Genomic DNA, 72,089 nt, shown 5'->3' on the forward strand with positions numbered 1-72,089 from the left:
GCAAATACAATTTATCATTGAGACAAAGTCTGACTTATCTTTTTCATACTAATTGTTAGGCTATTATTTATACAGTGAATTGACGACGGATTTTCCGTTATTTCTCGACAAGAAGCACAAGGCGGGTTGGCAGGGGATGCTCACTCCTCCGTGGCATCTGATCCTCCTCTCAGTGATGGATTTAGAGGTCCGTGTTTGCTCTGCTCCTGTGTTGTATTGTTTGATGGCACCTGATCCTTCTCTCAGTGATGGATTTAGAGGTCCGTGTTTGCTCTGCTCCTGTGTTGTATTGTTTGATGGCACCTGATCCTTCTCTCAGTGATGGATTTAGAGGTCCGTGTTTGCTCTGCTCCTGTGTTGTATTGTTTGATGGCACCTGATCCTTCTCTCAGTGATGGATTTAGAGGTCCGTGTTTGCTCTACTCCTGTGTTGTATTGTTTGATGGCACCTGATCCTTCTCTCAGTGATGGATTAAGAGGTCCGTGTTTGCTCTGCTCCTGTTTTGTATTGTTTGATGGCACCTGATCCTTCTCTCAGTGATGGATTTAGAGGTCCGTGTTTGCTCTGCTCCTGTGTTGTATTGTTTGATGGCACCTGATCCTTCTCTCAGTGATGGATTAAGAGGTCCGTGTTTGCTCTGCTCCTGTTTTGTATTGTTTGATGGCACTTGATCCTCCTCTCAGTGATGGATTTAGAGGTCTGTGTTTGCTCTGCTCCTGTGTTGTATTGTTTGATGGCACCTGATCCTCCTCTCAGTGATGGATTTAGAGGTCCGTGTTTGCTCTGCTCCTGTTTTGTATTGTTTTATGGACTTTTAGAGGTCCGTGTTTGCTCTGCTCCTGTTTTGTATTGTTTGATGGCACCTGATCCTCCTCTCAGTGATGGATTTAGAGGTCAGTGTTTGCTCTGCTCCTGTTTTGTATTGTTTGATGGCACTTGATCCTTCTCTCAGTGATGGATTTAGAGGTCCGTGTTTGCTCTGCTCCTGTGTTGTATTGTTTGATGGCACCTGATCCTTCTCTCAGTGATGGATTTAGAGGTCAGTGTTTGCTCTGCTCCTGTGTTGTATTGTTTGATGGCACCTGATCCTTCTCTCAGTGATGGATTTAGAGGTCAGTGTTTGCTCTGCTCCTGTTTTGTATTGTTTGATGGCACTTGATCCTTCTCTCAGTGATGGATTTAGAGGTCTGTGTTTGCTCTGCTCCTGTTTTGTATTGTTTGATGACATCTGATCCTTCTCTCAGTGATGGATTTAGAGGTCCGTGTTTACTCTGCTCCTGTGTTGTATTGTTTGATGACATCTGATCCTTCTCTCAGTGATGGATTTAGAGGTCTGTGTTTGTTCTGCTCCTGTGTTGTATTGTTTGATGGCACCTGATCCTTCTCTCAGTGATGGATTTAGAGGTCTGTGTTTGTTCTGCCCCTGTGTTGTATTGTTTGATGACTTCTGATCCTTCTCTCAGTGATGGATTTAGAGGTCTGTGTTTGTTCTGCCCCTGTGTTGTATTGTTTGATGGCACCTGATCCTTCTCTCAGTGATGGATTTAGAGGTCTGTGTTTGTTCTGCTCCTGTGTTGTATTGTTTGATGGCACCTGATCCTTCTCTCAGTGATGGATTTAGAGGTCTGTGTTTGTTCTGCCCCTGTGTTGTATTGTTTGATGGCACCTGATCCTTCTCTCAGTGATGGATTTAGAGGTCCGTGTTTGCTCTACTCCTGTGTTGTATTGTTTGATGGCACCTGATCCTTCTCTCAGTGATGGATTTAGAGGTCAGTGTTTGCTCTGCTCCTTTGCTGTATTGTTTGATGGGCCCTGATTCTTCTCTCAGTGATGGATTTAGAGGTCCGTGTTTGCTCTACTCCTGTGTTGTATTGTTTGATGGCACCTGATCCTTCTCTCAGTGATGGATTTAGAGGTCCGTGTTTGCTCTGCTCCTGTGTTGTATTGTTTGATGTCATCTGATCCTTCTCTCAGTGATGGATTTAGGGGTCCGTGTTTGCTCTGCTCCTGTGTTGTATTGTTTGATGGCACCTGATCCTTCTCTCAGTGATGGATTTAGAGGTCAGTGTTTGCTCTGCTCCTTTGCTGTATTGTTTGATGGGCCCTGATTCTTCTCTCAGTGATGGATTTAGAGGTCCGTGTTTGCTCTACTCCTGTGTTGTATTGTTTGATGGCACCTGATCCTTCTCTCAGTGATGGATTTAGAGGTCCGTGTTTGCTCTGCTCCTGTGTTGTATTGTTTGATGGCACCTGATCCTTCTCTCAGTGATGGATTTAGAGGTCCGTGTTTGCTCTACTCCTGTGTTGTATTGTTTGATGGCACCTGATCCTTCTCTCAGTGATGGATTTAGAGGTCAGTGTTTGCTCTGCTCCTTTGCTGTATTGTTTGATGGGCCCTGATTCTTCTCTCAGTGATGGATTTAGAGGTCCGTGTTTGCTCTACTCCTGTGTTGTATTGTTTGATGGCACCTGATCCTCCTCTCAGTGATGGATTTAGAGGTCTGTGTTTGTTCTGCTCCTGTGTTGTATTGTTTGATGGCACCTGATCCTTCTCTCAGTGATGGATTTAGAGGTCCGTGTTTGCTCTGCTCCTGTGTTGTATTGTTTGATGTCATCTGATCCTTCTCTCAGTGATGGATTTAGGGGTCCGTGTTTGCTCTGCTCCTGTTTTGTATTGTTTGATGGCCCCTGATCCTTCTCTCAGTGATTGATTTAGAGGTCTGTGTTTGCTCTGATCCCGGTTTACAAGTATTGTTTATGTACATTTTAGGCTTTCAACTTTCAATGCTGCTTAACTCCAAATCTCACATTTGTCTTTTCCTTTGTATAAAATGTTTTTTTGTTCAATTACTAGTACATGTATGTGATGTAAATTAAAGGAAAATATTATAAATTGCAGGTATGATGTGTATGATATAAAAGTAATACTTTTAGTTTATATTGTAAACGGAAAGCTGAAAGATAAAATTAACCTGACCAAATCACCAGCAGGACAAAAGTGGGAACTGCTAGAAGGTAACCTTGCTAGAATCACAAGATGTGTGATTAATTTAAGAGGCTATGAGGAGTAAGCACCCCTGTCAACTCGTCACGTAAACATAGCACCCTTTTGTACTAATCAGATATAAACAGAGCTTTACGAGTTTCTCCGTTTATCCTATCATGCATAACAAGAGGGTCAATGTGACTGGTCACTAGGGAATGCTTACTCTTCCATTGTACCGGATCCCATTTCTGCGAGTAGTAGAGAATTCCGTTTGGTTTTGTTCACAGTTTGTATCGTTTTATTGGACTTTAAAGCATGATGAATGTTCGTTATAAGTCACAAACTGACCAAATTACAGGTGATAGTAATGAATTCCATTACAGTAACGACTTAACCTTTTTTTTCCTCAAAATTATGACCTTACAAGTTATTGTAATAAATATTATGAAATGTATTGATATTCAAAGATAAGTTTGCATGCCTGTTGAAGTCAGATTTTGACTGCGTGTGCGATTTTTCTTTTCTGTTGCTTCATTTTCTCGTTAAAAAAATTTCTGGGTCTGTGACATGTTGTATAATGGAGTAATTCTGAGTTTGACGGATGTTAATCAGGTTTGAATTGTCGAACTCTGGCCCCCGGATCTTTCACCCCAGCAAATCATTTTTCTCATTCAGAAGTTAATTTCAAATCTTAATTACTCCGCACGACTGTATTTACTTTACATGAAGCGACATTCAGCCCCAAGTTTTTACTGGTAATTTGTAATTTGACCATTCCCTTTTTCATTCTGTATTCCGAATCTTGTTCAGTATCTCCCCAAAGTAAACAAATCAATGCTTTTTTTCTCACCATTTAAAAAAGTGTCACAATATTACACGAATATATTTTTTGCCCATATTTTTATAAAAATATATATGTACATTTAAAATTATATAGATTATGTCACTTTTGGACACATGTTACGAACAAAAAATTGGGTAGATTCACATTTTGGAAATTATTTTAGATGTCTGCATGACTGATAAAAGTACCATTTTTCAAAATATATTTTAAAAAATAGTTCTATTTGATCTTATATTAACATTTATCCTTATACATGTACAGTCTGTAGATCTATTCAAGGGATATATGTGTGAGAAAATGAAAATACGTTATTAATTAAGTTACATAAGCACTACTAGCGCCCCGTTTTATTTTCGCCCTTTTACACTTGCAGACTATTTTGTCCCGTTTTAAATTCGCCCTGTCAAAGTTTTATTTAAGTACTTATACTGTATTATTTGAATTCGCTCGATCGTTTTAAATTCGCCCAAACGAGGCTAGATCGAAAGGGGCGAAAATAAAACGAGGGCGAAAATTTCCCTGTATACAGTATTTTAAAATTTCTTCCTTTTTTAGAATTTGGTAGCGACTGTGTCAATATATCGCTAGTTTCTTGTACCTGAACCACCCAGGCCCGTAGGAAGCAATTTTAGTTTGGGGTGGGGGGGGGGGGGGAAACATTTTCAACTACAAAAATTCCTTCACAAGCAAAACAAGAGGCCCATGGACAACATCGCTTACCTGAGCACTGTGGCTAAGGAATGAGACCATGTTTTGATACTTGAATATACACTACACGTATAACCAAGGATGCTTGGAACCATATTTCTTTGACTAACTATGTTTTTTTTTCTCCTTTAAGTCTTTGTGTCATGATTTAAAGAAAAATTAAAACTACACTACCGTAGAATGCTTCCAGATAATATGATTAATTATGGCTTTGCCGTATTTTTGAAGATTTGAAATTCTGTATATTAAAATATAAAGTTGTGCCCCTCCATTGTGGCCCACCCAACCCCAAGAGGTCATGATTTGAACAAAATTGAATCTATGTAGTACACTACCCGAGAATGCCTCCATATTAATATGACCAACCATGTTGTTCTTTAGAAGAAGATTTTAAAGAATTTCCTAATATATTTCTATGTAAAACTTTGATCGGCCATTGTGGCCCCGTCCTACTTCCAGCGGTCATGCATGATTTGAACAATTTTGAATCTACACTACGTGAGGATGCTTTAATAAAAATATGATCAATCAGGCCATCCTTAAAAAATTGTTTGTTTGGAATTGCCGCCTGAAAGGTTTCAGACGCAGGAGGGAGGGAAATTATTTTTTTTTAAATTGAAGAAAACTTTTTAATTTTTGATAGAAGTCTCAGTAAATAGTAAATCCATTTTCTGACTTTTAAAAAAAGTATCCACCATCAACCAAAAATACCTAACTTTACATAGATCTGACATATTTCAGTGTTTTGTATGGTGCATGTGATACATGTAATGGGCAAAAAAAAAAAAAATTGATTAAATAAAAAACAAAAATCTTCCTACTTTTGGTCAATAAAATTTTTTTAGGAGGGGGCAATTTCAATGAGGCGGCAGGCAATTCCAAACAAACTATAATTTTATTTTGGCCTCATGGCTTTGCTGTATTATAGAAGGAAATTTTTAAAAACTTTTCCTTTATATTCCTATGTAAAATTTTGATTGTCCTATGTAACCCCATCCTAAATCCAGGGGTCATGATTTGAACAAACTTAAATCTACACTACCTATAAATATGACCAATTATGACTTTGCTGTTCTATAGAAAAAGGTTTATTAAAGAAGGAAAAGATTTTTAAAACATACATGTACCACCAAATATTCACTATTTCTCAATTATCTCCCCTCAAATTGAGGTGTGGTCCTTAATTTAAACAAACAAGTCTTGAATTCTCTTCACCCAAGGTACTCCTACAAGTAAGAGCCTCGGTTAACGTCCCTACGCTCCTCATATACCTCGGCGCCAAGTCAAAAGTATCTCGCCGTGAACCTCTAGCATGCTGGAGTACACCCAAGGATGCTTTGTGGCAAGTTTGGTTAAAATTGGTGATGTGTTTCTGGAGAATATGTCGAAATTGTACAAAGTTAACATACGGACAGAAAGACGGACTATAATACAGACAATTTACCTTCAACTAGAGATTTCAAACAAGACCGAAAATTAATATACTAGTAACAATTTTAGAAATATTATCGAAAATTAATAATTTGTCATTCAGAAACCCTCATAATACATAACATGTCATAGGTCATCAGATATTTTTATTGAGGGGACACAAGCATAATTAGCCAAGTTTTCTATAATTTCTAAATATCGGAGGGCATGGCCACCTACCCTCCCTACCGCCTTGCCATTCTTTAATACAGTTGTAATTTGACTATATTTACATGTTACAGTGTCAAGAAAGATAACTCTTGCAGAATCCGCAGCTTCACATAATAGAGGTTTTATTAATCTGGTGAAGGTAATGAAACCTTCATAAAAAACAACACTTTTTTGTTACACCAATACATGTGGAGAGAGAGAGAGAGAGAGAGAGAGAGAGAGAGAGAGATTTGTATGAAAATTCCAATATGTAGCTCACCTTAACCGAAGGCTCAAGCAAGTTTTCTTCGATTCTGTACTATGTAAACTATAAATTCACATTTTCGATTTCTCAAGTACCAATATTTCAAGCAATTTGTCACAAAGCATCCTTGTATTTGATGACAATTTTTTTCAAAAAATATATATATATTCTCAACCCCACCCCCCCACCCCCCCAAAAAAAACAAAAAACAAAAGGCCCATGGGCCACATCGCTCACTTGAGAAGCTTTAACCATTCTGTTCTTTACCAGATTTCCCCCCCCCCCCCTGTTATACATAATGCATCCCCACCCTATCCCACCGATCATAATTTAGACATTTTGAAATCTACACTACCCCATGATGCTTCCAGGGGCACATATGTTTCAGCTTTTTTGGCCCAGTGGTTCCTGAGAAGAAGATTTTCAAAGATTTTTCCTATATATTTCTATGTAAAACTTTGAATCCCCATTGTGGCCCCGCCCTTCTCCCGGGGATCATGATGTGAACAATTTAGAATCTACACTACCCCAGAATGCTTCCACATAAGCTTCACTTTTTCTGGCATGGTGGTTCTTGAGAAGAAGATTTTCAATGATTTTTTTCCTATATATTTCTATATAAAACTTTGATTCCCCATTGTGGCTCCGCCCTTCCCCCAAGTGTTATTATTTGAACAATTTAGAATCTACATTATACCAGGATGCTTCCACATAAGTTTCAGCTTTTCTGGCCCAGTGGTTCTTGAGAAGAAGATTTTCAAAGATTTTTCCTACATATTTCTGTGTAAAACTTTGATTCCCCATTGTGGCTCCGCCCTTCCCCCGGGGGTCATAATTTGTGCAATTTAGAATCTACATTATACCAGGATGTTTCCACATAAGGTTCAGCTTTTCTGGCCCAGTGGTTCTTGAGAAGAAGATTTTCAAAAATTTTTCCTATATATTTCTATGTAAAAGTTTGATTCCCCATTGTGGCCCCGCCCTTCTCCCGGGGGTCATGATGTGAATAATTTAGAATCTACACTACCTTAGGATGCTTCCACATAAGTTTCAGTTTTTCTGGCCCAGTGGTTCTTGAGAAGAAGATTTTCAAAGATTTTTCCTATATATTTCTATATAAAACTTTGATTCCCCATTGTGGCCCCGCCCTTCCCCCGGGGGTCATGATTCCTAAAATTTAGAATTTACACTTCCCCAGGATGCTTCCACATAAGGTTCAGCTTTACTGGCCCAGTGGTTATTGAGAAAAAGATTTTCAAAAATTTTTCCTATATATTTCTATGTAAAACTTTGATTCCCCATTGTGGCCCCGCCTTACTACCGGGGGTCATGATGTAAACAATTTAGAATCTACACTACCCCAGAATGCTTCCACATAAGTTTCAGCTTTTCTGGCCCAGTGGTTCTTGAGAAGAAGATTTTCAAAGATTTTTCCTATATATTTCTATTTAAAACTTTAATTCCACATTATGGCCCCGCCCGTCCGCCGGGGGTCATGATTTGTATAATTTAAAATCTACACTACCCCAGGATGCTTCCACATAAGTTTCAGCTTTACTGGCCCAGTGGTTTTTTAGAAAAAGATTTTCTAATGACCCAACCCTATTTTTGTCTTTTCTTAAATATCTCCCCTTGCGAGGGGATATGTCCCTTCATTTTAACAATTTAAATTCCCCTTTACCCAAGAATGCTTTGTACTAAGTTTGATCAAAATTGGCCCAGTGTTTCTTGAGAAGAAGTCGAAAATGTGAAAAGTTTACAGACGGACAGACAGACGGACGGACGGATAGACAGACAGACAGACGGACGGACGGACGACGGACAAAATGTGATCAGAAAAGCTCACTTGAGCCTTCGGCTCAGGTGAGCTTAAAAGGTTATGCATTTTAAATTTTTTTTTTACATAGTGTACATGGTTTAGTCAAGTTCTACATATGAATGCGTAGGGAAAATCTTTAAAATCCTTCTCAAAAGCAACAAAGCAAATGATTAGTTATATTAATGTAGAATCATAAGGTTACCAAAACATTACATTGCGTGCTTCGACTTTTCCACTCGGTAATCAGAGTTTTGTTGATTCGATACGAAAGAGCATGCTCTACGTATGAACAATTTCTAAAACGAGGTAAATTATTGACAAGCAAGTTGATGAAACAGGAATATCAGCAGACTCGTTTAAAGTCATCATTTCGTAAGTTCTATGGTCGATACAGTAACCTTGTCAGCAAATATAATTTATCATTGAGTCAAATGCTGTTTGACGTTTTTCATACTAACTATTAGTCCATTATTTATACACCGAATTGACAACGGATTTTTCCGTTATTAAAGGATCATGACAAGGAGCACACGGCGGGTGTGACCGGTCAGCAGGGGGATGCTAACTTCTCCATGGCACCTGATCCCACCTCTGATGTTTCGGAGGTCCGTGTTTGTTCTGCTCCTATTTTGTATTGTTTTATGGACTTTGATATTGAATACTGTTCGTTATCTCCATATCCTTAAATTCAGATATCCGGACGCTTCACATATCCGGACAAATTTCCTAGGAACCAAAGCGTTCGGATGAATGAGGCTCCACTTAACATTAACGTGAAGACAATGGTAATAACCAATTTGCAAGAGCAGAAAATATTAGAATCTACACTAGCTAAGAAAGCTTTCAATTGTGTTAGTTTTCTTGCTCAGTGGTTCTTGAGAAGAAACAAGATGAAATCAAACCATCCAATGACTGAAACAGATACATTGTGACAATACATAACAGAGGTCACCTCAATGTTGTCTCGAAGTAAGGAAAAGTCCCACATAAAACTAATAAACTAGTAGTGTTCATCCCAAGATGCATCATTTCTGCAATTTAATCTGTATACATAGTAATAGACATGCATCCAAAACTCCAACCTGGTTCGTTATCTGGACAGTGTATTCCAGGTCCAGCATCTGAAGCAATCCAATAGTATGCATCCTTAGATCTATGTATCAACCATGCAAGTTTGGTCAATATAGAGCTCATGGTTACTTAGAAATGGGACCCGCACCAAAAACCTATTCACTCAACCAGAAAATGTAGGTCAGATCTAGCATCCGAAGCAAGCCTGGTAGTATGCATCCTTAGATTACATCATTCATTCATGTTTTGTCAACAATCTTCTCATAGTTTATTGGAAATGTGACCTGTACCAAAAACTTGACCCTGTTCACTCAACCAGATAATGTAGGTCAGATCCGGCATCAGAAGCATACATGGAAGTGTGCATCCTTATATTATAGATCTATCATTCATGCATGATTGGTCAACATACGACACACAGTTACTTGGAAATGTTACCTGCATCAAAGAATTGTTCACTCAAAAGGAAAATTTAGGTCAAATCAAGCATCCTAAGCATGCCCTACATGAGTCACAGATGCATGGAGGATGTTTCTATAGTGTTTCATTGTACCAGCGCAGATGCTGCAATTTCAGCAAAGAAATGACCAGGTTAATGTTTAAGGAGCAGGTTAAGTAACTTTGAGCCCTTTTTTTGACTAAACTTGCATGAATTATATATCATAAGATATACACTACAAGGCTGATATCAGAAGTACTTAAAATTCTTTAATCGTAAATAGAAAACTGCACTAAAACGTTTACCTGGGACGCCAACATCGACGCCAAGGGTATCACATACTCCCCCCCCCCTCCCTCCAATTTTTTTTGTGGTGAGCTAAAAATTAAGCCTTGGGGACAGAGATGGGTAGAATGGTCTCTGATAAACATCCTATCCATTACAATTCCTTAATAATTCACTGACTAATCATTCAAGTGAATGGAAAATATTTTTCAGTGACCATTCAGCCACATTTCCGTTACTTTTCACCCATATTTTAGTGACCATTCAGCAATACTTCAGTGGCAATGTTAAACTTTGATAAGTATCTATGGTGGCGCTTTGGTTATAGCGTCTGCTCTAGCGTCGCGGAATAAGGAGCAATTCGTACGTCGCCGGTTCGAATCTACCCGTGGGACATGGAGACCGGTCCTTCAGATGGAACCTCATAAACCGAGGACCCGTGTCGTAGAAGTTGTTGGCACAAACAAAATTCCTAACTGCTCAGTGGTCCTGAGTGCCAAGTATTGGACAAAAACTGCACCTCTCCATCGGCAAATGTTGTCGTCTCCCCAATTAAAAAATTGTCGAGAGGAACGTAAAGCAATAAGCAATTAAACCTGTGATGGCACCACCCTTTCTTGCGGGCCATGTTATGGACAATATCAAATTTATACTACCTATAACCATAGTACTTTAAGGATGATTTGTATCAACTTGTTAAAAACTGGTTCAGATCTGTAAGTCTTGAGACGAAGTTGAAAATGTGAGAAGTTTACAGACAGATAGGCGAATGCGAGACCAATGGTGATCAGAAAAGCTCGCTTACATCTCAGGTGAGCTTAAACAGATCATTGAACTACATGTATATAAAAAAATTCTAAAACAGAAAGAAAATCTTCACCCAAAATCAATTGATACAAAATAACATACAGCTCTATAGAAAATTGACATATGAAAATAATTGTACACACATGAAAAAAAATACTTTGAAGTTCTAAAATTTGAAATCTTGTGCATCCAAAAATATTCTACAGTAATTTGACATACTAAAATCAATTTGAGTACAAATGCAAAATATAATGTTAAATTTGTATTCTGTTGTTTCTTAGAATATTTTTTTCCTGTGCCCTTCACTTTGAAACAATACATTCTTTGATATTGATTTAGGTCGTTGTAAAAGGTATGAATTCATTGTAATCAGTGGTTTCAATATTGCAAACAACAAGCATTCTGAGAGTATCACATAAGCAATACATGTTCCCCACTGCAATCACCATTTCTCTTTAGGGTCTCATTTTATAAGATCCTGTATATGAAAAGGTGGCCCCATAATGTGAAAATTTTGGCAATTACTTGATTATGATCGAAATGTTTGGAATGAAGTCGATTTGTCTAACAAAGAAAATAGTGTTTGAATGCCATTAAATATACATACGTGCTTTTATAAGACCAGCTCAGTTTACATGACTAAAAATAATATTTAAAACGTCAAACTTGATCTATAGTTGTCCATGCAATATTCAGATTCATATTTTTTAACACGAAAATCCCAATTAGAACATAGATTTTTCGAAGCACAAACTCGATCGTAGACCATTTGTAAAAATACAATAATTCCGTCAAAAATCATTGAAGCAAATTTAACCAAATACAAACTCTATATGTAACTCATCAAAATACACTTACATATGAAAAAAATCATTGACAATCGGTAGAAAAGGAAATAGGGAACCTCCAAATCATCAGAGATGAGATCAAGTGCCATGGAGGAGTAAATATCTCCCGTCGAACAATGATACCCATCATGTTCTCACGGTAATGATTAGTAAAACGGAAAAACTCATAGACAATTAAATGTTTAAATAATGACCCTAAATCAGTGTGAACAGTGTCACCTCAAGCATTCGATATATTGACAGACTCTATTTCTTAATAAGGTGATTGTGTTGACCTTAGAACTTTCGAAATGATGACTTTGAATGAGATTGTTAATAGCCTTGTTTCATCACTTTTTTTTTCTATATCTTAATACATACAAAATCATTGCTATTTGATTATGAGTCAGATTAGTTAAATGTTATAGAAAGTTCATGTAGTTATTTTATTACTCCATACATCATTACTCCTAATTTTGAGTCTCTTTGTTTTCAAGCTTCGATACTGCTGTTTGCATTTTTGGCACATCTGAGAGCATTGTCTTCACAATTTAATGCTGAATATCCATTTAATAATCCTTTTAATTTCAGATTTCTTTCAAAAGTTATTTGATTTTATATGAGCAAGCTGAAGGTTAATCAAGAACGTCTTTCCAAATTCTGCAATGTGATATTTCAAATATTTCACCCTACATGTCACAAAACTCATCCTTATTCATATCCCGCTAACTTTAAATCTTCAATGTGCTTTTGATTTTTTGCACATCTGAAACCAGAGAACGCAATATTTCCAAGTTAATAACATCTTCCTCTTTCATTGTCAAATTTTGAATTTCTGAGATCACAGACATATAAAATCACATTTTTTATGTCTCTGCTGAGACAGATGTTTCTGAATTCTTGCTGAGGAGTGAAAACATGGGTCACGTGTGCTGTTAAACGTTGAAACAACGCAAGTTTACTAAAAACTTGATATATATTCATCTTAATTTGAAAAAAAAAATTATTCATTTTTAATTGATATATCTATTTAAAGTTAAAGGTAATTTATTCTTCAAGGATTCATTTCACGTTTTAAGATATACACTCTTAATTCGACGCATGCTTCATTTCAAGCCTCTCTACCGCTGCTTTCACCACTTTCATATCTGACAACATTTCTTTCACCATTTCATGCTGATCTTCCATTTTGATCTTTTCTATTACAGCATCTTCAGTTTCCTTTCTTAAGGTCAGTTTCTTTATTTCATTCAGGTTGTCCAAGTACTTCTTTACTGTGAAGGTTTCCAATCTTTGGCAGATATCTGACATCAATGACCAGGTGTCATCGAATTCTGTCTGAGGGGTTGAGGCTGAACTCACATGAGCAGTCAAACCGTTTCGGATTGACCTAATTCTCTCAATATCATCACCAACTGTTTCCTCTCCTGCTGCAGGCTTTTCTCCCCATTTTCCTTTGGTTGGCAAAGGAATCTTTTTACAAATATTTCTGATCAATGTGTATGTTAATGATATATCAAAATTCTTATATCCCAAATGATTGGCATCTATCAAGAGTTGTTCTTGTTCCAGACGCAATTTTTTGTGAAAATTTGGTGATGCTTTCACTTTGTTATATATAAGGGAAGGGGGAACCTCCATCTCCAGTATGTCTCTGTATGCCTGATTTAACACATCGTTTGTTGCCATTCCAAGTTTCGCAAATCTAGATCGGCCCCCAAGGTCTTGTGCAGAGCCCGCCGAAGTGCTAGGATTACTCTGCTGTATCTGAAATACGATATCACCTGATTAAGTCAATATCAGTAGTAGAGGGAAAAAGGAAATCACTAAGAAGAAAATCGTATTAAAGTATCAGCTATGGATTTGTCTTAGAAATTAAGATCTTTAAAGTGGATATTCCTGTAAGTTGACACGGCATTTGATCAGAAAATGAAATTCAATGTTGCGATGACCTCAAAAGATATTAATGTTATACAATCATTAACTAAAAAAAAAACTTATCAGAATTGGTAAATTAATTTCGCAGTTGCCAATTGCAAGTTAATGTTTTTTAATTGATGTAGCATTATTTTTTCAGTTTAGAAGCATTACCTGTCTCCAATATTTTGTTATAGTGCTGGAGTTTATCACATGTTTTCCCACTGCTGGGCAGGACGGACAATTAAAAGTCGCTTTTGTAAACTTAGATTCATCTATGACAGCACTGTATTTGCTGTCACAAAATCCCACAGGTTTGCATTTGAAAGCAACCTGAAATTTGTTGTTTTTCTCAAATGTGTTTGAAAGATTTTGCAAAATACTCTCAATTTTTGCTCTAATCTGGTGACACGTTGTAACATCAACTTCTCCTTCCAAAACAAACACTTGCAACTGAATATCTGTTTGAGTCATTCCAAGCATAATAGTATGGTGCTGGTCTTCAAACTCAAAAATCGCCGCCGTCTGGTAAACACATCCTCGGTCCTCATCTGAAAAAATCTCCCAAGGAATCTGCATGCAAGTTGCTACAAGACGATGGAAAATTCCAGCAGGAAGAACATCAAACGTGTAGCAGAGGATGGAGGAGGCAGGGTATAATGAAAAACAATCTGCTGGAAATTGCAGCTTGTTCATGCAGGGGACAAACAATTTTTTGTCACCAATTTTAGCTAAGAGTCCTAACTTCTCCATGTACATTAAGATGTCTTCTTTATGCTCAATGTAACCATTGTTGTTCATTATCCATATAGCAGATAGTAGAGTTTCATCCAACTCTCCAGTTTCATTGAATTTGTCCCATTCAGAGGCAAATTCAAATAAATCCTCTTTTGCATGGTTTTTGTCTGTTATTACATTTTTAAATGCATCTGCAAACCACTGAACATCAAGAATAATACTTTCATTGAGAAATTGTTGGCTGAAATGTATAATTTCTCTTATGTCATGGAAGAACTGTAGCATGGCACTCATATCTTCAGTATTTTGGAGCTTTATTCCTTCTGGTAATGTTTCATTGAACGACACAAGGTCACCCCTACTCAAGATCTTGTGAATTTTCTTTTCCCGAAAGAATGTTTCAAACATAGCCCATGACTGTGGAAGCTCTTCACCCCACTGATCAAGCCTGCACACGACATCAGCAATGGACAGCTTGAGTTTTTCAATGCCTTCGTTATCATGGAAACCAACCTCAAATCGCCGCTTCACATCAATATGTTTTTGCAAAGACTTTTTCTTCATGTCAAGAGTCTTCCACACTTCACGGAAAAACAATTCCTTTTCCTATTCAACAAAAAATCATAAGCGTGTTTAATGAAAACAAAAACTAAAGTAATAGCAAAACAAAGTTTACATAAATCATGAATTTTTTTCTTACTCTTTGCTCAAACAGTCTTTATGAGACATAAGGTTAATTATACATGTACATATTATTATTATTATTATAAAGAATCCATGACAAGAAATCAATATACGTTTTTAAACAATAGATTGAAATAATCCATTGTTCACACACGAAAGAGAATCAAGTTGCCGTAGTGACTTCATTGTTCTAGTTTACAATAAATCCAATATTCCCTAATCTTATCTTAATTTTTGCAACACGAAAACAAGGTCCTGTTCTTTAACTATTTTTTCCCAATTACTTTTCCACAAAAGCATTACATTATCATCACCTTCTTTTTTCTAACAATAATGTCCGTTTCCACTTTTATTGAATTTCAAGTGTTTATTATTTTTTAACAATTGCTATGATGGCATATTTTTGTCCACATAATATGTATATATACATGTATCACGATTTTAAGTAAACACACAAATATTTAAGTATGATACCTTTTCTGTTTTGTTCTCACTATGTGTACCAACCAGGATGACAGGGGCCTTATCACTGCTGTACTGATGAATGGACTTCATCCAGAACTCAAGATAATCTGAATACAAAAAAACGCTCTGCTATATTTAAAAGTAACATAAAATGAATTTTTTATTTATACGGAATGCAGAAAATTATACTTATAGATATTTTACAGATTCCTTTATCTTCAAAATCTACTGTTGCAATATCTCTCTCTCTTCTTAAGCCTCTTATTTACCAAAAGTGATATTCATTGTATGTAAATAACAAGAATTTATGCTTTCTAAATCACATAAGCTCATTCATACAGTTGATATAAAAGACACCACAGAGTCTGACATATATGTTATTATTTGGATATATTAACCTAAAAGTGTCAATTATGTCATTATTATACAGTCTGTGGCACTTAAGCGCAGAATGGAGTATGATATCTGATATTGTAATACATTTGAAGCTTTTATCGTACTTAAACTGTGTCGCCAATGTCAATTACACTTTTGTCAACTCATTGTTTTTAATAACATATTCATTGTAAATAATAAATCTCTATTAATATCGTTAATATCCTACAAGGCTCAAAGTACATGTAAAGTATTTAATCCATGAAACCCTTTTCAGTGCTGACTTATAATTAAGTCAAATATTCGGACAACTAATGATAAGAAAAACTCACTTCGGCTTTCAGCTCAGTTAAGGTATAGATATAAGAGGTGGGTGGACTGACATGGATACCATGCCCTAATGTCTCTATTTTTATACATTATAACGATTAAATATGGTCATTTCATTTTTTCTTATAAACAATGTTATAGACAATTGTGATAGAGCTACAAGGGAGGGAAATAAAAAAGGTTATTCTTATTAAAAAAAAATATATATATAATTTTTCAGGTTAAAAGTTTCAAAAAACGAACAGGATCTTGAAAAATGAAAAATTAAAATAAGTTATTTCCATTTTTAATTAATGTCAATAAAATTCAACTTATCTGTTTTTGACCAGATGCAATGGTGACTGAAGAACTATTGATTCATTCTTTTACCATACATGTCATAACAAGAGATGTTTGGAAAACACTTTTGCCCCCCTCTCCCAAATAATTGGAATTTTCAAAGTCCAAGGGGGCATAACACTGTCCGAAATAGTCTGATCGTAGTTAATAAAGAATTGACTTTCTAGATATTCTTCTGATAGATCTATATAAAGACCAAATTCATTTCATTATGTGCAATCTCTGCGAAGAAAATGAACAGAAACTGATGGAGGACCGACAGACAGACAAAACTGACCAACCGGCAGACAGATAGCAGAAAAGTAATACCCCCCCCCCCACTTCTGCGAAGGGAGATATAATTATTTAAATATTACCTCTGTGTGTCCATCCCCCGTAAACGGAGCCTTCCTGACAACACACTTCTTCTCCAACCTTATCATCAAACTTCTTCTCCATATTCAGCACCAGAATGAAGAATGCCCTTGGACTCAGAAAAATCTGGTGTGATGCATAATAGGCACACTGTCCTGCAAAGTCAGTCATGGTGATTCTCTTGTCTGGATCTGAAATGTTTTTTGCCTCAATTTGCAAATTTCCCGAGATTTCTGATCGATAGGGAACATCTTGATTTTCATTCACAATTTCCTCTACATTTTCTGGTGATTTGGCCCCTTCTGGTTCATGGGATGAGGTGGTTTTAATGTTGATATCATCATGTGATATGTGTCCACTGTTTGATGCTTCTGACGTATTCCCCTCATCATCAACTGGTTTCTCCTTTCCCTGCGTTTCCTCATCATCAGCTGCATTCTCTGGATATTCGGGAACACTCTGTTTCAGATGTTTTGTCTCAAGTCTAAGTTTAAAGCGTTGTTGTTGGCTTGAAGAATTAACTGAAAATGAATGCAATTTGTTTATAACATCTCACTTTTGGTCCCTGTGCTTTATGCATGGTACCCACATTTCCAATATTTATAAGTACAGTAAAATTAGTCATAATAAAGTCCTGGGGACCATTTATTTACTTTGTAATATCCATAGTTTATCTATTTGTATAGGGAAACCCGAAACATGTGAACAATAAAAATAATACGAGACTGCATAATTGAACTCTGACACAGAGATTTTGTATAAGTCTCATTAAATTTAATTCAGTCACTGTGGTAAAAGAGAAGTTGCATATAAGAAATGATACCACGTAACGAAATAAACGGACAAGTGGGAGGATGGATAAATGGACACTCCATCGATATACAACCCCTGCTTTTCAAGTGGGTATTGGGGTGGTGGCCGGTATGTTTTTTTTTAATATATCGACTTCACAAAAAAAACATGTTGACCTCGTACTTCGTTTTACTTTTCCGTGAAGTCGATGAATCTTTGGATCGACCTAATGAAAGGGCTAGGGTTGTACATGTGTAATTGTATAATATACAGAAAAATTAAAGGGACTCTTGGTTCATATTACAAAACCTTAGAACTTCATTACATTGAAGTACTGTGGTACTTAACACGAGTCTTTTGAAATGGTTTTATTTTAATTTGGTCTATCATATACAATGTAATAGCAATTCATAACAAACATTCAACACAATCAACAGACAATACCTTGGATGCTTTCGGTCACATCAAAGACATCTGTGTGGATATCCACTCCTCTGGTTGAACTGATATTTTTCTTTATTTCTTCCAGGTCAATGCCCTTCAGTCTCTCTAACAATGTTGTTTTCCCACTACCAGCACACCCTATTATCATTCCAGAGGCATGATACATGGTTGTCTTCCCTTTCTTTAAATTCTCAATGAAATTTTTCACAGACTTATCTCCCCTCATTATTACCTGGATTGGTATGCCGACTAATAAAGACAAAAACTTGAGTATTATAATGCTTATAACTCATGATTACGAATGTATTATTATCTGTACGTATTATCATCCTTTTTTCCAGCCAATTAATAAAAAAATGTTTAAAGATAAAATCTTTCATCGAGGCAAATCTCTGTCAAAACAGAATGGAAATATACAATGTGTGCACACTCTGAGACAAGATTTGTCTTCTTATTATAAAAATTCATACAAAAGTTGTAATCTCAATTCCATCATTTACTGTAAATCGGTTTTATTCGCTAGGTCTTTTGTCGCGTAATTACCCGAGAAAGTGCGTTCATGAAATTTCATTTTTGCTTATAATAATATTTCTTAAGATTATATATTAAGCAAAAATCACAATTCGTAAATATAGTGACTCCGTAATAATGAATAAATGAACATCTCGCAAAATATACATGTAGTGTCACGAAAATTTAGTGATTTACAGTATACATCTGCTTTCTTTTTTTTAAGATATGAAATATTTCTCACTGAGTTACATTATATAAAACTGAGCTAAACTCTTATCTAAGAAAAGTGAGGCCAAGTTTATAGAAAATGTCAAGGTTAAAAAATATGTGATGTAGGTGAAAGGATTATAATCAGTATGTTTTAGCATAAGAAATTTTATAAATATATATAGAATGGTTTCTATGTAATACTTAGAACGGAATTAAACGAAAGTACGACAGAGGGACAGACATATATTACACAGGCATAAATATCTTATTCTAAACTGTCAAATCCAAAACAAAATATTAATAATTTGTTTAATAAATTAAACAAACATGCTAAGGATGACATCAATATAATGGCAGCGACATTTTTTAAAATATAACTTTGAAAATTGACAAATATCTAATCTCAAAGACTGCTTTATACGTATTTAAATAATTATGAGAGGTGAGCTAAAAGTTGACCTACATTTTCTAATTACAAATTCACGGAATAACTGGTCCTCCATTGTTGGGTGTGTGAAAATATCTTCTCCAAGTCTTTTCAAAAACTTTTCATATTTTTCTTGCATTAACCTACAGCAAACCTCATCTTTTCGTCTTGAATAATACCAGGATCTACAGTATTTAGCAATACTTTCCTTCTCTGCCCAAGTAAGAAAAATATCAAGAAATTTTGAATTCTTTGAAAATTTCAAGAAACTGATATCTTTGAAGAGCTCAGTTGAAAAACTTATCTCTAATTCGTTGAGTATCAGAATGGGTTTGTATTTTTCTACTTCTGTAAGAGCAAATGGCTTTGTGACTTCCTTAGAATGAAAACTTTTGGCAACAGCATTATATCTGTTCATCCAATTTTCTTCTTTCATGTTTATTTTGTATGAATTGGAAAGAAGAAGGGACATTAAAAGTGTATCTCCATCTACAATATAGAAAAGAAATTTTAGGTATCTATGAATAAAACAGTTTCAAACAAAATACTCAGATTACTGAATTACTTCGGGATTTAGTCATGACAATTTCTCTTAATGTTTTACAAAAGTCATATATTGTACAAGTTAATTGCTGATCGTATAAGGAACTGCAAAAGTGTAATGTTTATATATTTCAGTTATAAATCGGGTAAATTAAAGAACAAGAGCCGCGAAGCATCAAAATCCGCACCATCTTTATAATTTATCAATTTATCAAATGATAGTCTTAGTATGTGTAGGTTGTAAAACAATTTACTTTTTACCAATATCTTTTCTAGTTGTCTTTTTACAGATATTTAATTAACGTAAGCATTGTTTTCCAAATGAAATGCTAAGACTTCATGACGTTGACGTTAAATACTTTGACGTCATGGCATAAAGATTACCTGTAGGAGGTAACAATTTTACATTAAACGTTGCTAACAATTGGTAAAGTGCACATGTTTAGAGGTTTACTGCACAAATATAACGTCATCAAATAAAGAATTTGGCGAAAACCTTGTACGTTCGATACTAGTAGATAATATATTTACCATCATTTCTCTAATTTACTCCATTCAAGATTGCCTCAAAAGTATGAGCCTATTATGCCCATTCGTGGTTTTACTTCTTTTTGGAGTAAAAAAATGTCCACATTTTAAGTACAATTAATGGTCCAAATAAAATCAAAAACCAAAATTGCACTTAGTTTAAAAATGTCCGTAACACAATTATGAAAACTAGGCAATTTTTCCAAGAACCGATGCAATAGACTCTTTAAAATTGGAATGATTTATAATACCAAATCACATTTATTTCACCAAATGTTAGAAATTTACACAGAATGGAGTTGCTTCCAATTTCATTTTTGCAAATGAATACAGATAGCAGTTGTCTCTTCTTCGGTATATGTTAGATAATATCCCACTGTACAGAAAACAATGCTACCAACATTTATTCAAATGTTTCTGAAAGGGTGTGTCATCGGGACATTGAAAGAATTTCGTAGTTTATTGTTTTTCAAATACATGTACATGTACATGTATTTATGCAAAAACCATTACGTTTCCAGTCAAAAAGAAAGACATGTATAATGTTTCTGAAAGAGTGTGTGTAATAGACGCATATGTTACACATTTGAGGTTGTTTACCGCTAGTCAGAATTTTAAGACCTGAGAATTTGCAATTGACATCAAAGGCGTTAAATTACGTAGATCCAGCAATAGATGGTGATCATTGTTCAGTGAGAAATACCTACTAAAGAACTCAAGACTCTCTGAGCCTCCGTAAAAAATTTCTTCATATGTTTACCTCTGTAAGTTTATTAGCAAAGACCTTTCAACAATAAACGTAAGTACACACATAAATTCAAGAAATTATACCAGATAATTATGGCCTTAAACTTGCATAAGTAATATTGGATCAGGGTCAACAAACATAATCATTGTATACCTAGTATATAAGCCTACAGTGTTTCTCCATCATGAAATATTAGTCTGCATGTTATTGCACAGACACACAAAGTACATCAAGATAGCCAGATAAAGGAGGTGATTTTCATATACCTCCAAAATTTTGGTTGCAGCCAAACCTACTGGCAACACGGCAGACAATATCGAAAGGCCTACAAACTTTGATCGGAAAATATCCCTTTGGCGTATGGCTATGGTCACTACAATTTGATGTAATTTTTTTTTATAACCAAAGCAGAATAATAGGTAAATACTTAAAATATATTCCATTGGCTACAGATACTAAATTTTAGAGAGGTTTCAAACACTTACCTTTCATCCTATCAATGTTGTTGAACAACTCTTCTATATTTCTAAGGTCATGTCTGCTGTGATCCTCAGAGCTGGTACACTCCACACACATATGAATTTCACAATGGACACAGAATTGGTCAAGGTAATTTCTGGGATGCTTTTTGCATTTGATATTATGCAGAGGGAGACCTGTCAGAAGAGCAGTGTTAATAATCTACATAAAAATCAATATTCATTTATTACAATCATAAGAGAATGCCTTTATTTTCAATCTCTTCTTTTCAAACGAAACTGAAGACCCTTATAAACATGACAATATTAATCTTCATATACCTACTAAATTTTGACCTATAAATTTTTATCCATTAATTTGGACAAATCCTATCCCAGAGGGTAACAATTTGAAAATAAACAAATCTGCACTATTTATTTTTATCATATCTAGAAAGTCAAATACAACACTGAAGCAGGTTAATGACAATTACAATGACAAAAAGCTTATTTTTCCCTTTAAAAATGGAATTTAAATTAAAAATGTTCAGAAGATGTGAAATATGGTTTTATATGAATTAAATTACCTGAGGATCTTCCACGTATGTTTAATATTTCTTTGCTCAGTGGTTCTTGAGAAGATTTTAAAAATATCATTATTTATTCACTTATTTCTTATCATCTCCCCTTGAAAGAGGGTATGGCTCTCATTCGAACAAACAATAAAATCTCCTCCACCCAAAGCATACGTTGTGGTAAGTTTGGTTGAAATTGGCTTTGTGGTTCTTGAGAATTGGAATATGTGAAAAGTTTAAAGACAGACAGACGGACAGAGCTTTCGGCCCCGTTAGCTTAAAATATGTAAAGATATTGATACAGGCTACAGCAATTGGACATGACAAAACATATTCACCTTTAGAACCATCCTCAGCAGCAAGATCTAGGCTTTGTGACATAAGCCGTCCCCCAGGCATACCGTCAACTGTGTGCTTGGTGCTAGAGATGAGCTCTCCGATAGAACTCCCCACCTTATTAAGCTGGTCCAAACCCTGGCCAAAGGGGGGATCACTCCCATACCCTCTACGCTGATAACTCTTTTTCTCAGTTCGTACATGATCACTACTAGTGCTGCCAATGTAAGGGGAATGTCTGCTATATATAGGAAAATTAATCTGTTCATCAACATCCCGTAGAGAAGATCCCGATCTTTCTTTAAGTGCCCTCTGACTGTTTTCAAAAGAGAAAGTGGAGGTTCTTGTGTTTTCATAATCCTCACTACTTTCACCGACCACTGGTGTGTAATAGTTTTGGTGACGCCTTCGGTCACTCCTGGCGTATAACCTCTGGTGAAGATCTCTGGAATCAGAGTCACTGTCGTCATCAGTTTCAAAGTCATCATCATCATGAGGAGCCGTCTGAACTCCCTGAAATGTTGGTTCACTATCACTGCCCTTACCACTCCGCGGCGATTCAATGTCACTTTTATCGGAATCCATCTCGTGAGCTTCATCATAGTCCAGATGATAGGTTGATGTTGGTGTAATTTTGACAGTTGATGGGTAGTAGTCAAAACACCCTCGCTCATCACCTTCGCTATCCTCGTGTTCGGAGTCACTGCCATCGTTGGTGGTCGTCTTACTAGAATTACAGATACCAGAATCATTGTCTGTGCGTTTATTAACTTGTTCCATGTCTATGATACACGACTCTTGGCGTCTGCCATAAGATGTTGACGGGTATGCCATTGGACAACCACCGAATGGGCGGAGCTGAACCCTGTCTAAGTCGTCATCGTTGTCCTCACGCGATGCCCTGTCCTCTGTTTTGTACATTCCGGTGGTAATCACATCATAGGACATTTTGTCCCTGTTCTTTGCCAGGCTAAAACTACAGGCTCTCTAATGCACTGAATTCATCCTCGGAATCACCGGTCTTTTTATCAACTCCTATCGAAAAACAAATCATAAAATATGTAACTTTGGTGGGTTATTCAGTTCAATAAAAACAAAAATAAAACTCAATACTAAATTAAAACATTTTTCTGATGTCATTCTTTTACTTCTTCTAAATGTTCCATAATTTTAAGGATAGACAGGCCTTATCTAATATTATATTCATTAGAACAGTTTTATGACTAGTACTGTACTCAAATAATACTGGACTATTTATGTAGATCAAAGACTAATGGTTGGAAGTTACAGTCTGTCCCGGTCTTTCCGACGTGGTTTGTTTTCTCGAGTGGGCTGTTGGACAAACCTTCAAATGAAATCCCACTGGTAAAGCTAATAATTAATTTAAATAGCTGGTTACTTGTTTTTTTTTTTATTTTTGATATCAAACAGCATATAGTAATTAAAAAGGTATAGTCGAGAATAAAATGAATTGATATGCATTTAAAATTTTTTTATTTTTGAAATCAATGTACGCTGTCAACACTTTAAAGTCTCTCATTCATAATCATATGTAAAATTATGATCGTCCTTTGTGTCCACACCCTACCCCTGGGGTTCATGATCTGAACAAACTGGAATCTTAATAACACATCTATAGCATACTTCCAAACAAATAGGACAAATAATGGCTTTGCTTAAGCATTGAATCATTATTTTTTAAAAGATACAGTCTCATACCTGCAATGGTGTGTGCAAACAATTTGAGCAACGCGTGTAATGATACTATATATATATCTTTCAAAGAATAGATGCTTATTGCTTATATTAACATTTTTTAACTCTTTACATTGAATGCAAATACAAATTTTAAAACTTCGTGTAAGCTTCAGTTAATGGAGAGCCAACGTAACAGCTTCCTTTCAGATTTTTTTAAAAATTTTTGCTTCTGACGTTACACTTTCTCGGCGATCATCGAATGTGATGTAAAACTAATGCTTTAACCTTCTGGCACCCTGTACATGTTAAGCTATTTTGAAAGCAATAGATTTAAATTCACTTAATATGCAGAAAACACGTGTAATGTGAATATTGTTCTTTAGAAGATTTTAACAGATTTTTCCTATGTATACCTATTGAAAAATTTGGTCCCAAATTGTGGCCCAACTCTACCCTACAGAGTCATGATTCTAACAAAAGTGAATCTACAGTACCCAATGACACTTCAATATACAGTCAAACTTGTCTTAGCGGCCACCCGAAATCAACAGCCACTTGCAGTCAGCGGCCACTTTCAGTTCCCCCCGATGATTTTTACTAGATATTTTAACTGGAATAAACGGCCACCTGTGTAACGCGGCCAGCGGCCACTCAAATCCTCCCCCAACAGCCTTATTGACACTGTAATAGGCGGCCGATTTCGTCACTTGTTGCGATTCTATCACATCTTTTAAACGTGTTGGCTTGGGGAATTATATCTTCGATAGTCCATTTAACCTATTAATACAATTAAAGAAATTGCTTTTAGATACGCTAAACTCTGTTTGTTTTTATGAAAAAAAAACATTTGTCCTGGTAGATCAATTTGTAATTATATTTCAAGATCGCCGATTGAAAAATTAAAAGAATTTTATTACCGTACAATTGATACTTTCCTCTAGCTAAAGAAATTCATACCTTTTAGATTTTGATTCCATGTAGAAGCCCTAATTGCTACTCTTGTAAAAACAAAGTGCTTCATATGGCATGATTATCTTGTGAATTTCACTATCAAAAGAGGATCGATAGGGATTAGTCACGCTCTACTGCATTTGACACCTGTGTTATGGAATGATTTTCAACTGCGTAAATACATATCTCTGGTCAACTGGTTAATTTTATTTGTGTGTCTGTGTATGTTATATAGAAATTCTGACAGCTTTATAATAAACAATAAAATTAATCAGACTTAATAAACTTCAGCAAGTAAGTTAATTACTAATTGATTAAGTAGGGGGGGGGGGGGTTACACTGCTGACTATCTTTTTAACACATGTAAATGAAATTTTTATTGACATATTTTTATTTAAATTCCTATGATTCATTTTATTAACCATTAAACTGTATTTTTGTGTATATTTTTTCTTTATAAAAGGATGATAGTCATGCACTTTATTAATTTCTTCAAATGAAAATTAAATAAATTTTTTTTAAATAATTTAATGTAACAAAAGCACACTTATGAATGCAAGGTGTTTAACTAATATGTAGGAACAGAAACATGCACAAAACCTTAAACATTTCGAATTCTTTAACATTCTTTTTAAATGAGTTTTAATCATTATATACACACATATAAAACTTTTATGAAATTGTAATGTTTAATATGATTAATTAAACTGTAGTGATTAATGTTATTTTTTATTGACCAAATGTCCTTTTCGAGGGCAAACTGGAATAAGGGGCCACCTGTCTTAAGTGGCCAGTTTCCAGACTTCCCAAAGGTGGCCTCTTAAAACAAGTTTGACTGTAAATATGACCAAACATGGTTTTGCTGTTCAGTTTGATTAATTTATTGTATATTGTTTAACGTCCCTCTCGAGAATTTTTCATTCATATGGAGACGCCACCACTTGCCGGTGGAGAGCTGCCAGTTTTACAGCGCTTGGCAGTTAGGGTCATTGAGCATGGAAGGATATTTTTCAGCACTTACTGCGACACGGAACCTCGATTAATACGGTCTCATCAAATGGAACGGTCTCCACTTTGCACAATTGGATTTACAGTTGAAAAGATTTTAAAATTCTTTCTTATGTCTTCGTATGTACGAATGTCCACATTGTGGCCCTACCCAGGGGTCAGGGTTTAAATAAATTTGAATCTACACAACTTCACAGGCATTCACTTAAGATTTAAACTTTCACAGTGGTTCATGACATTTTTCAATGATGCCATTAATTTTTCACAAAATTCACAATTATTTCCCCTTTTGAAAAGGACTGGCCCTTCATTTGAACGAACTTGAATCCCCTTCACCCTTGAGGCAAGTTTGGTGGAATTGGCCTAGTAGATTGACTGATGGATTGTACATTGTTTAACATCCATCTTGAGAATTGGCTTAGTAGATCTTTAACAGATGAAAATGTAGAATGTTTACCTTGACGAAAACAACAAACAACGGACAAATTTTGATCCCAAAACTCATCTGAGCCTTGGACTATACAATAGTTTATGCCATTCATATCCCCCTGAGCTTCAAGTAAGATACCTTAAAGTATGACACATTTATATTTGAATAGTTCACTAGACAAGAGGTCCATGGACCTTATAGTTTCATGTAACAACTTTCAAACAATTGAATTTGGTTTGTGTTTTAAACCAGACGTAATGAAATACACAATTTTGAAGGAAACAACATTGTGTATAATAGCTATACATTTAAAATGCTTACTTTGATTACATGAAATACCAAAAGGCATATAAAGAAAAAAATTCATTTCCATTATATAACCAGTAGTGTCCCACCTCACAGGAACCACTGACCCTGTGACCACATATTTCACACTTTTCGAAAATGCACCCTTGCTCATTATTAATTTTTGATTTATACCAAAGAGCAGATTCCAAAACATTAATTTGTTTTCAGACTATGGACCCCTCTCCGAGTAACCCGGACCCAGAGACCCTGAAATTAACAATTCTGGAAAAGGCAGCTTTCCTCATACCTATACACTAAGATTGTCGGCATAAACTTAGAAGTAGAGGATTTTTAAAAAATTAAAGACAGATGATACAAATTTAAATTTTTTTTGAAAAAAACTTGAATCATTTTGATGCAAGTAAAATTACAATTAGTAATTTAGATCATTGGATTAATGCATAGAAGCAGTAGAGAAGATTTTTAAAGAATTTATGCATTTTCGTTATACGATCAATGTACATGTAGCCGTACCTTAACACCAGAACCCCTGACCCTGGGGCCATGAAATAAAAATTTTGTAAGAGGCACACTTCCTAATCATAACTATATGCATAGTTCATCGGTTAAATACTCAGGAGCGGAGGAAAGGATTGTCAAAGAAATAATGCATTTTCACTATATAATCAATAGAGCCCCTCGCTAACACCAGAACCTCTGAACTCCTGATCCAGGGGCGGTGAGATTGTTAATTTTAGAAAATGCACCCTTACTTAGCTAAAAACCCAAGGGCAAAGGAGAAGATTTTAAAAGAATTAATGCATTTTCGAATTCACTGTGTAATTACATGAAGCCCAGTCCTTACACCAAAACCCTTGAACCATATGCCATGAAATTCACATTTTTTTTAAAGACACACCCTTTCTCATCATAACTACACTGAACAGAACTTGTAAGTGTTCACCGAACAGTTTTTAAGTTTTTAAATAACAAATGCATATAATATATAATTTCTAAAATCATGGTTAATGCTACATATTTTATGTCAATGATGCTTCGATTTCATGTAAGTATATCGACGGAATTCAAAACGAAGTGTCAAGAACATGATGCACCCTCAAAATGAAAATTAATATGAAATAATCTCTATGGACTAGTGAGGCCACCCCACTCGTACTAATTACTGCAAGGCAACTTTTTCCCATTGATACCTACGAAATAGATCTTTTAAACTGTTGAAATTTCTTAAACATTCCTTGTACATGTATTAATCCCAAATGTGTTCAGTGGAATTCAGACCCGGAGATTTGGCGATTCATCATCACACCGATGCCTTTTGATCAATACCCTTCGGACTTTAGCATTATAGCCTACCGCTTTCAGGATGATTTACATATAGGCTGTTTGAGAAACCATAAACGCAGAATTTTTAGCAAGGATTTAATTTTGACATTATAAGCGATGGTTACATGATCTCGCTAAAAAAAAATACTCATTTTTAAGGACAAATCGCTAAATTTGAGTTTCGCTAAAATTTACACTTATACGGTAATATGACTGCCAAGTGCACTCATTTGTTATAATTCTCTACCAATTAAAGTTGTTTGTTTTAATGTTTCTAAAATTGTTTCAGGACAATGTAGCAATCTTTTAATTGGTTTAACGCGAAACCTTGGCTGCAGACGAAAATCCATATCACTTCCGGTTTGGTATAATTCTGTCCAAAGCTCTCAAATTGAGGGATTTGATCACGTGACCAACCCGTTTTACATCCCAATAAACATCAAATAATGATACCTTATTACTTATATTTACATTTGTGATCAATGTAATTATAAATAATAATGTACTAAAATTTTTAATTCCATAAAAGATTTATAATTTAAATCTTAACGGTATAAATTGATTGTGTTGAAGACGTCAATCACTTATGACGTCACTATGGAATTACTTAGATTGCTTATGACTAAACAATCAATTTATGGTCACATGACGAACGTGTTTTACGGAGATATGAACGCTTTATTCAAATAGTGTTATATAAAGGTAAACATTTGCAAATGTAAATATTAATTTTTAAAAGTAATATCAAGGACAGATAAACACTAAAATAAAATTGGGTAAAAAGTGGTGCAAGGATAATCTAGATATCAACATTCCAACGGATTTACCTTTCTCAACGGTTATTTTGCCAATGTTTTATGTGGGTTTTTTTGTTAAACAAGTTTCTACAAATTGAAAATGGTCACGAAAAATGCTGATTACACAAAGCACGGGTGTCATCGCTGATAACTGATTTCCTTTCAACAATTGTTGGGAAGACGTGTTGGTTATTATAATTTGAAATTATCATATCATTTTCTCATGAAACTTTTAAATAGATATATTTATTAGAGTGATCATGTAGAAGTTTTATTAAGTGTATATAGAGAGGTCATTGATTTAACCAGATTTTAAAAGAATTAATGCATTTTCGCGTTATAATCAATAGAGCCCCACCCTAACACCAGAACTCCTAACCCAGTGACTGTTAAGGATAATTAACACAAACAAACTTTTTTTTTCAGAAATTAGCTATACTTCTCATAGATTAACATTTTAATTGGGAACCTGAATAATGTTTACCAAGCATATTAGGAGAATTTTTTAAGATTTTGGATTAATTTTAAAAAATTGCGCAAAATTTTGTATAGATATACAGGTGTATATAGAAATCAAAACAAAGCCTCATATCTAAGCACCAAGGAAAACCTACGATTTCTTTATATTTCGAGGATTTATTAATTATGTTATTTCAAATCAAAATCAGTCCAAAAAATACATCAATCCATGCATCAAATTGTTGTTTGTGTTAAGTACCCTTAAGTTCATTACTTTAAAAGATGCACCCTTCCTGATCATAAATATGAACATAGTTTATAAGCTTAAAACCTAATAGCATATAAGACGATTTCCAAAGAAGTAATGCATTTTCACTATGTAATCATATTTACCCCACCCTAATCCAAGAAATCCCTGATCCTGGGGCCATGAACTTCACAATTTTGGTAGAGTGCAGAGTGCTTATTATAGTGTACAATAATATCAACAATTTGACTTTTTGATGTTCAGAGATTAAGATGTTTTAAAGAGTGCATTAACTTAAGTGGTTTTGGCTCCACTACTCAAGCTCCTGTGGGGCAAGGTACATGAAATCATATTTTTGTTCCCCTTCATCCAAACCGAATTGCTTGATATTGGTTGAGCAATTATAAAAGTTGTCCAAAAGAAACTTTAAATTTGCCTAAAACTTTTGATTTATTTGAGCTATGACTTTTATATTTCACATGCGTATTACTTTTGACAATTTTTCCCCTAAGATACCGCCAAATTTGACCTTTTGACCTTGACTCTCGAGTTTAACCAACTCGTACACAAAAATTTCAAACCTTTTACTTTAGCCATAATATTTGAACGGTAGATACTAGGACTTTTATACTTAAGTTAAATATTCTTACTTTTTATGGATTCCAAAACTTTGACATTTTGACGTTGGAGATTCCCGTACCTATAAACCTTTAAGGCTTTCATACTTCATAAATGCTATCCTTGTTAGCAGACCTGTTCTTAAATGCTAAGAACTTTATCCTTTTGACATTGACTTTAGAGTTTGACGTACTTGTAAGAAGACTCTTCTTTGAGTACCAATATTTTTAATCTGCGTTTGATAAAAATTTTATCGTCGCTATGTTGCCATACGGGGGCATCAGTGTTTCACAAACAGATCTTGTTTTTCAGATGTAATATTATGCATAATAAATATAAGAAAAATTATGCAGATTTATCAGAGGATTGAAATTCTACAACCATTTGACAATACTGTTGTTATAATATTCCAAGTGAATAGTTAAAATTAATACAGAATGGGTCACCGATGGACAGGGTTAAATACATGTATGTAAATCCATCATAGTAAAAATTGTTTTACCTTATCATTGTTATGTTCAACAGTTCATTTTTGTTACAAAAATATGTGTTTATCGACGTTTTTCTCTTCAATTTAGTTGCAATAAATATTTTAATGAGTTTACTTCTTTTAAACATGATAAAAAGTAAGATGGACAAGATTAAAAAAAATTGAATATTTTTAGATCACCAGAAGGCTCAAGTGAGCTTTTCTGATCAAAATTTGTCCACTGTCTGTCGTCGTTGTCGTCGTCACATTTTCATCTTCTTCTCAAGAACCACTGGGCCAATTTCTACCACACTTGCAACAAAGTATCCTTAGGTAAAGGGAATTTAAGTTTGTTCAAAGAAGGGCCAAGCTCTTCTCCAAGGAGATATAATTATGAATTAGTGAAAAATAAATGGAATTTTTCAAAAACCACTGGGCCAGGAAAGATGAAACTCATGTGGAAGCATACTGGGGTAGAAAAGATTCAAGTTTGTTCAAATCATGACCCCCTGGGGTAGGGTGGGGCTACAATGGCCGATTAAACTTTAACATAGAAGTATATATAGGGAAAATCTTTAAAAATCTTCTTCTCAAGAACCACTGGACCAGGAAAGATGAAACTCATGTGGAAGCATCCTCAGGTAGATTTGATTCAAATTTGTTAAAATCATGACCCCCGGGAGAAGGGTGGGGCCACAATGGTCGATCAAAATTTTACTTAGGAGCATATAGAGAAAATCTTTAAAAATAATCTTCTCAAGAACCACTTTGCCAGGAAAGATGAAACTCATGTGGAAGCATCCTCAGGTAATGTAATTTTAATGTTGTTCAAATCATGACCCTTTTGGGGTTTTTTTAAGAGGGGGGGGGGCAAAATGGCTGATCAAAGTTCTACATAGGACTAGGTAGGGAAATCTTTTAAGATCGTCTTTTTCGAGTACTTCAAAGCCATAATTATTTATATTTATGCGGAATCATCATCAGGTATTATAGATTCTAGTTTGTTCAAATCATAACTCCCAGGGATAGGAAGGGCCACAATGGGGGATCCAAGTCTTATATTTTAATATATGTACAAAAAAATCCTCCCAAGAATAGCAAAGCCATAATTAGTAAAACTAATATTTATATGGAAGAATTTCGGTTAGTGTAGAATTAAATTTATTCAAATCATAACCCCCAAGGGTAGGGTGGGGCCACAATGGTTGATCAAAGTTTTACATTGAAAAATAAAGGACAAAATCCGTAGAACAGAAAGGCTATGTTTAGTCATATTGACAATTTAGCATCTTGAGGCTCATGTATTGAAGATTTAAATAAATTCAAATCATGGCCCTTTGGGGTAGGGAAGGAAACAATGGGGAATCAAATTCAAATTATTATGAAGTTATAATTATATAGGCAGAAAATGTTTTTAAAAAATCTTTTTATCAAGAACAGCAAAGTCATATACTGTATTAATATGAAGACAATCTCACGTAGTATTAAAATTCAACCCCCCTGCCTTCAGTAAACTTTTCAGTTTTCAGTTCTGATCTGACTTGTGCTTTTTTCTAGCCGATTTGCTCAGGTGAGCGATGTGGCCTCTGGGCCTCTTCTTTTATATATTTTTATGTAACAGTCTTTACCGTTGCGCAGTTGAGTAGAAATTTTTACTAGGGTTTCCTTATAGAGTCAATATCTTTCTTAATCAATTGATAGACACATTTAATCCAATGTTTACCTTTTCATCCCGTGAATATCAGGAATATTATACAATTATTGCTGGGTTTTGAGGTCAATACAATGATTTAGCCATCTGAGGAGAACAATATTCACCGAGCCCGAAGGGCGAGGTGAATATTGTACTTCGAAGATGGCTAAATCATTGTATTGACCGAAAAAACAGCAATAATTGTTTTATTATATGATTTACTGATAAAATGATACAGCTCCTTACTCTTTTGCATTTTATTAAGTCCTAGCCAAATACAAGAGAGTACAGAATTAAAATGTTAATAAACCTTATACCAGTCGTATCAATTTGATTTTTTTTTTTTAAATCAATTTTAGTAGTCATGAAAAAAATATATAATGTTAGTCTTTTTATAGGATAGATTTTGAAAGGAAGGAGTATTATCAGGGAAAACTGACTGCCAAAAAGTAAAAAAAATTGTTGTTCAGTAAAAGTGTTGGGGGGGGGGGGTCCCTGCATCCCTCTTACCACCCTCATCTAAAATATATATTCGCTTATGTTTTGTTCACATGAAAATAAAAATCATAGTCATTTAAATAGCTTTCTGAAACAATTTGTATCAATTTGGAATTCCCCAATCTATTTTTAGATCAATGTAGAGGAAATAAATCCTTGTATTGACCTGGAACGTCACGTGCAGGTCAATACAACGTAATATTTTTCTAACATAGTTGGATCGCAGCCAATCAGAGAGATGGAAATTATTCAATCATATAATAAAGCTTATTATTTATGATATCGGTTCGTATCTCACAGCTCTGACGTCACAATTGGTTTGATTGTATTTATAGTTTTTTTTAAAAACATGGGATAAAAGGAATCTCCCATATGGACATGATTTTTATCCAACTAGTTGTATGTTTTTATCCCCTCCCAAGGTAAAAAACAAACAACTCGTTGGTTAGAATCATACCCAACTAAAAATCATGGGAGATCTTATATTTATTCGATGAATTTTTAGTAGTGCTTATAAAATCTTCCGATAATGTTAAGTGAATACTGTGGAAAGAATTAAATCTAAGATTCCATTTACTTCGGCATCAGAGAACTACAAAATCTAGCCATAAATCAGAATCCTTTTGCTGCCTGACCTGCTGAAGAACATATTTTACATATCTCGTGGATATATTAGAAAATACCATCCCATTGCATACGTAGAATCACAACAAATTAATAGTTTTGTCCCGTAAACTTTCCCACAAAACCTCGACATCTCCGACAAAGAAAATGAATATTATAACTTAAAAAAGCAGAAATTGGCCAATCACCAGATACCTTAATTGGTAGAGAAATCGTTTGTTTGGTCTCTTTTTTAGCAGATAATTTGAACGTTTCAAACTCATATTCTAAGACTATCACGATAACATTATTATTTGTTGGTACATTGTACTATAGACCATCGAACTGATGATATACAGAGGATGACATAGACTTCATAACAGAGGAAGAGCCTTCGAGGGAAATTTGAAAAAATAAATTCCTGGAGGCTACCAACAAAAACAAACATGAATCCATGATTATTTTAAAGTACAAAAAGGAAATGATTAAATATCTATTCTGAAAGAGAACATTTTAAAGGAAAAAGAATCAAATTCTTCCTGATAAAACCAATGTGCTCTACAAAATCAAGAGAGGAATAAGTTTCTGAGATTTATTTTAATAGCGCACCATAAAGTGCCACATACATACGAGGGTTGATCCAAAAGTATTGTCACAACTCCGATAAAATTTCTACTAGACGACTTAAATCAACGAAATTATACTTGATTGAAGCTATATTTATTACAAATCAGTCCTGAAAAATTTAAAAGAAAATAACTTATACTTTTCAATATATCGAATTATATACAAAGTGCAATTATGGTAGTCACCGCACCTTAATAACGTCATATGACGGATACGCGCCGTCATACACTTCCCCTTCGTTCTATTTACATATATTTGAGGTTTACGAACACATTCACACATCTTTTTATAAGAATTATTGGCACTCATTGTACACTCACTCTATATATGATTTAGTCTTCTGTCAAAATTCATGAATAGTACCATAAGACAAACTTTAAGTTTCTCATATCGCTGTAACTGTCTAACCGTCTTTATTTTTTTACACCGTCAGACACAAGTGAATGTTTCCGTCCTACCTCCCTTTTTCGGCCTTTCAGTCCTTTGCTGATCATTCAGTGACCCATGACCCGCTAAAATCGCTGAAACTATCTATAAACAAGTCCCTTATTTATATTATATCCTCTGTATATCTGATTAATCATCGTTACTGTTTCTACGGGCGATTTCCCAATTTTGTAGCAAAAATGCATCACAGCTTGTTTCAGCGGTTACTCTACAGTTCGACATTTTCTTGGTTCAATACAGCAGATTAAATCAACAATGTTTATTATTAAAAAGCAATGACGTCATTTTATTTTCAACTTAATAATAGAAAATGTCGAAAAAAATTGTCTTTTAAAAATATTTGGCGTTTAGATTAGAAGCATTGATAGATGCTTTTTTATGCGTTTGTCTTTTCTCATTCTAATAATTTACACTTTAAAACAGTTATTTTTATGCATCTTTGGGTATATACTATTTGATAATATGACGTCAAATATTAAAGATATTGACACAGTGACATTACTTTTGGATCAAACCTCGTATAATGCTAAGAAAAGGAAGATCTCGAATCTGCACTAAAGGAAACGTATGAAAATAGTCAATTATTTCTTAGAATACCAAAACACACAGCAGTAATTGGACGTTGGATAAAGTACTGGAAGTTTATATCAATAGGATTCCATTTACATTTGTACTTACCGTTACTAGACACCAGCAATAATGTCATTATTAACGTTCAGAATCAAATGTGCTTCATGTGGTCAGTATTAGCTCTTCTCTATCCTAAAGCAAAGAACCGTCAAAAATTTACTAATTACTCCCAGTAGGGGGACAAACTCTACTTTACGGACACCCAGGTCACTCTGAGATTGGTAAAATCCCTGAGTTTGAAAAAAATGGCTTTTCTATCAATGCGTTTTGTTATGAAAATGAAGAACTCTATTCCCCCAACTAACAAGAATGACTCCCAAAGTTCTTTGAATACATGCAGATATATCCCATTCAAATCACTGTTCATTCAAATGAGAAGACATTTAAATTCAATTCTTTGTAAGCGCTAAAAATGTTTGGTTGCGTACTGTCAAAGTGTCATACATATCACTCTACATGATTTCATATCATAGATATGCATAGAATCTGTTGCAGACTTAGGCCAAAAGGTCTTTTGAGTTGAATAAAATTCATATCTAAAAGGTACAAACTATTTCAGGTGGGTAAAATAGTTAAACGTTAAAACGTAGGAGCTGTTTGTGAAAATTAGAGTCGGTCTACTTAATGAAAGAAGTCATTTATTCAGATAACTGTCAAACAACAAATATGTTTTACCGTAGCTACAATTACACAGCAGTGTAATAAAATTTAAAAAAAGCATGTACATTTATGCATTCATCCATACACTTATTTATACATACTCTCGTTTATACACTAAGAATGAGTTTCTTTCATTTGAAAAAAAAATCACATATTTTAGATGAAAATTTACAACAGGCAGCAAATATAGAAATATGTATCTAAGTGTAGTTTACTTGTGAGCCAAATTTCAATTTTTAGTGTTTTAAAGAAATTTCACAGAAATTTTTATTTTTAGTAACCATGGCAATACTGTTCATCGAAATCAAAAAAAAAATGATGCAGTAGTTTATGTATCTTACTGTAGTCTACTTGTGTGCCAAGTTATATTGAAATCAGAACAAAACTGTAGGAGGAGTAGCATTTTGAATAATTGTTTACAGACAGACGGACAGCTCGACAGCTAGACAGACGGACGGACAACGGATAATTAAAGCTAGAAATTAAGCTTTTATCAAACTTCTATAAAAAAAATAACATATGTGAAATATAATATAAAAATTATTTTGGTCCTCTCTTTCAGTAAGTACCGTCTCAGTACTTTTAATGAAGTGTGTGATAGTATATTGATTTAGAGATCCAGTTTAAAAGCTGAGAATGTTCATATTCTATACTTACCAAACTAATGTATTCACCTTAGTTCACTTTACGTCCAGCATTTAAATTTATAACAAAAGAATGATAAATAAATCACTGGGGTTAGTTAGGTGTTTACGTAAACATACGAGTATAGGCATGAAAATATCCAAGCAGAGAATTATTAGAGGTTTCAATAAATGTCCATTTAAATCGCAATTCCTCTGTTTTTAAAAATACATTTTTGGTTATTTAAAATACGTTAAGCTATACATAACACTTTCCAGCAATGGTTGTCAAATACTTGAATTTTAAAATCCTATAAAATCCAATAAAGAGAGTGTGTCTTTGAATGAAGCCTATCATACCATTGTATAAATGTTTGTTATAATGAGGTAATATGCATTGCTTAGTGTTAGTTAGTGTTATTTATTGATTACCTGATTTTGTCCTCGGTGCTCATTGATAGACTTTTGTAAAACGCATTTTTTTTTTCATTTTGAAAATACAAATCTTTGAAACATCTTTAGAACTGATACAGTGTATATAATCGAAGGATGCATTTTCTTTGAAAGTTAAAATAGATATTTCTTTTTGGGTACAGTTGTGTATATTACTATCGTATCGTGTTTTTGTACGATTTGATTAGTTGGGGAACTTGACTCGCTGGCAGTGTAGAGGACCCTTAATGACGTAATGTCCAGTCCAAATAGGTTTGGGACGATTACTCTGAAATTAGACACAGGGAAGTGCTAAGTAAAATATACTGCTTTTTTCAGGTCTCCGATAAGAATTGAACAATATATATATATAGTCACCAGGTACAATAAAAATCATATTTCTATCTGCATAACGCATTACAAAGGTTGGTGCCCTAACTTACTTAACACTGGTGACTAATAGAGTGATCAAACAATATAAAAATACTCACCCTATTTAAAAAATCGAAACAAAGTCATTTAACTAAATAAGTAGGCCTAGTGAAGGTAAACATTGGCTAAGGAAATTAGAACTGACAAAATGTAAACAAGTTTAAGTTAACATTATCAATATAAATAACTTTAAACCGAAATAAGAAGAATTATAAACATCATAATTTTATCTATCCATTCCTACTACTTGATCAATCAAAGAAATACAGTAACTTCGTAAAAACTTACAATATAAAAGTTACTCGCCGCATGGTTTGTTTGTTCAACATTGTGCAAAGTGAATAACCAGTTTAATAAACAGTAAAAACCAAAACCTAAACTGAACAAATTATTTCCGAACTTTGCTAATTTTAACAAAAATAATTGAAACAAATAATATTAATCCATGTATAATAGTGGATATTGCCTGAGAACTAGTTTTATAAAAAGTTTAAACAATAAAAACCTTAAAACTGCATAACTGGGTTTTGTGTAATTAATTATTTAAAACCGAATTTTACTTTAAATGAAAGCTCAAATTTCCATAAAACAAAATCAAATAGTTAAAGTAACTTTTACAAACAGAATAATAACTTGCAATTAATTTTAAAAGAAAAAAAAGAAAAAGATATATAAACCATTTTACCTGAAATTAGACACAGGGAAGTGCTAAGTAAAATATACTGCTTTATTCAGGTCTCCGATAAGAATGACCGAAAAAGGGTACGCAATCTAAATCGGAGACCCGGGCTTCCCTGGCCAATTTCGGCCAATCAAAATTTAGTTTCTTTGTTCTCAAATAGTTTCGTTAATTGAAATCGCTATTGAGTAGATCACGTGACCGAGATTTCCGGACACTGACCATTATCAATTAATTGACTCTAACACGGGTAATCCCCTAACAAAGAAAAATCTACTGACACCTGAGTATATCTTGACTTTGACACTAGGTAAAACAAGATGAAAGGAAACCCTAAAGGACAATTGCAAACAACGTAACACCTATCTGCAAATTTGCTTGAACCTCTGAATAACAAATTACATCATAGTACATTTTTGTGCCTTTGTTACAAAACATATCTAACAGATGGAGTTTTTATAAGTAAATTGACCAGATTTAATTATTTGTCTTGACATTTTTGGCAAACTGAATTAATGCATCAATTTATGAACGTAAATGCAAAACAAAAATATTTTATATAGATCTTATATACTGAACTTCATATAAACCTGAAAATACATGAAATACTGATGTACTAGATACAAAAAAAATTAATAATAAAAAAAACTATTACTTAAACAAGAAAAACTACATTACTACTTCATTATTCTACACCTACACTATGTTATTACCTAATAAGGACACATATACCGATACACATACATAGTCATTCATCATAACAGTCATGTTGTATATTTTATTTGATAAAATAAAGTATATCAGGAAAGACATTACTATAATGAGGCGCAATTCATATTATATTCTGTCGGGACCTACTCAGGTTTCATTGATTAGGTGATTTTTCATTATATGCAAATCGTAAATGATTTTATCTTATTCAATTTGATCTAAACTTGTACTCTGAACAATTAGTAAATGTTTTTTTAGATTGATATATCACAATTAATACCTCACTTTGTCTACAGGCGTTCACATGGTTAGTTTGCTGACATAGAGAGGATTTCACAATGGTAATCATTAATACTGGGTCTATGACTACTCATCGAACGACAACTCAAACATGACGATAATTGTACTACAAATAAATATTGTTTGTTGTTGAACGTCCCTCTCTAGAATTTTTCACTCATTTGAATAGATACCATACGAAGTGGATGATTCAAAACTACAACGATTCCTCGATACTCATCAAAAATATTAAATAAAATAGAAAATAGAAATATATTTGATATTCTTTTAATTCTAAATCATGCAACATTTTTTTCAATATTTCAATAAAAATGGAAGTACTGTAGGCAATGAGCCCACTAAATGATACCCCGCCTCCCCTAATGTCCATATTTTGCTATATATTGTTTTACACGCTTTACTATCGGCTCTTACATTATGATAGAGGAATGGCGGACAACTCTGCATTAGAGATGGATTTTTAGGCTAATGTGTATAAAGAGGAATAACTTGTCGTTTCAATGTTATTCAGAAGCCACCATATGTGATGTCATAAGTAAGAATATAATGACAATGTCCATGTTTTGGTACTGGAATCCTTACATATGTGTCGAATAAAAAGGTAAGATAGGAGGTCACAATGGCAATATGTAATAAAGATTCTGTGAAAGTTTCATTAAATTTCACTGAGTAGTCTATGAGGAATTGCGGATAGGAGATGGATACCCCCAAGCATAACAGACAGACGAACGGACGGACATACCGATTACTATATACCCTCCCACTTTTCAAGCCGGGGTATAAATATCATGTACCAAGCCGTCATTGTACATCTGTACTTTATACAGTCACTGTCTTAAATGAAGTATACTATAACCAAAAAATAATCTTTGGTTGGGGAGAGGTTCGATCGCGATATCCTCATTAAATAATGAAAATTCGCAGTCGGAAGAATGGTTTTGTTCCTTTGATTTTTAATAATAGTATTTTTAAAATGCGTCAACCTCTCACACCGATGTCCCATGTCGTAGTAGGTGCTGGCACGAAAGAGATCCCCCTGCTCAATGGCCCTGTCAGTGCCAAGTATAGGGAACAAAATTGCAGCTCTCTTGTGAATGTGTTTCCTTATGATGAACAATTCTCAAGAGGGACGATAATCAATATATAAGGAATGAATCCTGCAATAGGCTTCATAATTTTCAAACGAGATATAGCACTCTTTATTCTGTCCTTAACATACTCATATCCTCATATAATAGAAGTTAATCGTAGACGAACTTTTTCAATAATTATACTTTCCATAGACAATGCATCTTTCGAAATCATCTGACACCTAATCTGCTAAATGCAAATGTTGATTTGCCAAAGAAAAGAATACGAGTAAAAAAAAGTAAAATTTAAAATTTCACTTTAATTTGTTGTTGACAAAATTTAGTTACTAGCAATAAGCATGTTTAACTTTATTGTATTTCGAAAGTAATAAATTTTCAGCGTTTTATAAGCATGGATATTTAATGATAAGTATACCCACCACGACTTTTGTAAAGTTCATTCACACGCCTTCTCATACTGTGGACAAGCACGATTTTGGGGGAACCGTCTCAATTCCTGAATTAAAGCGTCTTACAATTACTGTAATTTTTCAAATCTTTGGGTCCTCTTAATATTATTCTACAACCAAGATAATCCTCCTTGGCCACATGTGTTCAACTGGATTAATATCTGGGGCCATGGCGGGCCAAAGCATTGTTTCCATGGCTTCTTGGCGAAGATGGTCTTTAACTCTTCGGGCCCAAGGTCTAGCGTTGTCATCCATTAGTACAGGTCGACTTGCTAATCATCATCGAAATGACTCTGAAGCTAAACATAAATGATCATCGAAATGACTCAGAGGCTAAACTAATGAGCTTATATAGTATGTTGTTCCTGTACTTTTGAGCAGTCAAGGTGCCATCACGAATGTACAGTCCCAGATTACACTGCAAAGCGAAACACACTGTTACACCGCCTCCACCAAAGGCCTTCGTTCCCAAACCATTTTGTTGTTTGTATGCATGTCTTCATGTCTTCTACCGGGTGAATCAAGAATCGGCTTTCATCTGACGAATTTATTATCTGTCAAAACCGAATGTTCCACCTGCTATGCTGCCGTGCCCATTGTAATATGCTTCTTTGTGTCTCTGGAATAAGAGTGAACGTTTAATTGGCCGACATGATCCTTTCCGTTCTTTGTTTAGCCTCCTGTAAACTGTGCTTCTTCTTTTTTCTACTAAAATTTGACCGAAGTATAAAATGTTTATTAAGACAAGAGGCCCATGGGCCACATCGCTCACCTGAGCACTAAGGGTAGGAAAAATTAGAAAATGGCTTTTTCTTGTAAAGTTTAAATCCAAAAGTACTGTAAATCAATTTTTATTCGCGAGAACTTAATTTTAGCGTAATAACGCGAGACAGTGTGATCGCGAAAATTAAATTCTCGCGTATAATAGTATTCCTTAAGATAATATAGAGGAATATTCACAATTCGTGAAAATATTGTCTTGCTTATCAAGAGTCAATGACTTTCACGCGAAAATAAGATATCGCGTAAATTTAGTGATCTACAGTAGTCCCATGACCAATCATGGATTTGCTAATTTTTAGAAAATATCTTTAAAAGAATTTTCCTATATACGAGGGTTGTCCAAAAAGTTCGTTGACAATGACATTTTTGTGAAAATAAATGGTTCTGTATAAATCTGTTGCATATCAAAATATTTCTTATGAAAAAACAAGTCAGAATGATTTAATTTTTATCGATGGAACTTAATATTTTTGTAAAAATCGGGGTCTTTAAAGGTCGCAGATAGTGCGCACGGACCAAGGTTAAAATGCCATAAACTCTGATATAAAGTGTTCAGATTAAAATGATTTTTTTTCTATATAAGACAAGTCAAAAATTAATAAAAATTTTATGTATCACAAATAAAGAGGCTATAATCATTTTATGATATCTTAAGGATCGCTTACTATATAGACATTACAAATGCTAAACAAAAACCCTTACAAATATGTGTCAAAACTCGACAAAAAAGCGACGTCAGCCGTTCGCACGGGTCAGCGCCCGATTAAAAAAATAAGTTTTTATACGGTTGAAACGACGTAAAAGACAAAATATTTGTTAAAACAACTCAAAATTATTTAAATATATTTAGTGTATCAATTTCAGATTGGTATATACGGTTTTTCAACGATTTTTCGATGACAATACAAGAATTCAAATACACATGAAAGAACAAGGTTCACTTTTGCCTTATTTGGCCCTGTGATTATCTGAAAAACTGAAACTGCATAGTTTTGGTTAACAATGCATTAAATATCACTTAGATCCTTGGTGACTGCGTATCTATCAAAAATTACGTCACACTCTGGCTAGACAATGTATTATGACGTCACGAAATTCGTCAATTTTATCGTATTCTGAAAAAGTCTTCAAAAACGGCCAATTTTTAAAGCTATTTTTTGATATTTAATATAGAGCGCAACCTCTGATTCAAAATATGCAACTAGTAAATAATAGAACTGTTTCTGATTATTAACGTAACTTTTTTTATTTCTAACATCAGAGAGTGCGCTCATATTTTTTTTCTTTCATGAAAGTACTCAGTTATACCTGTTAACCTAAAAATTCAAGAACATTGCTATTTCATAAAGCCAGTTCTCCTTGACCTGGACTTTTAGAAGAAAATTTTTAATAGGATATGAAAGCACCAAGTCTCTATTTTATTTTAATGCTTCAAATAGAAAATCAATTGTTGATCAATTAATTGGTATATCTACAGGGCCATTTTATGCATAAAGTGAACCGACTTCTTTACTGAAAATGGAGATTTCTATTCATGACGTTGTTATAAAACTAGCGCAGCGTCGTACTGGGCTGTGCAGTTTGTGTATACAAACTGTTTATTTAGATGACGCTCGTAATTTTTTGGGCATTGTTTTGAATTTTAAAAATTAAATAAATAATAATCTATACATAATGATTATTGCTAGCACTCTGAAGTGCATTGCGCCTTAAAAAAGAAATTTAGTGTGTGTCCATGAACATGTGTTAAGTCAAAATTCAAATGTTTGACGTTATAATGAAATTAGCTTAACGTCAGACTGGTCCGTACGCGCAATCTGCGATGTTTAAAGACCCCGATTTTTACGGAAATATTAAGTTCCATCAATAAAAATTAAACCATTCTGACTTGGTTTTTCACAAGAAAAATTTTGATATATAATAGATGCATATAGAACCATTTATTTTGACAAAAACGTCATTGTCCACGAACTTTTTGGACAACCCTCGTATATATCTTTAAAAACTTTGGTCGGCCATTTTGGCCTCGCCCTTACCCCAGGGGGTCATGATTTGAACAAACTTGAATCTACGCTACCTGAGCATGCTTCCATATAAATATGATGAATTATGGCTTTGTCATTCTTGAGAAGAAGATTTTTAAAGAATTTTCCTATATATTTCTATGTAAACTTTGGTCGGCCATTTTGGCCCCTCCCTACCACCGGGGTCATGATTTGAACAAACTTGAATCTAAACTACGTGAGCAAGCTTCCATATAAATATGATGAATTATGGCCTTGTCATTCTCGAGAAGATTTTTAAAGAATATTCCTATATATTTCTATGTAAAACTTTGGTTGGCCATTTTGGCCCCGTCCTACCCCCGGGGGTCATGATTTGAACAAACTTGAATCTACACTACCTGAGCATGCTTCCATATAAATATGATGAATTATGGCCTTGACATTCTTGAGAAGATTTTTAAAGAATTTTTCTATATATTTCTACGCAAAACTTTGGTCGGCCATTTTGGCCCCGTCCTACCCCCGGGGGTCATGATTTGAACAAACTTGAATCTACACTACTTGAGCATGCTTCCATATAAATATGATGAATTATGGCCTTGACATTCTTGAGAAGAAGATTTTTTAAGAATATTCCTATATATATCTATGTAAAACTTTGGTCGGCCATTTTGGCCCTGCCCTACCCCCGGGGGTCATGATTTGAACATACTTGAATCTACACTACCTGAGGATGTTTCCCCATAAGTTTCATTTTTCCTGACACAGTGGTTCTTGAGAAGAAGATTTTTAAAATATGCCACCAAATTTTCATTAATTCCCAATTATCTCCCCTTGAATAGGGCGTGACCCTTCATTTGAACAAACTTGAATTCCCTTCACCCAAGGATACTTTGTGGCAAGTTTGGTTGAAATTGGCCCAGCGGTTCTTGAGAAGAAGTCGAAAATGTGAAAAGTTTACAGACAGACAGATGGACAGACAGACGGACGCCGGACAAATTGTGATCAGAAAAGCTCACTTGAGCTTTCAGCTCAGGTGAGCTAATAAGAAGGGGCTTTTCCTTGAAAAATTTTAAAAACATGGTTGAGTCTAAGCTGAGAAACTCTATCTTGTATATGTAATAAATTTAGTTGACTAAGTATTTCGTAATTCACAAATGCCTGTGGACCTAAATTCAAAATAAATCAAACTATCTTGTTTTGACAAATTTGTAACCTTTTCTTTAAAGTTTTGGATAGCCCTGCATACCAAGCACTACAGGCGTAATCAATATGACATTGTATTAATGCTGAACACAGAGTCATTTTACAAAAAAAAAAAATATATATAAAAACCGGACTTGTCGGTACAGAAATCGCAATCTATTATTTACTTTCTGGACAATCGATTCAACAATACATGCACCACTTAAACTTTTGTCGATCAAAACTCCAAGATATTTAACTTTTTCTTTACAATCAATTATGTGCTCTTAAATGCGGGCAATAATAAACGACTAAGTTCGTATGTACATGTACCTGAAGCACATTTGCAGCTCTGTTCTGCAGCCATTAAAAAGATAAAGCGAGTGTTTGTGAATAGAGCATTTATTACATTACAAATGCCAAATAAAATTAAAAATTTTACAATTTCAGAATGGAGCAGAAGGTGGGGTGATCAAAATACAAAAACTTTAAGCATTTAGATCCCATAAATTTCTTTATATACATAAATACACTTTTATGGTCATTACATACAATCTGGAATTTTTCAAAATTTTGAAGCTTTCTTTTGGAACCAAAAAAAAAATGCATTCAGTTTTACCTAAATGTAACGATGATTTATTATCTACAAGCCAGTAGGAAGTCTTATCTAAAAGTTTACTAAGCTTTTCTGATATAAAATCAGGATCTTCATGTGCAAATAAAATGGCACTGTCATCAGCGTATAAAATAAGTTTACAATCTGCGTCAACACTAGTTACCGTGTCATAAACGTAAATTAAAAGTAATAAAGGGCCTGGAATACTGGCCTGTGGTACACCACATGTGATAATACCAGCATCTGATGAAATTCCATTGCTGTGAACAAATTAAACTGTTTTCTTTCAGACAAATAAGATAAAAACCAATCAACAGATTGAACACCAATTGCTTTAGTTTTTTTTTTTACAAAGTATGTCATGGTCAACAGTGTTAAATGCCTTTTGCAGATCAAGCACAACCATTCCAGTATATAATCCCTTTGCCGCATTATCTCTAATAAAATCAAATAAATGTTTAATAATAATAATGATAATACTTTATTTAGAGAAGGTGGCCTGATAAGTGTGACGCACTATTCTTCCTCAGGGCCTTCTAAGTACAACAACAGTATTACATCAAATAATCAAAGATGAACAACTTAGAAAGTGAATTATAATACACGTATATACACAATGTCACATGTAATAATGATAATCATAATAAAATAGTAACATTAAACAGATATATTTATATGACATAAAAAGTAATATAATGTCACATGAGCAAGATTTAACAATGCATATTTATATACTTGTGCAAAAGATATACATAATTCAAAGTAATAAAGTTCTGCTGTTGAAGATATACTTTTCTACATTTCGTTTAAAGATTGGCAGAGTTGGCGCATATCTTATATCTATAGGTAAATTGTTCCAAATATGAACACCGGAATATTGAAGTGAATTTTTAAATAAATTTGTTCTGTGTTTTGGTAGGCGAAGGTCAAAATTAGATTCTGAACGTAAAGTATAAGCATTAGAAGTTTGAGAAATAAATAAATTGGAAGTAAGCCGGGCTCTGATTGTTAAATATCTTGTACAAAAAAATACATTTATGCAAAGCTACTAAGTCAAAAACAGATAGCCACCTTAATTTTTCAAATAATGCCTTAGAAGGAGCATCAGGGGCAGCATCAAGTATAATTCTAGCAGCCCGTTTTTGGAGCTTATGGATTCTCTCCATGTAACTATGTGGCGCATTACCCCAGATAGTCAGACAATTAAGAAATGAATTTAATTTTTGAAGATTCATGAGGTAATGAACTACGACGCTTCACGCCGGCATATTTCATGAAGCGCGTTAGCGCTTCATGATAAATATGCCGGCGTGAAGTGTTGTAGTTCATATACCTCATGAATTTTCAAAAAATAAAATTCATTTCTTATATTTACATTATTTTTCCGATGACTTGCCATAAATTTATGCCGTTCAACTGTCATTTTTAAAACAAAACAGTGTGTACTACATTTTTTTTGACTTTTTGACGTCAAGAGCGGTATTATGACGTAACAATGGAGATATTCATGCTTATTCGTGATACATACCTAATGTAGTTCATGAGAAAATATACTGCATTTTATTTTGTAAAGAATCATAGGGGAAATTTATTGGAAATGTAAATATTAATTAATGGTAGGCAGGATAAAGGCATTGTAAAAAAAGTTTTCTGGTTTTCAAAGGAAGAAATTTCTTGATTTTCCGCAAAGTAAACAATTTATATATTAAAGATTTGCAGACCGAGTCTACATGATCATGAAAGTTCAGTGATTGAACAAGATGGACCAAAATTGACAGCCAGACAGACGCACGCCAAACAATGGGTGATCAGAAAATCTCACTTGAACCTTCAGTTTAGGTTGGCTAAAAGCCAAACATGGTACAGTGTAAATACTAAAATCATAAAAAAAAATTTTCTAATAACAAAAAAAAATTGATACAAAATAATATTCAGTTCTAGAAGTATTAAAATTTGCATATTACAATTGTAAAATAGTAGTGTACACATGTTAATATATAATAATTTTTAAATTTGAAATCTTTGAAAGTTCTTTTAAAGAAAGTTGACATAATTCAAAGGTAATATGAGTTTAAAATTGTATTCTAATGATTTTTGAAATCTGACCTTCCTCTGCCCTTCACTTAAACATGATCTCCATTGCTTTTATTGGATTTGTAGTATTCTTAGGTTCTTGTAAAAAGTTTGAATTCATTGTATACGGTGACTCTAGAAATGCGATAACAATGAAATTATGTAATATTCTGGAACTGAAATAGATCAACTTTTTTGACAAATCTCAATATTTCTAATGAAATATAGTTATAACGAACAGTAATCAAACTCAAAAATCCATTGAAAATTTGGAGCAAAGCCAACATGCAACAAATGAAAATTTGGTGGTATTGGATGCCGTGGAGGAGTAAGCATCACCCTTCGACGAGTACTCGATCATTGTGATAATCAAGCAAACTAAAAAAAATAAATAGACAATTCTTTGTCTAAATCATGGTCTAAATCAGTATGAAAAGCGTCACAAGTCATCATTCGACTAAATGAAAGACTGTGTTTGTTGACAAAGTAATTGTGTTAACCATAAACGTGCGAACTGTAGAATTTAAATACGACTTTTAATATCCTTGTTTCATCAACTTGTTTGTCAATAGCTCTAAGTATCAATTCCTACCAACAAAACCATCGCTATTTTATTATGAAAACAGACTATTGAAATGATATACAAAGTTCATGTAGTTATTCAGTTACTCAATACATCGTAACTATGAGTAATTCTCCTTATTTTAGCGTCCTTGCTTTCAAGCGTCAATACTGTTGCTTTGATTTCTTGCACATATGACAGTGTTGCATTCACCATTTCATGCCAACTCTTAATTTTGATCCTTTTATAACTACTACAGCATCTTCAGATTTTTTACCTAGGGAATTTATTTTACTATCAGCAAAGTTAATCATGTACGTCTTTCCAAATTCTGCAATGCGCTATTTATAAGAATTCACCCTACATGCATGTTACAAAAAACATCCTAATCTGCATTCTTTTAACTTTTAATCTTCAAAGTTCTTTTAATTTTTTGCACATCTGAAACGAGAGAACGCAATATCTCTAAATTAATAACATCTTCTTCTTTCAAGGTCAAGTTTTGAATTTTTTTAAGGCTGTCCAAGTACTTCTTTCCGGTGAAGGTTTCCAATCTTTGGCAGATATCTGACATCATTGACCAGGTGTCATCGAATTCCGTCTGAGGGGTGAGCTCACATGTGCAGTCAAACCGTTTTGTATTGACCTAATTCTCTCTATATCATCACCCACTGTTACCTCTCCTGCTGCAGGCTCCTCTCCCCATTTTCCTTTGGTTGGTAAAGGAATCTTTTTACAGATGTTTCTGATCAATGTGTATGTTAGTGAAATATCAAAATTTTTAAATCCGTTATGTTTAGCATCTACCAATAGATGTTCTTGTTCTGTGCGCAATTTTCTATAAACTGGTGATGCTTTTACTTTGTTTTCAATGTCGGAAGGTGAGATTTCCATCTCTAGTATGTCTCTGAATGCTTTATTTAACACATCGTTTGTTGCCATTCCGAATTTCGCAAATCTTGATCGACCTCCCATGTCCTGTCCAGAAGCCATCGAAGTGCTGGAAGTACTCTGTTTAACCTGAAAAAAGAATCCACTTTATTCAGTTGATATCACTAAGTGATCTTACAGGGAAAAGAAACCACTAAGAAAAGAACAATATTAAAGTATCACCTTTAGATACATTTATAAAAAATGACAAAGCATTTAATGGATAAAATAATTGAATGTTGCAATCTTCTTCATCTCAATGCAATATAAATTTAGTATTGAAAATGGATTTGCAATTGCAAAGTTTAAGCATATATTGATATAGCTTCTTTTAATCTTAGAAGCATTACCTCTTTCCAATATTTTGTTATTTCTGTTGTGTTGATGGAATGCTTTTTAATTGCTGGACACGATGGGCACTGAAAATTATCTCTTGTAAACAAAGATTCATTTATGACAACGCTATCTTTGCTATCACAAAATCCAAAAGATTTGCATTTGAACGCAACATGGATCTCTGAGTTTTTCTGAAATGTGTTGGAAAGATTGTTTAAAGTATGCTCAATTTTTTCTCTAATCTTGTGACACGTTGGAATTTCAATTTCTCCCTCAGCAACAAACACTTGCAATTGTATTTCTGTTTGAGTCATCCCAAGCATGATGTTATGGTGCTTGTCATGAAAAACAAAAATCGCCGCTGTCTGGTAAATGCATCCTCGATCCTCATCTGAAAAAATCTCCCAAGGTATCTGCATGCACGTTGCTACAAGACGATGGAAAATTTCCACAGGAAGAAGATCAAACGTACAGCAGAGGATGGACGATGCAGGGTATGATGAAAAACAGTCTACTGGAAATTGCATCTTGTTCATGCAGGGGACATACCACTTTTTGTCACTCATTTTAGCTAAAAGTCCTAGCTTTTCCATGTATGGCAAAATATCTTCTTTATGCTCAATGTAACCATTGCTGTTCATTCTCCATATAGCAGAGAGTAGAGTTTCATCTAACACTCCAGTTTCATTGAATTTGTCCCATACCGAGGCAAATTCGAATAAATCTTCTTTGGCATGGTTTTTATCTGTTATTACATTTTTAAATGCATCTGCAAACCACTGAACATCGAGATTAATACTTTCATTGAGAAATTGTTGGTTGAAGTGTATAATTTCTCTGAGGTCATGAAAGAACTCTAGCATGGAAATCTTATCTTCTGCAGTTTGGAGCTTTATTCCGTCTGGCAATGTTTCGTTGAACAACTCAAGTTCACCCCTACTCAAAATCTTGTGGATTTTCTTTTCTCGAAAGAATGTTTCAAACATAGCCCATGACTGAGGAAGCACTTCACCCCAGTGATCAAGCCTGCCCACGACATCAGCAATGGACAGCTTGAGTTTTTCAATGCTTAAATTGTCATGGAAACCAACTGCAAATCGCCGTTTCACATCAATATGTTTTTGTAAAGACTTCTTTTTCACGTCCAGAGTCTTCCATACTTCACGGAAAAACAACTCCTCTCCTATTCAACAAAAAATTGACTTATTTTATGCAAGCAAAGTGATGATAAACCAATGTTCATAATCATGAAATAGTTCGTGTCTGTTCATACATACTTGCTTGAGACACTAGCTTAAATATACATATGCATATCATCAATACAATGAACAATCTATGACAAAGTTAAAATATGTTTTAAAACAATAAATCTAAATAATGAAAACAAAGACCTTATAGTATTTTATGTATACATGTACAAAGAAGTAATGGTAAAACAATGTTTATAATCATGAAATGTTTTCTTACTGTCGTAAGCTTGTTTTCAAAACATGGTTTAAGCAATAGATCTAGCTAATTCATTGTTCAAAATCGAGGGAGGACCAAATTAGTTACTAGTACTTCATTGCTCTATTTTACACTAAAATCCATAAGACCAAAACCATACAACTTAACTCCTAGACATCTTTCTTTTTTTGCTATCGGATGTAACAAATTCTAAACAACATGTAAATTAAATAAGTAATCATATAAAATAAAGCATTTATTTCAATATTCTTTTGTGGAAATTAATTTTGAATCACTTGAACAAATGCCTTCAATTATTAAAATTTCTTGATTTATACTTCAATAAATATATATAAGAGAGAGAGAGAGAGAGAGAGAGATTTAAAATGGGACATTTGCCTGTATTTTTTTTATCTTTCATATTTTAACAAGTTTTTTTTTTAAATAATTTTACAATAGATGTACTACATTATCCTCACTTTTTTTTCCAATAATAACGCCCCTTTTCCACTATTACTGACAATTTACGAGTATTTTTTAACAATTGATTTAATGGTGTATTTTGACTACCAATAACATAATGTATATATTATTATTTTCAGTAAACAAAAGTAAAGCACCTCTTCTGTTTATTCTCACTGTGTGTACCGACCAGTAAAACAGGAGCCTTATCACTGCTGTATTGATGAATGGACTTCATCCAGAATTCAAGATAATCTGAAAAAACAAAGACACATTCAGCTATGACAGTAAAAGAAGGATTTTTTTTTCATTTAGATAGATTGCAACAAATGATTCTTTTAAGTTATGTATGGTCTATTTTCTTTCTAATAAACAAACTTATAGCCTTCATTTAGGGCTGAAGAGGAGAACAAACAAATAGAAAAGTTCTTCTTAATTTGGGAAAACATTCTTGAAAAATAAAATAGAAATGATTACTTTCCTTTTAATTTATATTATCATACATGTTATAATTGAAATTTTACCTCTGTGTGTCCACCCCCCGTAAACGGAGCCTTCCTGACAACACACTTCTTCTCCAACCTTATCATCAAACTTCCTCTCCATATTCAGCACCAGAATGAAGAACGCCCGGGGACTCAGAAAAATCTGGTGTGAAGCATAATAGGCACACTGTCCCGCAAAGTCAGACATGGTGAATTTTTTGTCTGGCTCTGAAATATTTCTCTCCTCAATTTGCAAATTTCCCGAGATTTTTGAACGATTGGGAACATCTTGGTTTTTATTAATGATTTCCACTATATTTTCAGATGATATTGCTCCTTGTGGTCCATAGGATGGGGCAGTTTTAATTTCGGTATCATCATATGATATCTGTCCACCATTTGATGCCTCAAACGTTTCCTTTTCATCCACTACATGTTGCTTAATCTTTTCCTGTGTTTCGCCATCATCAGCTGCATTCCCTGGATATACGGAAATACTCTGTTTCAGATTTTTTGTTTCAAATCTAAGTTTAAAGCGTTGTTGATGGCTTGAAGAATTAACTGCAAATGAAAATGAATGCAATTGTTTTTAACATCTTCTCACTTTGTTTCCGTCTGCTTAAAATGCAATATGTCTTTTAAGTAGAAGTTTCGTTTGCACTGAATACATAAAATCATAAAATGGTACTTTCAGTTACGACATAAGTACAATTAAAGTCGTTTATAGTAAATTCCTGGAACCTATGAATTTACTCCGCTACATTGTAGGAAGAAATCGTTTAATTCACGATACACATGTATGGCTGCCTACTACATGTATGTTCAGGGAAGTATTGAAAAAAAAGAAATTCTTCAAAATCTACACTGGATGTACAGTAATTCCAAATATAAATACTCAGGAACAATAATATCAATTCTATACTTTAGAATTTTTGATCTAAAACATTATTAAAGATGTATATTGCCTTCGTTTAAACTTCTACGAAATACAGAATCAATTTGCTATATCCAAAGTTTTTTTTATATCTGTGTTCGTTATAACCGTAAATTTTATTAGGTTTTTTTTAAAAATTTTGCCGGATATCTAACAAAAACTGTCACTTACTGTAAACTCGTTATATTCGCAATGGTTAGAGCGTCTGCTCTAGAGTAAGGAGTCAATATTTACGTCACGGGTTCGAATCCCACTTTGGGACGTGAAGACCGGTCGTTTAGAGGAGACGTATAAATTGAGGTACTGTGTCGCAGTAGGTGCTGGCACGAAAAAAAAAATCCCTCCCTGCTCAATGACCCTGAGTGCCAAGTAAATGGCAAAATTTGCAGCTTTCCATCGACAAGTGGTGGCGTCTCCATATGAGTGAAAAGTTCTCGAGAGGGAGTTAAACAATATACAATTAGTCAATTATATCCGTGTTCGTACTAGTAAGAGCTGTTCAATGACATTATGCAAGAAAGATGATATAAATATATCATTAAACTTTATTCTAGTCACTGTATAGGAGGAGTCGTCGATAAATGGGTATGATTAATATTATGTAACTGTTTCGCATTAGAAAGTCTTACACATGTGTCCGATCAACAAAGTAAAACAAGAGAAGTACAACTCTTCTATGTTACAAAGATTCCGTTAAAATCTTGTTAAATTTCATTCAGCTATAAAAGAAGAGTTGCAGATTCGAGATGGCTACCCTATAACATGAAAAAAAAACCCCAGACAAATGGAAGGAGGAATTAGTTTGTTTGGCATCATGTGTCAAGATATATGCAGGCAGATAAACCAGAACATTCTACGTAAAAGCTTTTACAAGAGGACTACAGACCGTATATTTCCGGTTCATCGGCTGAATACACAGGAACAGCAGAGAAGATTTTCAAAGAATTTATACAACTAGAGGAACCGTGAGCAATGAGCTCACTAAATGATGCCTTCGCCTCAAATAATCTCCATGTTTTGCTATATCTTGCTTTACGGTAATGTGTAAAGATGAATAACTCGTCGTATCAAATGTTATTCAGAAGTCGCCATATGTGGCGTCATAGGTAAGAATATAATGGTGATATCCATGTTTTGCTAAGGGAAACCTAGAATACGTGTCGAATAAAAAATGTAAAATAGGAGATGCACAATGGCAATATGTAATAAAGATTCTGTGAATGTTCCACTAAATTTTACTCAATAGTATAAGAGAACTTGTGGATATAAGATTGGTACCCCAATGCGTAAGAGACGGACGGACATAACAATTACTATATAGGTTTCCTCTCCCACTTTTCAAGCGGCTGGGATACATTGTAAAATAATTAATAGAGCCTTGTTCTAACACCAGAACCCCTGATCCAGGGGCGGTGAAAATCCCAAATTCGGAAAAGGCCTGGCTCATTGGTGTAATACCCAGGGGGAGAGGAGATATAATATACAATGTAAATATATAATGCAATTTTACTATGATCTATAAAGTCATGTTCTACATATGTAGCACCACAACCTCTGACCCAGGGGCCATGAATTTTACAATACTGGTATAGGACTCAATGTTTATTACGATTATGTCATCAGTTTCATTCCTTGATGTCTAGTGAAAAAGAAAAGTTAAAAATAACTTTGTACAAATTTTGATGAATTTCAAAGACTTTGTGCAATTTATTAATAAATGTCTTAAACTAAAATTTGCTAATATTGGTTCAGCCGTTTGAGAGATGAAGCTGAAAATGTTCAAATTTTAATACATAATGGACAACTAACAACGCATGATGAAAGACGAAAACAGATATTAGTAGCAATGGAAGACCTGAGTGACTCATGTGACCTAAAATTAAAAGGTATAAATGAAATAGTGATTAGTTTTATGTTTTAATTATTATAATATTCAAATGTATAATTTATTACTTATACATTATGAATATGCCACAACTGATTTTAAACTCTAAAGTGCATTAAAAATGTGTGTCAATTAATATTGACAAAACAAATAATTTAAACAAATATTAAAATCTTTCATTTACATAATTTAGCAAACTACTTTTCAAAAATTAAATTAAACAAACCAAATGAAATAAAATAAACAATCAGCTAAAACTTTAGATCCACTCCTTTTCTATTTCTACACCTGTAATAAGCTACCTGAGTAGAATTCAATTTCCTTAAATCCTATTGGCCAAGACTTTTACCTCCAAATTCTGGACAATAGACAAAGACACTTTTTCAGCGACTATGCATGAGTTTACATGCTATTGAAAATTATCTCTAATTTATGAAATTTGACTGACTGTTTCAAAGAAACTGTAAGTATCATACAATTTACTTTTTAAAATACATAACTTTAAATCAAATACTTTTATATTCATAATTTCTAATTTCTGAAATTAATAAACTGAATGAGAGATTTTTGGAGTGAGAGATAAATTTATTTTGCAGAGTCCAGATTTATTTATTTACTGTTTATAAATACTCTGCTGCACCTTAAAGAAGTTAGGAGTCAAGCTTTGTTCCACAAATAGGTACCAATTTATATATTTTTGCAATACAGATTTACTATTTTATTCTGAAAATTGTAAATGTGATATTTAATAATAATTTCTATTTATTATGCTGTCAACATAAAGAATCTATTTTCTATATGTATGTTTAATATCAGATTTACATGTATTTCATGTTATTTTATAAACACTCTGATTCAAGGGGAATAACTTGTGAATTCCTCAAATGCTTTGTATTGATGTTTTATGAGTTGTTATAATGTGAAATTACTATTGTTATATCATGATTGAATATGTATTGTATTTTCAGGGCTATGATTTTCTTGTATCATATGACTCCATAATAAACCAATATATAAACGAACCCGCAGGTGTTATTGTTGATCTACAACCCCTGTTACATAACGTAAAATGTAACCTTCTTTGCATATAAAGAATACCTTGGATGCTCTCTGTCACCTGAAATACATCTGTGTGGACATCGATTCCCCTGGTTGAACTGATATTTTTCTTTATTTCTTCCAGGTCAATTCCCTTCAGTCTCTCTAACAATGTTGTTTTACCACTACAGCACACCCTATTATCATTCCAGAGGCATGGTACATGGTTGTCTTTCCTCTCTTAAGATTCTCAACGAAATTTTTCACAGATTTGCCTCCCCTCACTATCACCTGAATTGGTATGCCGACTAATAAAGACGAAAATGTTAATATCATAATCCATCGACAAATTCTTGATTATGTATATGTAACATTTTTAAATAGAAATATGCTATCATTCTGTTTGTCAACACGTGTATATTTGGATAAACAAATCTGTTGCAAGGCATTATTAATCACCAAGTCAGATAAACCTTTGTCATAACAAAATGGAAAATTTATAGAAAAATTGTATTCTCCATACGATCATCTATATATATATGGTTTCTTTATTTTAATATATGACATACTTTTCAGCTATGTTTCTTTAAGATAATATGATAAATATGATTTGTGCATCAGACGTAAGGAAATAAATCTATTTAAAATAAACAAGAGGGCTACATCGCTCACCTGAGTATATTTGACCATTGTCATTTAACAGATTTCCCCCTTTGTAATGCCTATCTTAACTTTGACCATCTTGAAGGGTCATTATTCGAACAATTTAAAATTTACACAATCTTAGGATGCTCCCACACATGTTTCTGCTTTTCTGGCCCAGTGGTTCTTGAGAAAAAGATTTTTAAAAGTTTTCTCCTATATATTTCTATATAAAACTTGGATTCCCTATTGTGGCCCCGTCCTACCCCCGGGGGTCATGGTTTGTACAATTTAGAATCTACACTTCCTCAGGATGCTTCCACATAAGTTTCAACTTTTCCAGCCCAGTGGTTCGTGAGAAGAAGATTTTTTAATGACCCTAACCTTTTTGTATTTTATTGATTAACTCCCCTTGGAAGGAAACTTGGCTCTACATTTGAACAATTTTAATGTCTCTTTACTCAAGAATATTTTGTTAGTACCAAGTTTGGTAAAAATTGGTCCAGTGGTTCTTGAGAAGAAGTCGAAATTCTGAAAAGTTTATAGACGGACAGCTAGAGGAACTACAGACAAAATGTGATCAGAAAAGCTCAATTGAGCTTTCAGCTCAGGTGAGCAAAAAAAGGGTGTCAACGTGCTGAGTGCAATTATCTTGAAAAAAAACTTTTGTCATATGATTTAAATCATCTTTGTCGTGTCATAGTTTTTATTACATTTTCAACAGTAAAACACTGTGATTTATTCATTGAATGGCGCAGTGTTTTGAGCGTCTGTTCTAAAGTCGCGAAGTAAGGAGTTGATCCTTACGTCATAGGTTCAAATCCCACTGTGGGACGTGGAGACCAGTCCTTCGAATGAGACCGTACAAACATAGGTCCCGTGTCGCAGTAGATGCTGATACGAGAAAAAGTCCTTCCTGCTTTACGGCCCGGAGTGCCAAGTATAGGACAAAATTTGTAGCTCTCCATCGGCAAGTGGTGGGGTCCCATATCAGTGAAAACTTCTCGAAAGGGACGTTAAACAATATACAATCATAATCAATCTTTGATACTGAGCTTTGCAGTGAGTCAAAGGCAAAGTGCGACAGAAGGACAAGGAAGAACAGAAGGAAGTAAGGACATGACAAATATTATATGCCCCTGCCCAAGCCGTATTCACGGTAGGACGTAAAATAAATTCATATTGTAAACTGTTATTGAGAAATGTCTTTTCTCAAAATATTTCGCTTCTTCTATCTAACAATTATGTCACTTGAGCCTAAAGTTTACCTACATTTTCTAAATACGGCTTCATGAAATGACTGGTCCTCCATTGTTGGGTGCATGAAAATATCTTCTCCGAGTCTTTCTAAAAACACCTCATTTTTTTCTGGCAGCAACCAACAGCAAACTTCATCTTCTACTCTCTGATAATTCCATGATCTACAGTATTCAGCAACACTTTCTTTTTCTGCCCAAGTCAAGAAAATATCCAGAAATTTTGAATTGTTTGAAAATTTCAAGAAACTGATTTCTTTGAAGAGCTCAGTAGTAAAACTGATCTCTAAATCTTTGAATTTCAAAATTGGTTGATATTTGTCTAATTCTGTAAGAGAAAATGGCTTTGTGATTTCCTTGGAATGAAAACTATTGGCAACAGCATTATATCTGCTCATCCAATTTTCATCTTTCATATTTATTTTGTTGGAATTAGAAATAAGAAGGGCCATTAAAAGTGTATATCCATCTACAAAATAGAAAAAAATCTCAGATATCTATGAATAAAACAAAACAATCAGAGTACTGAAAGTACGTCAGGAGTGGGGCATGATAATTTTACTTTAAATTGTATCAATTTTTCATATACCCGTATAGCGGGTTTCTTACGTGGTTGTAAAATTTGGCATTTTGTTTGCTCAAAAGTATGCTTATAAAAATTTGGTGGAACTCTTTTGCAGACAAATAGTTCTGTGATATTGCAAAAAAGAGGAAATTCATCTATAAAATAAGTTTCAGTACGTTTAATATACGTTTGACTAAAAAAATTGAGTTTTTTGGGGGTAAGTTTGATTCCGACAAGCCTTAAAGTTTCTTGACAATGGACCTGCTCAATTAACTTTGATATAGTGATTCTTCTGGAAGATGTAGGTCAGATCCAGCATCCATCATTATTTCCCATCATGAAGTTTAGCCTGCATGTTTCATAGACAGACAAATAAACAGCTTGATAGCCAGATGGACTAGGTAAGTTTAATAAGTTTAATATACCTCCAAAACTTTGAATACAGACAAACCTACTGGCAACAAGGCAGACAATTAAATGGAAGGTATTCATCATCATTGATCAGAAAATAGCCCTTCGGTTTCTGACACAGGTCACTAAAGGTCACGTCCATTGGCTACATATATCGAATTTTAAAGAGGCTTCAAACACCTACCTTTTTTCCAATGAATGTTGTCAAACAATAACTCTATATCTTTAAGTTGATGTCTGATGTGATCCTCAGACCTGGTACACTATACACACAAGGGAACACCACACGGGGTACAAAACTGGTCCAGGGGAATTTTGGGATGTTTTCTACATTTGATGTCCTCCAAAGGGAGTCCTTTTAAGAAAAAAAATTGATATTTTAAATAACAAATATTGATATTTCCTCACTATGCAAAGTCATTTTAATTCTCTTACTTTTTATACCAAACCGGAGTCTCAATATTCTTGATATTGGAATGGACAAAATATCTGAGTCCAGACAACTCTAGTTATATTTACATGTACGTTTATTAGAAAAAAAAATTATATTATTATATGTGAATATAAACAAAATGAGAAATTTAATGAAATAGCTTTTTAATATCCATTTTTGTAATCTCCCTTTCACTATCAAGTCTCTAAATTGATGTTGCAGTTGCGTTCACACTTACTTAATTTTCTGTGGTAAAAAGTGACTTTTTGTCATAAAGTTTTCTTTAATCTTACATTTGAGTTATTTCTTGAACTTTCCCATGCTCGAAAATGTCAGCTAAGTACACAGCGTACATTAACTGAACAGCTGCTACATGTACACATTTATACAATATTACTGGACAGAGCTTTGTTAATATCAATGGTGTCTATATCTAATCGTCAAACTCAGTATAAAGGACATCAAGATAGGGTAAGACCAGTATTTGGCCCCCGATTATGGGTGTCTTTCAGAATGATCCAACAGTTTATCCATAAAACCCTGTTGCCACCCCTGCCAAAAAATAAATGTTGGTTTTAGATTTAGTATATACAGGGGTCACAGTGAGTTCAGGAAATAGGCCAATTTTCGAAATGTCTCATTTTTATTCAAATTTTCATTAATTTTACAGCACATTTTCTCTCAGAAACCATGGGGCATACGCTTGCCTATCTACCAAATTTATGTACTTTATACACAATTTATGTGTAAAAAAAATCTCAGAAAGGCAAGCTTGTGCTCTATGTTTTCCGGAAAGAAATGTATGCTGAAATTTCACCAGAATTGAAGAAATTCGGGAAAAAATCCTTTTTCTGCACCCTCTAGTGGCTTCCATGTAAGCTGTGCATCCAAATTAGTGCTTGTCTTAACGTAAGCATCATTTTAACTTCTTAACTGCAAACTATCACAATTTTACAAGTATTCTGATTTTTATATCAAATAAGGAGCCAGATTCGGCTGTTACCCTATCTTGTCCTTTTATCTGTTCTGAATGTAGTATTACTTAAACTGAATATATTAATATAAGGTATTATTTTAATAAATGAAAATACGTTAAAATGTAATCCAATCGCTATCTCTAAAAATTTCAAAAGTTGATTTATTGACTTTTTGATAATATATCATATATGTCTCTATAGTAATAATTACACTATGTAACTTTATCTTTTACAGCCGATGTTTGTTATTTACTCAATAAGGAATCCTTTGTATTAAATTTTACTTACCTCCCTCATATAATGTAGTTTATTATCTTTTATTGGTATTATAAACAACCTACATAAATTTGTTACTTACCGGTCAGAGAGTCTCTATCTACCACTCTGTATATGTCGACTGTGTTATCGTAGTTTGACCCTACCCACAGTAGGTGTGTGTTAACATAATAGTTCAGGCCCAGTGGCTGTTTTATCCTGTGTAATCGTGTCCGTATCTGTTACAGGTAGTTACCGTTCCTGTCTAACATCTGTACTGATCCGCTGATAGAATCACACACCAGGATGTGTGACAGCGCGTCAGTACAGATTCCATATGGTGATAGTCCTGATCCTGATGGAGGACCTCTGTAGGAGAAGCGGAATTTACCATCACGATCTGTCACCACTACAGCATAACGCTCCCCGTCAGACACAATAACATCTCCATTGCGGTTCTCTGTGATATAGTTAGGTAATCTGTACAGTCTCTGACCTGTGTTGTGGTCGTGCTCTATGGTCTGGATGTTTTTCCCTGTCGCGTTATACCGCACTATGTTGCCTGTCTTTCTCTCAGTATTCCACAAACTCTCTGTATCACGCGTACCTCTACACATCCCAACCAGCAGGTCTCCATTGGAGGGGGAGCTGTAAACACACTGTGGTCTCCATGGTGCTGTGTTGTACTTTATTAATGTAGTCTTTACTTTGTTCTCTGTAGACAATTTGTTGATATTTTTCTCCCTGTCTATATAAATTAAATCATCATAAAAATTCACAGTGTGTATCCCATAACCACTAGTTATATCTGTCAGTTGATCTAGGTTATGACCAGATGCATCTGTCAGAGTGAGATTTTGACCATCGTTGATCCAGACCCGGTCTGGTGACACACAGGAAATGTGACGACCAGACTTAACACCGGTAACTTTGACAGATTTCTGAAACACTAATCTGGAAAAATGACTGATAAAATTTACAAAAATCTTTTTAAAACCTTTACATTGGGTTCCGATTTCTTTCAATGTGTTTGTGAAGAGCAGGCTCAAAGAATTCATTACGACGTCTATCTAGAATAAAATGTTTATAGACTAAAACAAACAATGTATTTAAGCTAAAGTACTGAAGATTTTAATCGTTAATAGATTATCGAATGAAATCAAGTTTATTAAATCAATTTAAATTTATATATATCAACTACATGTACAATATACCAAATATACTTCCAATAAACTCTGCTTTCTTTAAATCATTAATTTATAGGTTACAAGGCTAACAGTATATTTATGTGATGATATTACACACTCTGTGCTTAGACACCGTTATATAAAGTAACAGAGAAATGTAAATCATACTAAAACATTTTTATTATATAATTGAAAAATCTATAAAAAAAAAAAAAAAAAACCGATAAAATATTTTCTTCTAACAATTTTTAACTACTAAAGTGCTGGTCAATCAGCTGAATCAAGTAGTTTAAAATAACGAAAGAAAAAGTTGGGGTCGGTGAGGTTAATTTTGAAATATTTCACAAGCCAAAACAACTTCATTTATGAAAAGTTTCCTCCCTTCAACTATAAGACTTTGGAATGATTTACCATTTAATATCCGAAACCTTTCTTCACTTACATCATTCAAGACTGCCTTAAAGAATACATACTGCATAAAACCTAAGAAATATTACAATTATGGAAGTCGTAAAATGAATATATTGCATTGTCAGTTGCGAAATAATGCTAGGAATTTAAATGCTGACTTAATTATTTAATCATTTTTTAAAGGAAGATAAAAGTTGTGACATGTGCGGGTTTAGTTCAGCAACATCATATCACATTTTTATGAATTGTCCAAAATACTGTATGCAAAGACAGAACCTAATACAAAACTTTAATACTTTGCAATTACCAATGCCTTTATCTTTACAAATTATTCTAAATGGAGACAATAATCTTACCAGGGTACATACAACCAAAATATTGCAATATTTAAACTTGTTCAAGAATTTATTGCAACTACAAAGCGATTTGCATGATATTCTATCTGCTTTTGTTTTTCAACAGTCAAATCACAGAACCAAAACCTATTTATGTTTTCTTATTTTTTTTTTTTATTTATACAATTATTAATATAATTGCCAGTCATATATGTTAAAATATAAATTTAAATTATATCATCAGCTCATATATTTCTCTTTTTTTGTTCTCCTTAATTTGCCTTGTCATATACATTTCTACTGAATATATGCATGTATATATTTATATTTTTCAATGTTATATTAATGCTATTTACTTGTACATGTATGATTTTGATCTTGTATTGTGGAAAGGACTTATATAGGCAGTGCCTGCTGTCCAATCCAATTATGTTTATTCATAAAAAAATATTGTTTAAAAAAAATATTGGTCAACCTATGTGATTTAGGGGTGAAAACGGTGTAAATTTATAATGACTTCTAAAACATTGTTCATTTCTCGGCATAGTTTGTCGAGGGAATGTGTAAAATTTGATCTAAATAAATAAGATGATGAGAATATATTAAATACTGTTTACAGGTAACTTTTCACCCCCGTTTTATTTTAACTTCAGTTGGGCGAATTCAAAATGGGGCGAAATCAAAGAATACTGAATAATGTCTTTAACAAAACTGACCTAATTTAAAGTGGGGCAAAAATGTTTGCAAGGATGAAAGGGCAAAAATAAAGCGGGGCGAAAACAACCCTGTGTACAGTATTCCTAGCATATCATAACAGGAAATATTCTACAGGAAAATGTAAGTGAGGTTAAAGTTCATTGATATTAAATTTTAAAAATGTGCAGATTAGCAAACTTTTCTGCCAAATTTTCTTCCAGAAGTAAATATATTACTCCTCCTCACATGTGAAGTCCTTGGATCCTTGTATTACGAAGTATTCACAATGTTCCATTGTATTTTGATTTTATATTGTATTTTAGAAAGGAAACTTCGTTATTTTCACTTTTTTCATAGCTTCAGCACAAGAATGAATACAAAAAAAAAAAAACAAAACAAAACAAAATAAACCAAAAAAAAAAAAAACAAAAAACAAAAAACAGGCCTTTTAAGCCGGTTTACACATTTAGTACTTTTGTCGGAAATCTACAGCGACCGACTAGTGCAATATTTATATCCGACTGTATTTAATTGTCTATCTCAAATGTACGTACATGTATATTTAAGTAATAAAAACAAGTTTATATAAACTTCAGTGGAAATTGAAGTGGGTCGGTACGTGATCAAATCTTCTGAGAAGCTTTCCGGCCTTCCCAGGATTTGATCACGTGATCGACAGACTTCAATTCCCATTGAAGTTTATAAACTTGTTATTTATTTCTTAATTGAAAGATATCAAGAACTGTGATTAAACTAAACGGGTTGAAATCTAGTTGTCACGTCACTTAACAAGTGATTATTCCATGACTCCAAAGACACCAAACATTACCTTTTTTTCTTTTAATATAAAAAAACTGCCCGACGTTATTTATTTTTTTTTAATAAAAAATATAACCCCTAGCGTAGGAATATATTTTTTTTATTTAAAAAAGGGATTTGAATGAAATAAGACATCACAAAGATTTTTTTTTAAATCAATATGTCCGAGGACATTTCCACCAACCCTCGTATATCAAAGTACATATACATGTTTCCAATTTAAACCCTCTCCCTTTTCCCTCAGAGGTAGCAATAATTAGTGTGTCAAACAAATACTTCACAAAAAATGACGGTATACATGTGCATGCATATGCAATACGTAATTTATGCACTTTCCAGCATTAATTAGGGCATTAACACCGTACATGGCCGTCTAAGTACTGTACACTTTTCCTTGGCAATTGATTTCACTCCATGAAATAATCCTGGGTCATTATTTTATGCCCTGTTAAGAAATTTCAATTGCATGCAATATTTTTTTTACATCCATCCCTGTACGTTATTTTCACCGTTTCATAGCCTCCTTACAAGTTTAAATATTGTCAAAAAATGAAAGTGAATTGAAAATAAGAATAAAAATATATATTACAAACCTTAATGAAATTCAGTGTACGTACCAAACATACTTTGGATACCTACAAATGATCAAGTGAACACGAAATCTCGTAAACTTATCTCTGATTATAATATTCAAAGTTCATCATACAATTAAAGATTAGTTTATCAGTCCAGTTCAAAATTGACACCGTACAAACCCTGTCTTTAAACTATGTCAAATGTGTAGATCATATGTAATATATAGAATACCTTTTGACGAGAGTATCTTCAGACAAGGGAGCTTGTAACCATCGACTGTCATCTTAAGATACACTCGTTAAATGGAATTCTATATATGTTTAATAGTATATTATACTAGCTCTTTTTCTTTTCTTTCTATTTTTTATATATAAAGTGTAGGAATTTATACCAAAATACATACTCAATAACATATTAATTAGATATCAATTATGATCTCTTGACCTTAATATTCGAAAAAAAAAACAAAGCATAACATTTGTTATAACTTAGGAACGAACAGTTGGTGTTAAGGATTTTATACTTCATAGGTGTTTTCATTATGACAAGACCTTTTAATTGGTTTAAATCATAATCATAGAAACCTTACCTGTTAAAAATCAATGGCCAAAAGAAAAGAGAAAATAAATATGTACTAATTACATATCAGACAACATACTCGAGCAATTAAAGCCCGGCTTTCAGTTCTTTCAATACTTCGATTATGTCTGAATTTTGATACATTTAGCTTTTCCGACATTTTTTTTTCGTTTTCCTAAATTTATTATTACAATTCCGGAATTTTTGTAGGTTAATTATCAGCCATATAATGTAAATTAAGTATGTAGAAATGTATGGAATCCCATTGAGGCCGATTCAGAGAAAGAATTTTTTATTTCGTTTAAACGCCAAAAAATTCTTTCTTTGAATTGGCCTCAACAGGCGTCCGTAGACTTGGGATCGAAAATAAGTTGTTTTTGGGAAAAAGCAAATTCATTTTCAACTTAAAATAAATACATATAAATATGTCACATATTTTATTACCACACGTATACAGTACATGTGCCAAAGTAAAACAAATCTTAAATTTGTTTGCTTCCTTCATAATATACAAAAAACTCAATTTGCTTTTCGGGATTTCAATGATTTATGCATGATGTATCTTTTATCTAATTTGAAAAATCCTCAATACCGAAAAGTAGTTGTCAACCTAAAAAAAATGAAAACTTTAAAATGTCAGAAATTAAAAGTTGAAAATATCAAATTAATTCAGAAATGAAATGTGATGGCAAATCATTGGTGAAATGCGAATCAAATAATCTTTTGGTTTTGAAAACTCGTTACTATTGGCACCTGTTCACTGATTAGCATTGTTTGTTTAATACCCAGGAGCAGGGAAGAATATCAATTTCAAAGAATCAATGCATTTTCACCATATGATCTATACAGCCCAAGACCTGGGGCCATAAAATTCACAAAAAAGATGGGCGTATAAGGCGATCAGAATGTCTATAGCGCGACTGATAAGAAGGGAAAAAAATAATCTCAATTATATCCATATTTTATCTCATATCTCATCTAATATTAAAGTATACTTCATGTAAAATCTCTACAATTTACAAAAATCTTACAAGGACTGAAAATATTTGCCTATGAAAAAGCTTACACACACTAAAAAGAACAAAAACGATCATTTTCTCATACTTGAACAAAATTTTTTCAATATGGGTGGGTCTTCTCTCCATTTTTTTGAAAGATGATCCTAAAAGTGTGCAATAAAATACACATTTTTTGGTTTTCAAAAACATGGAGAGAAGACCCACTATACCTTAAAAGTACACTTTTATGACACAACATTAGCATCTTCCCGAGAAATACTTCAAGTCCATTAAGTCGCGGGTCATATCACAAACATGATTTAAATGCCTTAAATCAACATGAGCGGTGTAGTATAGTGGTTAACGCATTAGTCTCAAAGCAGTATGCTACTGATACGTCGGATTTTTATTGCTAGGGTTCGAATCCCACGAATACCATCTAATAATTTTATGAAAGACATTTTTTACGAGATTTTTTTCACTCTCAAAAAAATTTTTTTTTTCTCATAATTTCAAAAATTTCAACAATTATAAGTTAATTTAAATAATCAATTCACATATTTAATATGATTTCTTAATTTCTGACACTATAGGCATTCTGCCCGCCTTGTTCGCCCATCTTCTTTAAAAGAGGCACCCTTCTTCATCATAGCTATGTATGTAATAAGTTTGATTGATACCCAGGAGCAGAGAAGAAGATTTTCAAAGAATCTATGTATTTTTACTATATAATCTATATACCCCACCATAGCACCCCTGACCCTGAAGTCATGAATTTCACAATAAAATTCTTTTTACATTCATGCCAACAGTTTGACTGCTTGATGGCCAGGAAAAAAGAAGAAGATTTTTAAAGATTGCTTTAATTTTAATGATTTTTAGCCTCATCAATCAGGCATAACCATGAAATTCACAATTTTTGTTCCTCTTCCCCCCATAGATTCCTTATTCCAAAATTGATGAAAATTTTTTTGAATGGTTGCAGGAAAAAATTAAGCTTAGAATGTTAACACACCAGTGTCGTAGCTACCACGTATGCTTGTATGCTCGAGCATGCACATCATTTTGAAAAAAAAAATATAATGAGACTCTATGACTTAACTCCTTCTCAGTCATGTACAAATTAAATTATACACTGTAGTATCAATAAAAGTTATGATAAGTGCATTAATTCAATTTTTCTTCTTCCAATTTTCTTTACATGTACACTTGTGTAGTTTTACTACTTCAAAAAAAAAAAAAAATAAAGGCACTGACACTGTAAGTTCGAAAACTATTATGGCAGCTACCGTCAAAAATTTGACTTTTTCTAAGCATTTCATTTTCTCAAATCAAATCAAGTTTTAGGGTTGAATTTACAAAAATACTTATTTTATCAGATGAATTTAGTAGATTGTTCTGAGCCACTTTTATTTTATTCATTACCTTAGGTAATATTCTTTTTTTCTTTCTTAATTTTTTCGGAAAAAAAAAACATCGCCGAAAATTTTTATACTGGCCAAAAATTCACCAAGTTAGTTAATAGATGCTTTAAAGCTACGATAGCCTGTCCTGTATTACTTAAAAATTAAGTCTTTTTTTTTTTTTTTGAAAATCGTCTCTTTACTATTATAATTGCTCCTTGGGTTTATTTCTAATGATAAAACGTTGTCAGGATATAAATTTTTTTCACTTTCTTTTATGATTTTTTGAGTGTTTAAATCGTCAAAATTCAGGAGCTTTCGGGGGCTTGTATGCTTGTATCGATACTATTGACAAAATGAGAGAGAGAGAGAGAGAGGGAGGGAGAGAGAGAGAGAGTTGTGTAAGGATGGTATTGAATCAGAGTAACTATATTTATTGTAATACTGGTAAGACCATGTCATGGAATTGCAAGATGTTTCATTGTGCTTTGTTTCAGTGGCTTACACAAAGGCCGATCTTTCCATTTATCTTTAAGTCATTTAATTGATAATTGCACTCTATTTGATTGTAGATAATAATGATTTGATATTTAAATGGGGTAAAACTACATGTATTTGAATTTATGACCTCCTTCATCACCGTCAGACATCTGATGAAAATATTATATAACAAGAGGCCCTGGGGCCACATTGCTCACCTAAGCAAATGAATAGGTAATTCTTTTCACCCAAGGATACTTTGTGCCAAGTTTGGTTGAAAATGTGAAAAGTTAACAACGACGATGGCAACGACAACGACAGACAACGGACAAAGAAGATGGGCGAACAAGGCGGGCAGAATGCCTATACCGTCAGATATTAAGAAATCATATCAAATATGTGAATTGATTATTCAAATTAACGTCTAATTATTGAAATTTTTGAAATTATGAGAAAAAAAACTTTTCTGAGAGAGAAAAAAATCTCGTAAAAAAATTTCTTTCATTAAATTATTAGATGGTATTCGTGGGATGCGAACTTGTCAATTGTATATAGATTTTCTTAGATAGAACACTGTTTGTTATTTTCATTATTTTACAAGCTTTAGCGCAAGTTTTAAATTTACAAACAAAACGAATTTAAAAAAGCAAAATCATATTGTACAGATCTTAATGATATTGAACGTACCTTTCTAAAGTCTGATGAGTCCCTTCGAATGATAAATTAAAATCATATCTCATCAATTTATATCTCTTGTTTTGTTGATCAAAGTTAATCATTGACAGACAGTCTAGATTAGTTTATCAGTCGAGTTAACACTGTGACAGTACGAACCTATATCTTTAAGGAGAGTTTTATATAGAACATATTACCATAAAAATATATCTACTCTTGTGTTAGTCATTAGACACTGTACACATTGAGTATGTAAAAGTAAAGCAAAAAATGCCTGTTCTTGCAGACATTTATATAAGTACATGTTTCTAATACATGAACATATATAATGCCTCTCCCCTAAAACGTCTACATTAAAAGGCGTGTGTCTAATTTAAACTTTTTACATGCAAATTAATGTTATGTTTAAATGTAATTTATGCTCATCCTAGCATATATTAGACCAGAACATTTATCATAGTCTTCTGAATACTGTTATATAACTTTTAGTTGGGGAGAAATATCCACCAGTCTCGCATTTAATTACGAATATATTAAAATTACCACAAGCCGTTAATTTGCTTTGTATCTCTATTATCTCTAGAGAAAGTTTTCCTAGTCGCAAAATTTATCGTCAGGGATTCTCAACCTGGCGAATTGCGAAAATAAGATAACGGGCATAATAGTTGGTTTACATTTTTTTTTTGAAGAAAAATGAATAGGTCAAAACTGTTGCATTTAATATAGTTTTTATAACAAGCATCTCATTTCAGTATGATCACATGAGTTTTGATTTCTCCTCACATATCACATAAATAAAACTCATAGGAATAAAGTATAAAAGAGAAATATATAAGAATACATGTTGAAATTGTTTATATCTCTACTAAATACAAAATGTTAGAGTTTTACTTGCTTCAGGTTTTCTTCATTCCGTTTTCCAGCATTGTGCACATGTGTGCAGAGATATGAACTCACCTTTACCTGTTCAATCAGTGTATGCTGTTATGTATATGCTAAGTAACTGCGAAGGAAAATGAATCTCTAGATGAAGTTGCCGTTCCTCTTCGGGAGAAGAAGTTTTAAAATGAGGACTGAAAAAAGCATTTCCAGCTCATATGAAAAATAAATATAGGATCTCAAATTATTTGAAGTTGGGATTTTTTTTATCCATTTATCCACTTTATATTAATTCCTTACGCTAACGCAAACCGCATCGTGACGTCACAACTGTGGGATACAAAAACGATATCATATGACCTATATCACGGGAAAAAAGGGGTAAACAAGGGATAAATGAGGTAACAGTCTTTGAATTTGTGACTTTTTCAAAACGCTTTAAAGGGACATGGACACAGTTTCAACTGATTTTCTTTAAATGAATTTTAATCATTACAGTTCCTAGGTATGGCATCATCTACTGATCAACCAAAATTTGAACATCATTTATTCATTAACAAACGAGATAGAGTACTTAAAAGTTTATGTAAACACAAGGCTCGTGCCTTACAGCCTTGTTTATGTTTACATATAGAAAATATCATTTTCATAACATAATAAATTTCAGCAAGTCACTAGAAACTGACTCATTGAATTTAGAATTAACTTTTATATTGAAAATATCTGCTTTGTATGAACATATATTAGTATAATAACATTATGTAACAAAACATGACAGAGACCATGTTTACATAACAAAGGTTTGGAGCTCTTAATCTGTCTTGTACTTCGACAACCGAATTACAAATTTTTGATGATCATTGGTAAGACTAGTACATGTAAATAATTTGATAAAAATTTAAAGATGAATTAGAATTTTTTTTAGCTTAAACTGTGTCCGTGGCCCTTTAAAAGCAGTAGGAAGTCAGAATATTTTGAGTTGTTACATGTATATAATGATTTTGATAGGATATATAAAAAATCATTGGGACTTAATTTTGAGGGATTGGCCTTTTTTTTTCTTTTTTTTATGATAACTTAATTTAACTTCGGAATGTTCTCTCTACATGACGACTACATATGTTCCATGGTTGTTATGACCGGTCAACAAAGTATGTTCACTTCTCCTTAATAATTGCTTCCACCTCTGAAATTTTCTTGGGATATTGGTAAATGTCCTATTCACAAATTTCTATTGAATGCATTTTTTTTTAGATCAATCACTGTTCATTATTTTTACTATTTTTATAGTTTCCTCTTGCACACGTTTGAAGATTGCAAAAATAATTAAACTGAATTGAAAATTCAAAATCATATATTACAAACTTTATGGGATTGAAGGTGCTTTCCGAACCGAACGTACTATGAATACCTTCAAATGATAAATTAAACACAGCATTTCATCTACATTCTATTTATCTATCATTATGATATTCAGATAAATTTCATGTTACACTTAGAGACTACTATATCAAGATGAATTCAGTTGAATATTTACACAATACAAACTCTATCTTGAAATTACGTATAATATGTAGAACTTATGTATTATATAGTGTATCTTTCAACAAGTGCATCTTCAGAGAGCAGACGATGGGGGAAAGCTCCCTCGTCTGATATCTGAAGATAAACTCGTCAAAAACTAAAGGTGCTCTCTATACTACATATGATCTACATATTAAACCTGATTTAAAGATAGGGTTTGCACTGTGTAAATATTAAACTTAATTCAATTTGATAAACTAATCTTGAAATATACTCTATATAAATTATTTTAAATAGTATATTACGCAAGACCTTTGCTTTATATTTTATTATATCATTATGGTACAGCTATACTTTGAAATCTCGAACAAGGAAATCTCAAATACCCTGAATTTGTCAAAGTAAGGCCCCAGTACCTATGAAACTCCCTCTATAAAGGATTAAAAGAAAACCCTCTATATCGAACACGGTAATGACATAAGCTGTGATTTAACTATGGTCGATACAATTGCTTTGTCAACAAATTCAATTTATCATTGAGTCAAATGCTGACTGACGTTTTAATACTAATTTTTAATCTATTATTTATACAATGAATTGACGACGGATTTTTCCGTTATTTCCTGATCATGACAGGGAGCAAACGGCGAGTGTGACCGGTCAGCAGGGGATGGTTACCTCTCCATGGCACCTGATCCCACCTCTGATGTTTCGGAGGTCAGTGTTTGCTCTGCTCCTATTTTGTATTGTTTTATGGACTTTTGATCTTGAATACTGTTCATTGTCTCCATATCCATTCTGTTAAAGATACATTTTTTTCAAAGTTAAATGTACGTTTGTACAGTGAATTAGATTAAAAGATACATGAAAGTCGTTCGAATGATTTCATTACTTTCAGATTGTATTAAAAAGGTAACTTGAAAGAACTATATAGGGTTTCTATTATAGTTTGGCCCCCGTTTTTGTTACAATTTAAACGCCAATAAACTTCAATGAAATTGATATTTTTTGAAAGATTAGAATTTATACTTTTCTTTTATGGTTAAATTGATATGTTGATTTAAGTAATATGCAGGCAATTAAATGCTTAAAGTGACAAAGTTTACAAGAAAACGCCTAAAAGTGGCATTTTTAGCATCGTTATCGGCGATTTTAGGTATGTGCGACGCCTTGAACAAGAAAGATATTTAAAAGATATTTTCATAGAAAGTCTTCATTCAAAAAATTAATCTTGTTCATAAAGTCGCACACACTTAAAAAATTAAAAAACCTTGAGAAAAATAGCACTTTCTGACTCGCGTGACGTCACAAGCATGTACGGAGAAAGACGACGACGTTGTTGACATGTGTTGAATTTTTTTTATTTCGAAGGTAGCATCATCTATCGATTGCTTCATGTATATTTTCGACATAAAATTCGAGACATATCTATTTTTGAAGCAAATTTGTGATTAAAGAATATATTTTATCGGGATCGACATTGATCTGTTGATGTGTGAATGTATGGGTGTGGATCACAAGGAAAACGATGATCGAGTTTGATCTTCGAATCGCTTGAACTTCGTCTACTGTACATCAAATCAGATCACAGAAGAAATATATACACAGTATACAT

The 72,089-nt window shown here is 33.5% G+C and overlaps 4 protein-coding genes across 4 annotated transcripts; all 4 read right to left on the reverse strand.

Moving 5' to 3' along the window:
• Positions 1–12,759: 12,759 nt before the first annotated feature.
• Positions 12,760–18,353, reverse strand: LOC134248280 (uncharacterized). The gene is made up of 5 exons (XM_062730691.1): positions 18,111–18,353; positions 16,877–17,395; positions 15,486–15,583; positions 13,764–14,933; positions 12,760–13,439 (listed from the first exon to the last, which is right to left on the reverse strand). The coding sequence occupies exons 1-5, from the start codon at positions 18,334–18,336 to the stop codon at positions 12,762–12,764; spliced, it is 2,691 nt and encodes an 896-aa protein (XP_062586675.1). The 5' UTR covers positions 18,337–18,353; the 3' UTR covers positions 12,760–12,761.
• A 29,884-nt stretch (positions 18,354–48,237) lies between these two features.
• LOC134248277 (uncharacterized) lies at positions 48,238–53,083 on the reverse strand. The gene is made up of 6 exons (XM_062730688.1): positions 53,080–53,083; positions 51,556–52,077; positions 51,177–51,286; positions 50,401–50,416; positions 49,138–50,306; positions 48,238–48,877 (listed from the first exon to the last, which is right to left on the reverse strand). The coding sequence occupies exons 1-6, from the start codon at positions 53,081–53,083 to the stop codon at positions 48,431–48,433; spliced, it is 2,268 nt and encodes a 755-aa protein (XP_062586672.1). The 3' UTR covers positions 48,238–48,430.
• A 2,364-nt stretch (positions 53,084–55,447) lies between these two features.
• Positions 55,448–57,693, reverse strand: LOC134248279 (uncharacterized). Its single transcript, XM_062730690.1, has 2 exons — positions 57,288–57,693; positions 55,448–55,681 (listed from the first exon to the last, which is right to left on the reverse strand). The coding sequence occupies exons 1-2, from the start codon at positions 57,685–57,687 to the stop codon at positions 55,539–55,541; spliced, it is 543 nt and encodes a 180-aa protein (XP_062586674.1). The 5' UTR covers positions 57,688–57,693; the 3' UTR covers positions 55,448–55,538.
• A 2,461-nt stretch (positions 57,694–60,154) lies between these two features.
• Positions 60,155–60,970, reverse strand: LOC134248278 (uncharacterized). Its single transcript, XM_062730689.1, has one exon. It carries the CDS (start codon positions 60,968–60,970, stop codon positions 60,155–60,157), a length of 816 nt encoding a protein of 271 aa, XP_062586673.1.
• Between the last annotated feature and the right edge of the window lie 11,119 nt (positions 60,971–72,089).

This window comes from Saccostrea cucullata, unplaced genomic scaffold (assembly GCF_032062105.1).
Source record: "Saccostrea cucullata isolate Sc308-1 unplaced genomic scaffold, CSIRO_AGI_Scuc_v1 ctg3201, whole genome shotgun sequence".
Taxonomy (NCBI): domain Eukaryota; kingdom Metazoa; phylum Mollusca; class Bivalvia; order Ostreida; family Ostreidae; genus Saccostrea; species Saccostrea cuccullata.

Coding starts and splice junctions, on each gene's coding strand:
- LOC134248280 (XM_062730691.1), bottom strand. CDS start 18,336: ATGAGGGGAGATAAGTCTGTGAAAAATTTCATTGAGAATTTAAAGAAA. Junction 15,584..16,876: donor CGGGGGATGGACACACAGAG/GTAATATTTAAA, acceptor TTTTGTATTCAG/ATTATCTTGAGTTCTGGATG. Junction 13,440..13,763: donor TAACAAAATATTGGAGACAG/GTAATGCTTCTA, acceptor ATCGTATTTCAG/ATACAGCAGAGTAATCCTAG.
- LOC134248277 (XM_062730688.1), bottom strand. Junction 51,287..51,555: donor CGGGGGGTGGACACACAGAG/GTAAAATTTCAA, acceptor TTGTTTTTTCAG/ATTATCTTGAATTCTGGATG. Junction 48,878..49,137: donor TAACAAAATATTGGAAAGAG/GTAATGCTTCTA, acceptor TTCTTTTTTCAG/GTTAAACAGAGTACTTCCAG.
- LOC134248279 (XM_062730690.1), bottom strand. CDS start 57,687: ATGAAAGATGAAAATTGGATGAGCAGATATAATGCTGTTGCCAATAGT. Junction 55,682..57,287: donor TGAAGCCGTATTTAGAAAAT/GTAGGTAAACTT, acceptor CGTCTTTATTAG/TCGGCATACCAATTCAGGTG.
- LOC134248278 (XM_062730689.1), bottom strand. CDS start 60,970: ATGAATTCTTTGAGCCTGCTCTTCACAAACACATTGAAAGAAATCGGA.